This window comes from Tursiops truncatus, unplaced genomic scaffold (genome assembly GCF_011762595.2).
Source record: "Tursiops truncatus isolate mTurTru1 unplaced genomic scaffold, mTurTru1.mat.Y mat_scaffold_69_arrow_ctg1, whole genome shotgun sequence".
Lineage (NCBI taxonomy): Eukaryota > Metazoa > Chordata > Mammalia > Artiodactyla > Delphinidae > Tursiops > Tursiops truncatus.
The window spans coordinates 139,567-211,655 of record NW_022983381.1 but is presented as its reverse complement, the minus strand read 5'-3'; the positions used below and the strand labels follow the sequence as shown (position 1 = coordinate 211,655).

General features: G+C 44.3%; 1 long non-coding RNA gene across 1 annotated transcript; it reads right to left on the bottom strand.

Moving 5' to 3' along the window:
• Positions 1-12,474: 12,474 nt before the first annotated feature.
• LOC141277783 (uncharacterized) lies at positions 12,475-54,201 on the bottom strand. The gene is made up of 3 exons (XR_012329614.1): positions 54,113-54,201; positions 52,533-52,614; positions 12,475-12,559 (listed from the first exon to the last, which is right to left on the bottom strand). It is a non-coding gene; the product is annotated as an uncharacterized lncRNA (long non-coding RNA).
• Positions 54,202-72,089: the final 17,888 nt, after the last annotated feature.

The window sequence follows — 72,089 nt, the reverse complement described above, 5'->3', positions numbered from 1 at the left end:
AACAGGGTCTCAAATTTAGAAAACCAACTTATGCTTTCTTAAGGGTAAAGGTGAGTTGGGGTGCTGCATAAAACCAGAGATTGAAATGAGCACAGATTAAAGTTCCTTAAGCCAAATATGGAATAGACAAGAGCTACTCCTTGCTCAACGAAATGGACTCAACACCGCATATTAAACGCCTAAGAATGTACCTGACTAGTAAGTATCTTAAAACCTATGGATTGCTATGTCTCCGAAAGAGAATCAAGCATGTGTACAGGGGCATAAACCGCAGCAAGTGATAGGATTGGAGAGGTTCGGTGAGCAAATGAAGACCCTTTGAAGTCATATTGCATGGTACCCATTCCACGGGTTTCAACTACCCAGGTTTAAGGTATTCTTCCTTCAGCTAAAACATGCATGTGGAACCCAGAGTATGATCAACCATGTGATCGGGAGACGTGTCAAATATGTCTCAGTTTTCGTACCCTGGTACTCGGGTGCAACATTCCAGACGCTTTACTAACACTCTCCCGACTTGGAGAGTCAGTCCCTTTAACCTCCTGTTTGGCCCCAGTTTGCAATTTCTGCGGAAGATGAACAGGAATAGCGAGAACCAATGAGAGACTAGCTGGAGGTGTCTGGACGGGCAAATTTAACTCTCATTTCCCACCAGGAAGAGGAATTAACCAAAGGCTCAGCGTGCCGTGCCGGAACCAGATTAGGGCCTGAAGCCATCCTGCGGTGTTGCGGCCAGCTCACAAGAAAGCGAGTTGAAGAAAGGAGCTCAGGGGCACTGTAATTCACAAACCTGCAGAGTTATAAATGACAGCTATCGTCCAAAAATAGACTGAAGTAAGGCTGCCAAGAGGACTTGAAAGCGGGGCAGAATTGCAGGAAACCGATTTCAGGAGGTAGACTGGAATTGCATTGAAAGCATAGGAAAAGAGGCAGAACGTCCACAATGATGCACTTGGCCAAAAAGGCGTATGCGTTTTTTCCTGAATATATTCAGGAAAAAACGCATACGCCCTTTTTGGCCAACCAAGCAAGCTTGCAAAGGAAATCTGCACTACAATGAAGTCTCACTTCCCCCGGTCAAAAAGGGCCATCTGAAAAAAGTGTAAAATCCAGAAAGGCAGGACAGGCCATGGAGAAACTGGGAGCCTTGTTATGCTGATGGGGCGGGATGTAAATTGCCAACAGACCACTCGGAGAAGTGTATTGGTGTTTCCTGAAACATCTAAAAAACCAAAGCAACAGAGCCTAGGGCACTTCCACTTATGGTCCTATAGCTTAGGGAATTAAAATCAAAAAGACACAGCCACCCCAAGTTTGGGAACGCTCTGTTTACAAGAACCTCGTTTACAGTACAAGTTCAACATCACAGAAAGTGACAAATTGGATAAAGAAGTTGTAGGTATTTACGTACAATAGCAAGTATCACTCAGCAATGAAATCTATGTCATCAGGCCCTTAGCAGCACAATGAGTGGATTCAGGTATGATGATTCTAACTGAAATAAGTCACACAGAAAAGAAACATATAAGATATCAGTAATACACGGAATGTAAACTTGGCTACACAGGAATGAATTACAGAACAGAACAGGGTCTCAAATTTAGAAAACCAACTTATGCTTGCTTAAGGGTAAAGGTGAGTTGGGGTGCTGCATAAAACCAGAGATTGAAATGAGCACAGATAAAGTTCCTTAAGCCAAATATGGAATAGACAAGAGCTACTCCTTGCTCAACGAAATGGACTCAACACCGCATATTAAACGCCTAAGAATGTACCTGACTAGTAAGTATCTTAAAACCTATGGATTGCTATGTCTCCGAAAGAGAATCAAGCATGTGTACAGGGGCATAAAGCAGCAGTGATAGGATTGGAGAGGTTCGGTGAGCAAATGAAGACCCTTTGAAGTCATATTGCATGGTACCCATTCCACGGGTCTCAACTCTCCAGGTTTAAGGTATTCTTCCTTCAGCTAAAACATGCATGTGGAACCAGAGTATGATCAACCGCTGTGAACGGGAGACGTGTTCAAATATGTCTCAGTTTTCCTCCCCTGGTACTCGGGTGCAACATTCCAGACGCTTTACTAACACTCTCCCCACTTGGAGAGTCAGCGCCTTTAACCTCCTGTTTGGCCCAGTTTGCAATTTCTGCGGAAGATGAACAGGAATAGGGAGAACCAAAGAGAGTAGCTGGAGGTGTCTGGACGGGCAAATTTAACTCTCATTTCCCACCAGGAAGAGGAAATAACCAAAGGCTCAGCATGCCGTGCCGGAACCAGATTAGGGCCTGAAGCCATCCTGCGGTGTTGCGGCCAGCTCACAGGAAAGCGAGTTGAAGAAAGGAGCTCAGGGGCACTGTAATTCACAAACCTGCAGAGTTATAAATGACAGCTATCGTCCAAAAATAGACTGAAGTAAGGCTGCCAAGAGGACTTGAAAGCGGGCAGAATTGCAGGAAACCGATTTCAGGAGGTAGACTGGAATTGCATTGAAAGCATAGGAAAAGAGGCAGAACGTCCACAATGATGCACTTGGCCAAAAAGGGCGTATGCGTTTTTTCCTGAATATATTCAGGAAAAAACGCATACGCCCTTTTTGGCCAACCAAGCAAGCTTGCAAAGGAAATCTGCACTACAATGAAGTCTCACTTCCCCCCGGTCAAAGGGCCATCTGAAAAAAGTGTAAAATCCAGAAAGGCAGGACAGGCCATGGAGAACTGGGAGCCTTGTTATGCTGATGGGCGGGATGTAAATGCCAACAACCACTCGGGAGAAGTGTATGGTGTTTCCTGAAACATCTGAAAAACAAAGCAACAGAGCCTAGGGCACTTCCACTTATGGTCCTATAGCTTAGGGAAATTAAAATCAAAAAGACACAGCCACCCAAAGTTTGGGACGCCTCTGTTTACAAGACCTCGTTTACAGTACAAGTTCAACATCGCAGAAAGTGAAAAATGGATAAAAAAAGTTGTGGTATTTACTTACAAAGCAATATCACTCAGCAATGAAATCTATGTCATCAGGCCCTTAGCAGCACAATGAGTGGATTCAGGTATGATGATTCTAACTGAAATAAGTCACACAGAAAAAGAAACATCATAAGATATCAGTAATACACGGAATGTAAACTTGGCTACACAGGAACTGAATTACAGACAGAACAGGGTCTCAAATTTAGAAAACCAACTTATGCTTGCTTAAGGGTAAAGGTGAGTTGGGGTGCTGCATAAAACCAGAGATTGAAATGAGCACAGATAAAGTTCCTTAAGCCAAATATGGAATAGACAAGAGCTACTCCTTGCTCAACGAAATGGACTCAACACCGCATATTAAACGCCTAAGAATGTACCTGACTAGTAAGTATCTTAAAACCTATAGATTGCTATGTCTCCGAAAGAGAATCAGCATGTGTACAGGGGCATAAACGCAGCAGTGATAGGATTGGAGAGGTTCGGTGAGCAAATGAAGACCCTTTGAAGTCATATTGCATGGTACCCATTCCACGGGTTTCAACTATCCAGGTTTAAGGTATTCTTCCTTCAGCTAAAACATGCATGTGGAACCCAGAGTATGATCAACCATTTGAACGGGAGACGTGTTCAAATATGTCTCAGTTTTCGTACCCTGGTCCTCGGGTGCAACATTCCAGACGCTTTACTAACACTCTCCCGACTTGGAGAGTCAGTCCCTTTAACCTCCTGTTTGGCCCAGTTTGCAATTTCTGCGGAAGATGAACAGGAATAGCGAGAACCAATGAGAGACTAGCTGGAGGTGTCTGGACGGGCAAATTTAACTCTCATTTCCCACCAGGAAGAGCCAATAACCAAAGGCTCAGCGTGCCGTGCCGGAACCAGATTAGGGCCTGAAGCCATCCTGCGGTGTTGCGGCCAGGTCACAAGAAAGCGAGTTGAAGAAAGGAGCTCAGGGGCACTGTAATTCACAAACCTGCAGAGTTATAAATGACAGCTATCGTCCAAAAATAGACTGAAGTAAGGCTGCCAAGAGGACTTGAAAGCGGGGCAGAATTGCAGGAAACCGATTTCAGGAGGTAGACTGGAATTGCATTGAAAGCATAGGAAAAGAGGCAGAACGTCCACAATGATGCACTTGGCCAAAAAGGGCGTATGCGTTTTTTCCTGAATATATTCAGGAAAAAACGCATACGCCCTTTTTGGCCAACCAAGCAAGCTTGCAAAGGAAATCTGCACTACAATGAAGTCTCACTTGCCCCGGTCAAAAGGGCCATCTGAAAAAAGTGTAAAATCCAGAAAGGCAGGACAGGCCATGGAGAACTGGGAGCCTTGTTATGCTGATGGGCGGGATGTAAATTGCCAACAGACCACTCGGGAGAAGTGTATGGTGTTTCCTGAAACATCTAAAAAACAAAGCAACAGAGCCTAGGGCACTTCCACTTATGGTCCTATAGCTTAGGGAAATTAAAATCAAAAAGACACAGCCACCCCAAAGTTTGGAACGGCCTCTGTTTACAAGAACCTCGTTTACAGTACAAGTTCAACATCGCAGAAAGTGAAAAATGGATAAAGAACTTGTGGTACTTACGTACAATGCAGTATCACTCAGCAATGAAATCTATGTCATCAGGCCCGTAGCAGCATAATGAGTGGATTCAGGTACGATGATTCTAACTGAAATAAGTCACACAGAAAAAGAAACATCATAAGATATCACTAATACACGGAATGTAAACTTGGCTACACAGGAACTGAATTACAGAACAGAACAGGGTCTCAAATTTAGAAAACCAACTTATGCTTGCTTAAGGGGAAAGGTGAGTTGGGGTGCTGCATAAAACCAGAGATTGAAATGAGCACAGATAAAGTTCCTTAAGCCAAATATGGAATAGACAAGAGCTACTCCTTGCTCAACGAAATGGACTCAACACCGCATATTAAACGCCTAAGAATGTACCTGACTAGTAAGTATCTTAAAACCTATGGATTGCTATGTCTCCGAAAGAGAATCAAGCATGTGTACAGGGGCATAAACGCAGCAGTGATAGGATTGGAGAGGTTCGGTGAGCAAATGAAGACCCTTTGAAGTCATATTGCATGGTACCCATTCCACGGGTTTCAACTACCCAGGTTTAAGGTATTCTTCCTTCAGCTAAAACATGCATGTGGAACCCAGAGTATGATCAACCATGTGATCGGGAGACGTGTTCAAATATGTCTCAGTTTTCGTACCCTGGTACTCGGGTGCAACATTCCAGACGCTTTACTAACACTCTCCCGACTTGGAGAGTCAGTCCCTTTAACCTCCTGTTTGGCCCAGTTTGCAATTTCTGCGGAAGATGAACAGGAATAGCGAGAACCAATGAGAGACTAGCTGGAGGTGTCTGGACGGGCAAATTTAACTCTCATTTCCCACCAGGAAGAGGAATTAACCAAAGGCTCAGCGTGCCGTGCCGGAACCAGATTAGGGCCTGAAGCCATCCTGCGGTGTTGCGGCCAGCTCACAAGAAAGCGAGTTGAAGAAAGGAGCTCAGGGGCACTGTAATTCACAAACCTGCAGAGTTATAAATGACAGCTATCGTCCAAAAATAGACTGAAGTAAGGCTGCCAAGAGGACTTGAAAGCGGGGCAGAATTGCAGGAAACCGATTTCAGGAGGTAGACTGGAATTGCATTGAAAGCATAGGAAAAGAGGCAGAACGTCCACAATGATGCACTTGGCCAAAAAGGGCGTATGCGTTTTTTCCTGAATATATTCAGGAAAAAACGCATACGCCCTTTTTGGCCAACCAAGCAAGCTTGCAAAGGAAATCTGCACTACAATGAAGTCTCACTTCCCCCCGGTCAAAAGGGCCATCTGAAAAAAGTGTAAAATCCAGAAAGGCAGGACAGGCCATGGAGAACTGGGAGCCTTGTTATGCTGATGGGCGGGATGTAAATTGCCAACAGACACTCGGGAGAAGTGTATGGTGTTTCCTGAAACATCTAAAAAACAAAGCAACAGAGCCTAGGGCACTTCCACTTATGGTCCTATAGCTGAGGGAAATTAAAATCAAAAAGACACAGCCACCCCAAAGTTTGGAACGGCTCTGTTTACAAGAACCTCGTTTACAGTACAAGTTCAACATCGCAGAAAGTGAAAAATGGATAAAGAACTTGTGGTACTTACGTACAAATCAGTATCACTCAGCAATGAAATCTATGTCATCAGGCCCTTAGCAGCATAATGAGTGGATTCAGGTATGATGATTCTAACTGAAATAAGTCACACAGAAAAAGAAACATCATAAGATATCAGTAATACACGGAATGTAAACTTGGCTACACAGGAACTGAATTACAGAACAGAACAGGGTCTCAAATTTAGAAAACCAACTTATGCTTGCTTAAGGGGAAAGGTGAGTTGCGGTGCTGCATAAAACCAGAGATTGAAATGAGCACAGATAAAGTTCCTTAAGCCAAATATGGAATAGACAAGAGCTACTCCTTGCTCAACGAAATGGACTCAACACCGCATATTAAACGCCTAAGAATGTACCTGACTAGTAAGTATCTTAAAACCTATGGATTGCTATGTCTCCGAAAGAGAATCAAGCATGTGTACAGGGGCATAAACGCAGCAGTGATAGGATTGGAGAGGTTCGGTGAGCAAATGAAGACCCTTTGAAGTCATATTGCATGGTACCCATTCCACGGGTTTCAACTACCCAGGTTTAAGGTATTCTTCCTTCAGCTAAAACATGCATGTGGAACCCAGAGTATGATCAACCATGTGATCGGGAGACGTGTTCAAATATGTCTCAGTTTTCGTACCCTGGTACTCGGGTGCAACATTCCAGACGCTTTACTAACACTCTCCCCACTTGGAGAGTCAGTCCCTTTAACCTCCTGTTTGGCCCAGTTTGCAATTTCTGCGGAAGATGAACAGGAATAGCGAGAACCAATGAGAGGCTAGCTGGAGGTGTCTGGACGGGCAAATTTAACTCTCATTTCCCACCAGGAAGAGGAATTAACCAAAGGCTCAGCGTGCCGTGCCGGAACCAGATTAGGGCCTGAAGCCATCCTGCGGTGTTGCGGCCAGCTCAAAAGAAAGCGAGTTGAAGAAAGGAGCTCAGGGGCACTGTAATTCACAAACCTGCAGAGTTATAAATGACAGCTATCGTCCAAAAATAGACTGAAGTAAGGCTGCCAAGAGGACTTGAAAGCGGGGCAGAATTGCAGGAAACCGATTTCAGGAGGTAGACTGGAATTGCATTGAAAGCATAGGAAAAGAGGCAGAACGTCCACAATGATGCACTTGGCCAAAAAGGGCGTATGCGTTTTTTCCTGAATATATTCAGGAAAAAACGCATACGCCCTTTTTGGCCAACCAAGCAAGCTTGCAAAGGAAATCTGCACTACAATGAAGTCTCACTTCCCCCGGTCAAAAGGGCCATCTGAAAAAAGTGTAAAATCCAGAAAGGCAGGACAGGCCATGGAGAACTGGGAGCCTTGTTATGCTGATGGGCGGGATGTAAATTGCCAACAGACCACTCGGGAGAAGTGTATGGTGTTTCCTGAAACATCTAAAAAACAAAGCAACAGAGCCTAGGGCACTTCCACTTATGGTCCTATAGCTTAGGGAAATTAAAATCAAAAAGACACAGCCACCCCAAAGTTTGGAACGGCTCTGTTTACAAGAACCTCGTTTACAGTACAAGTTCAACATCGCAGAAAGTGAAAAATGGATAAAGAAGTTGTGGTATTTACTTACAAAGCAATATCACTCAGCAATGAAATCTATGTCATCAGGCCCTTAGCAGCACAATGAGTGGATTCAGGTATGATGATTCTAACTGAAATAAGTCACACAGAAAAAGAAACATCATAAGATATCAGTAATACACGGAATGTAAACTTGGCTACACAGGAACTGAATTACAGAACAGAACAGGGTCTCAAATTTAGAAAACCAACTTATGCTTGCTTAAGGGGAAAGGTGAGTTGGGGTGCTGCATAAAACCAGAGATTGAAATGAGCACAGATAAAGTTCCTTAAGCCAAATATGGAATAGACAAGAGCTACTCCTTGCTCAACGAAATGGACTCAACACCGCATATTAAACGCCTAAGAATGTACCTGACTAGTAAGTATCTTAAAACCTATGGATTGCTATGTCTCCGAAAGAGAATCAAGCATGTGTACAGGGGCATAAACGCAGCAGTGATAGGATTGGAGAGGTTCGGTGAGCAAATGAAGACCCTTTGAAGTCATATTGCATGGTACCCATTCCACGGGTTTCAACTACTCCAGGTTTAAGGTATTCTTCCTTCAGCTAAAACATGCATGTGGAACCCAGAGTATGATCAACCATGTGATCGGGAGACGTGTTCAAATATGTCTCAGTTTTCCTACCCTGGTACTCGGGTGCAACATTCCAGACGCTTTACTAACACTCTCCCCACTTGGAGAGTCAGTCGCCTTTAACCTCCTGTTTGGCCCAGTTTGCAATTTCTGCGGAAGATGAACAGGAATAGCGAGAACCAATGAGAGGACTAGCTGGAGGTGTCTGGACGGGCAAATTTAACTCTCATTTCCCACCAGGAAGAGGAATTAACCAAAGGCTCAGCGTGCCGTGCCGGAACCAGATTAGGGCCTGAAGCCATCCTGCGGTGTTGCGGCCAGGTCACAAGAAAGCGAGTTGAAGAAAGGAGCTCAGGGGCACTGTAATTCACAAACCTGCAGAGTTATAAATGACAGCTATCGTCCAAAAATAGACTGAAGTAAGGCTGCCAAGAGGACTTGAAAGCGGGGCAGAATTGCAGGAAACCGATTTCAGGAGGTAGACTGGAATTGCATTGAAAGCATAGGAAAAGAGGCAGAACGTCCACAATGATGCACTTGGCCAAAAAGGGCGTATGCGTTTTTTCCTGAATATATTCAGGAAAAAACGCATACGCCCTTTTTGGCCAACCAAGCAAGCTTGCAAAGGAAATCTGCACTACAATGAAGTCTCACTTCCCCCCCGGTCAAAAGGGCCATCTGAAAAAAGTGTAAAATCCAGAAAGGCAGGACAGGCCATGGAGAACTGGGAGCCTTGTTATGCTGATGGGCGGGATGTAAATTGCCAACAGACACTCGGGAGAAGTGTATGGTGTTTCCTGAAACATCTAAAAAACAAAGCAACAGAGCCTAGGGCACTTCCACTTATGGTCCTATAGCTTAGGGAAATTAAAATCAAAAAGACACAGCCACCCCAAAGTTTGGGACGCCTCTGTTTACAAGAACCTCGTTTACAGTACAAGTTCAACATCGCAGAAAGTGAAAAATGGATAAAGAAGTTGTGGTATTTACTTACAAAGCAATATCACTCAGCAATGAAATCTATGTCATCAGGCCCTTAGCAGCACAATGAGTGGATTCAGGTATGATGATTCTAACTGAAATAAGTCACACAGAAAAAGAAACATCATAAGATATCAGTAATACACGGAATGTAAACTTGGCTACACAGGAACTGAATTACAGAACAGAACAGGGTCTCAAATTTAGAAAACCAACTTATGCTTGCTTAAGGGGAAAGGTGAGTTGGGGTGCTGCATAAAACCAGAGATTGAAATGAGCACAGATAAAGTTCCTTAAGCCAAATATGGAATAGACAAGAGCTACTCCTTGCTCAACGAAATGGACTCAACACCGCATATTAAACGCCTAAGAATGTACCTGACTAGTAAGTATCTTAAAACCTATGGATTGCTATGTCTCCGAAAGAGAATCAAGCATGTGTACAGGGGCATAAACGCAGCAGTGATAGGATTGGAGAGGTTCGGTGAGCAAATGAAGACCCTTTGAAGTCATATTGCATGGTACCCATTCCACGGGTTTCAACTACCCAGGTTTAAGGTATTCTTCCTTCAGCTAAAACATGCATGTGGAACCCAGAGTATGATCAACCATGTGATCGGGAGACGTGTTCAAATATGTCTCAGTTTTCCTACCCTGGTACTCGGGTGCAACATTCCAGACGCTTTACTAACACTCTCCCCGACTTGGAGAGTCAGTCCCTTTAACCTCCTGTTTGGCCCAGTTTGCAATTTCTGCGGAAGATGAACAGGAATAGCGAGAACCAATGAGAGGACTAGCTGGAGGTGTCTGGACGGGCAAATTTAACTCTCATTTCCCACCAGGAAGAGGAAATTAACCAAAGGCTCAGCGTGCCGTGCCGGAACCAGATTAGGGCCTGAAGCCATCCTGCGGTGTTGCGGCCAGGCTCACAAGAAAGCGAGTTGAAGAAAGGAGCTCAGGGGCACTGTAATTCACAAACCTGCAGAGTTATAAATGACAGCTATCGTCCAAAAATAGACTGAAGTAAGGCTGCCAAGAGGACTTGAAAGCGGGGCAGAATTGCAGGAAACCGATTTCAGGAGGTAGACTGGAATTGCATTGAAAGCATAGGAAAAGAGGCAGAACGTCCACAATGATGCACTTGGCCAAAAAGGGCGTATGCGTTTTTTCCTGAATATATTCAGGAAAAAACGCATACGCCCTTTTTGGCCAACCAAGCAAGCTTGCAAAGGAAATCTGCACTACAATGAAGTCTCACTTCCCCCCGGTCAAAAGGGCCATCTGAAAAAAGTGTAAAATCCAGAAAGGCAGGACAGGCCATGGAGAACTGGGAGCCTTGTTATGCTGATGGGCGGGATGTAAATTGCCAACAGACCACTCGGGAGAAGTGTATGGTGTTTCCTGAAACATCTAAAAAACAAAGCAACAGAGCCTAGGGCACTTCCACTTATGGTCCTATAGCTTAGGGAAATTAAAATCAAAAAGACACAGCCACCCCAAAGTTTGGGAACGGCTCTGTTTACAAGAACCTCGTTTACAGTACAAGTTCAACATCGCAGAAAGTGAAAAATGGATAAAGAAGTTGTGGTATTTACTTACAAAGCAATATCACTCAGCAATGAAATCTATGTCATCAGGCCCTTAGCAGCACAATGAGTGGATTCAGGTATGATGATTCTAACTGAAATAAGTCACACAGAAAAAGAAACATCATAAGATATCAGTAATACACGGAATGGAAACTTGGCTACACAGGAACTGAATTACAGAACAGAACAGGGTCTCAAATTTAGAAAACCAACTTATGCTTGCTTAAGGGGAAAGGTGAGTTGGGGTGCTGCATAAAACCAGAGATTGAAATGAGCACAGATAAAGTTCCTTAAGCCAAATATGGAATAGACAAGAGCTACTCCTTGCTCAACGAAATGGACTCAACACCGCATATTAAACGCCTAAGAATGTACCTGACTAGTAAGTATCTTAAAACCTATGGATTGCTATGTCTCCGAAAGAGAATCAAGCATGTGTACAGGGGCATAAACGCAGCAGTGATAGGATTGGAGAGGTTCGGTGAGCAAATGAAGACCCTTTGAAGTCATATTGCATGGTACCCATTCCACGGGTTTCAACTACCCAGGTTTAAGGTATTCTTCCTTCAGCTAAAACATGCATGTGGAACCTAGAGTATGATCAACCATGTGATCGGGAGACGTGTTCAAATATGTCTCAGTTTTCCTCCCCTGGTACTCGGGTGCAACATTCCAGACGCTTTACTAACACTCTCCCCACTTGGAGAGTCAGTCGCCTTTAACCTCCTGTTTGGCCCAGTTTGCAATTTCTGCGGAAGATGAACAGGAATAGCGAGAACCAATGAGAGACTAGCTGGAGGTGTCTGGACGGGCAAATTTAACTCTCATTTCCCACCAGGAAGAGGAATTAACCAAAGGCTCAGCGTGCCGTGCCGGAACCAGATTAGGGCCTGAAGCCATCCTGCGGTGTTGCGGCCAGGCTCACAAGAAAGCGAGTTGAAGAAAGGAGCTCAGGGGCACTGTAATTCACAAACCTGCAGAGTTATAAATGACAGCTATCGTCCAAAAATAGACTGAAGTAAGGCTGCCAAGAGGACTTGAAAGCCGGGCAGAATTGCAGGAAACCGATTTCAGGAGGTAGACTGGAATTGCATTGAAAGCATAGGAAAAGAGGCAGAACGTCCACAATGATGCACTTGGCCAAAAAGGGCGTATGCGTTTTTTCCTGAATATATTCAGGAAAAAACGCATACGCCCTTTTTGGCCAACCAAGCAAGCTTGCAAAGGAAATCTGCACTACAATGAAGTCTCACTTCCCCCCGGTCAAAAGGGCCATCTGAAAAAAGTGTAAAATCCAGAAAGGCAGGACAGGCCATGGAGAACTGGGAGCCTTGTTATGCTGATGGGCGGGATGTAAATTGCCAACAGACCACTCTGGAGAAGTGTATGGTGTTTCCTGAAACATCTAAAAAACAAAGCAACAGAGCCTAGGGCACTTCCACTTATGGTCCTATAGCTTAGGGAAATTAAAATCAAAAAGACACAGCCACCCCAAAGTTTGGGAACGGCCTCTGTTTACAAGAACCTCGTTTACAGTACAAGTTCAACATCGCAGAAAGTGAAAAATGGATAAAGAAGTTGTGGTATTTACTTACAAAGCAATATCACTCAGCAATGAAATCTGTGTCATCAGGCCCTTAGCAGCACAATGAGTGGATTCAGGTATGATGATTCTAACTGAAATAAGTCACACAGAAAAAGAAACATCATAAGATATCAGTAATACACGGAATGTAAACTTGGCTACACAGGAACTGAATTACAGAACAGAACAGGGTCTCAAATTTAGAAAACCAACTTATGCTTGCTTAAGGGGAAAGGTGAGTTGGGGTGCTGCATAAAACCAGAGATTGAAATGAGCACAGATAAAGTTCCTTAAGCCAAATATGGAATAGACAAGAGCTACTCCTTGCTCAACGAAATGGACTCAACACCGCATATTAAACGCCTAAGAATGTACCTGACTAGTAAGTATCTTAAAACCTATGGATTGCTATGTCTCCGAAAGAGAATCAAGCATGTGTACAGGGGCATAAACGCAGCAGTGATAGGATTGGAGAGGTTCGGTGAGCAAATGAAGACCCTTTGAAGTCATATTGCATGGTACCCATTCCACGGGTTTCAACTACTCAGGTTTTAGGTATTCTTCCTTCAGCTAAAACATGCATGTGGAACCCAGAGTATGATCAACCATGTGATCGGGAGACGTGTTCAAATATGTCTCAGTTTTCGTACCCTGGTACTCGGGTGCAACATTCCAGACGCTTTACTAACACTCTCCCCACTTGGAGAGTCAGTCCCTTTAACCTCCTGTTTGGCCCAGTTTGCAATTTCTGCGGAAGATGAACAGGAATAGCGAGAACCAATGAGAGACTAGCTGGAGGTGTCTGGACGGGCAAATTTAACTCTCATTTCCCACCAGGAAGAGGAAATAACCAAAGGCTCAGCGTGCCGTGCCGGAACCAGATTAGGGCCTGAAGCCATCCTGCGGTGTTGCGGCCAGCTCACAAGAAAGCGAGTTGAAGAAAGGAGCTCAGGGGCACTGTAATTCACAAACCTGCAGAGTTATAAATGACAGCTATCGTCCAAAAATATACTGAAGTAAGGCTGCCAAGAGGACTTGAAAGCGGGGCAGAATTGCAGGAAACCGATTTCAGGAGGTAGACTGGAATTGCATTGAAAGCATAGGAAAAGAGGCAGAACGTCCACAATGATGCACTTGGCCAAAAAGGGCGTATGCGTTTTTTCCTGAATATATTCAGGAAAAAACGCATACGCCCTTTTTGGCCAACCAAGCAAGCTTGCAAAGGAAATCTGCACTACAATGAAGTCTCACTTCCCCCCGGTCAAAAGGGCCATCTGAAAAAAGTGTAAAATCCAGAAAGGCAGGACAGGCCATGGAGAACTGGGAGCCTTGTTATGCTGATGGGCGGGATGTAAATTGCCAACAGACCACTCGGGAGAAGTGTATGGTGTTTCCTGAAACATCTAAAAAACAAAGCAACAGAGCCTAGGGCACTTCCACTTATGGTCCTATAGCTTAGGGAAATTAAAATCAAAAAGACACAGCCACCCCAAAGTTTGGGAACGGCTCTGTTTACAAGAACCTCGTTTACAGTACAAGTTCAACATCGCAGAAAGTGAAAAATGGATAAAGAAGTTGTGGTATTTACTTACAAAGCAATATCACTCAGCAATGAAATCTATGTCATCAGGCCCTTAGCAGCACAATGAGTGGATTCAGGTATGATGATTCTAACTGAAATAAGTCACACAGAAAAAGAAACATCATAAGATATCAGTAATACACGGAATGTAAACTTGGCTACACAGGAACTGAATTACAGAACAGAACAGGGTCTCAAATTTAGAAAACCAACTTATGCTTGCTTAAGGGGAAAGGTGAGTTGGGGTGCTGCATAAAACCAGAGATTGAAATGAGCACAGATAAAGTTCCTTAAGCCAAATATGGAATAGACAAGAGCTACTCCTTGCTCAACGAAATGGACTCAACACCGCATATTAAACGCCTAAGAATGTACCTGACTAGTAAGTATCTTAAAACCTATAGATTGCTATGTCTCCGAAAGAGAATCAAGCATGTGTACAGGGGCATAAACGCAGCAGTGATAGGATTGGAGAGGTTCGGTGAGCAAATGAAGACCCTTTGAAGTCATATTGCATGGTACCCATTCCACGGGTCTTCAACTACTCCAGGTTTAAGGTATTCTTCCTTCAGCTAAAACATGCATGTGGAACCCAGAGTATGATCAACCATGTAATCGGGAGACGTGTTCAAATATGTCTCAGTTTTCCTCCCCTGGTACTCGGGTGCAACATTCCAGACGCTTTACTAACACTCTCCCGACTTGGAGAGTCAGTCCCTTTAACCTCCTGTTTGGCCCAGTTTGCAATTTCTGCGGAAGATGAACAGGAATAGCGAGAACCAATGAGGCTAGCTGGAGGTGTCTGGACGGGCAAATTTAACTCTCATTTCCCACCAGGAAGAGGAATTAACCAAAGGCTCAGCGTGCCGTGCCGGAACCAGATTAGGGCCTGAAGCCATCCTGCGGTGTTGCGGCCAGGTCACAAGAAAGCGAGTTGAAGAAAGGAGCTCAGGGGCACTGTAATTCACAAACCTGCAGAGTTATAAATGACAGCTATCGTCCAAAAATAGACTGAAGTAAGGCTGCCAAGAGGACTTGAAAGCGGGGCAGAATTGCAGGAAACCGATTTCAGGAGGTAGACTGGAATTGCATTGAAAGCATAGGAAAAGAGGCAGAACGTCCACAATGATGCACTTGGCCAAAAAGGGCGTATGCGTTTTTTCCTGAATATATTCAGGAAAAAACGCATACGCCCTTTTTGGCCAACCAAGCAAGCTTGCAAAGGAAATCTGCACTACAATGAAGTCTCACTTCCCCCCGGTCAAAAGGGCCATCTGAAAAAAGTGTAAAATCCAGAAAGGCAGGACAGGCCATGGAGAACTGGGAGCCTTGTTATGCTGATGGGCGGGATGTAAATTGCCAACAGACACTCGGGAGAAGTGTATGGTGTTTCCTGAAACATCTAAAAAACAAAGCAACAGAGCCTAGGGCACTTCCACTTATGGTCCTATAGCTTAGGGAAATTAAAATCAAAAAGACACAGCCACCCCAAAGTTTGGAACGGCCCTGTTTACAAGAACCTCGTTTACAGTACAAGTTCAACATCGCAGAAAGTGAAAAATGGATAAAGAAGTTGTGGTATTTACTTACAAAGCAATATCACTCAGCAATGAAATCTATGTCATCAGGCCCTTAGCAGCACAATGAGTGGATTCAGGTATGATGATTCTAACTGAAATAAGTCACACAGAAAAAGAAACATCATAAGATATCAGTAATACACGGAATGTAAACTTGGCTACACAGGAACTGAATTATAGAACAGAACAGGGACTCAAATTTAGAAAACCAACTTATGCTTGCTTAAGGGGAAAGGTGAGTTGGGGTGCTGCATAAAACCAGAGATTGAAATGAGCACAGATAAAGTTCCTTAAGCCAAATATGGAATAGACAAGAGCTACTCCTTGCTCAACGAAATGGACTCAACACCGCATATTAAACGCCTAAGAATGTACCTGACTAGTAAGTATCTTAAAACCTATGGATTGCTATGTCTCCGAAAGAGAATCAAGCATGTGTACAGGGGCATAAACGCAGCAGTGATAGGATTGGAGAGGTTCGGTGAGCAAATGAAGACCCTTTGAAGTCATATTGCATGGTACCCATTCCACGGGTCTTCAACTACTCCAGGTTTAAGGTATTCTTCCTTCAGCTAAAACATGCATGTGGAACCCAGAGTATGATCAACCATGTGAATCGGGAGACGTGTTCAAATATGTCTCAGTTTTCCTCCCCTGGTACTCGGGTGCAACATTCCAGACGCTTTACTAACACTCTCCCCACTTGGAGAGTCAGTCGCCTTTAACCTCCTGTTTGGCCCAGTTTGCAATTTCTGCGGAAGATGAACAGGAATAGCGAGAACCAATGAGAGGCTAGCTGGAGGTGTCTGGACGGGCAAATTTAACTCTCATTTCCCACCAGGAAGAGGAATTAACCAAAGGCTCAGCGTGCCGTGCCGGAACCAGATTAGGGCCTGAAGCCATCCTACGGTGTTGCGGCCAGGTCACAAGAAAGCGAGTTGAAGAAAGGAGCTCAGGGGCACTGTAATTCACAAACCTGCAGAGTTATAAATGACAGCTATCGTCCAAAAATAGACTGAAGTAAGGCTGCCAAGAGGACTTGAAAGCGGGGCAGAATTGCAGGAAACCGATTTCAGGAGGTAGACTGGAATTGCATTGAAAGCATAGGAAAAGAGGCAGAACGTCCACAATGATGCACTTGGCCAAAAAGGGCGTATGCGTTTTTTCCTGAATATATTCAGGAAAAAACGCATACGCCCTTTTTGGCCAACCAAGCAAGCTTGCAAAGGAAATCTGCACTACAATGAAGTCTCACTTCCCCCCGGTCAAAAGGGCCATCTGAAAAAAGTGTAAAATCCAGAAAGGCAGGACAGGCCATGGAGAACTGGGAGCCTTGTTATGCTGATGGGCGGGATGTAAATTGCCAACAGACACTAGGGAGAAGTGTATGGTGTTTCCTGAAACATCTAAAAAACAAAGCAACAAAGCCTAGGGCACTTCCACTTATGGTCCTATAGCTTAGGGAAATTAAAATCAAAAAGACACAGCCACCCCAAAATTTGGAACGGCTCTGTTTACAAGAACCTCGTTTACAGTACAAGTTCAACATCGCAGAAAGTGAAAAATGGATAAAGAAGTTGTGGTATTTACTTACAAAGCAATATCACTCAGCAATGAAATCTATGTCATCAGGCCCTTAGCAGCACAATGAGTGGATTCAGGTATGATGATTCTAACTGAAATAAGTCACACAGAAAAAGAAACATCATAAGATATCAGTAATACACGGAATGTAAACTTGGCTACACAGGAACTGAATTACAGAACAGAACAGGGTCTCAAATTTAGAAAACCAACTTATGCTTGCTTAAGGGTAAAGGTGAGTTGGGGTGCTGCATAAAACCAGAGATTGAAATGAGCACAGATAAAGTTCCTTAAGCCAAATATGGAATAGACAAGAGCTACTCCTTGCTCAACGAAATGGACTCAACACCCCATATTAAACGCCTAAGAATGTACCTGACTAGTAAGTATCTTAAAACCTATGGATTGCTATGTCTCCGAAAGAGAATCAAGCATGTGTACAGGGGCATAAACGCAGCAGTGATAGGATTGGAGAGGTTCGGTGAGCAAATGAAGACCCTTTGAAGTCATATTGCATGGTACCCATTCCACGGGTTTCAACTACCCAGGTTTAAGGTATTCTTCCTTCAGCTAAAACATGCATGTGGAACCCAGAGTATGATCAACCATGTGATCGGGAGACGTGTTCAAATATGTCTCAGTTTTCCTCCCCTGGTACTCGGGTGCAACATTCCAGACGCTTTACTAACCCTCTCCCCACTTGGAGAGTCAGCGCCTTTAACCTCCTGTTTGGCCCAGTTTGCAATTTCTGCGGAAGATGAACAGGAATAGCGAGAACCAATGAGAGGACTAGCTGGAGGTGTCTGGACGGGCAAATTTAACTCTCATTTCCCACCAGGAAGAGGAATTAACCAAAGGCTCAGCGTGCCGTGCCGGAACCAGATTAGGGCCTGAAGCCATCCTGCGGTGTTGCGGCCAGCTCACAAGAAAGCGAGTTGAAGAAAGGAGCTCAGGGGCACTGTAATTCACAAACCTGCAGAGTTATAAATGACAGCTATCGTCCAAAAATAGACTGAAGTAAGGCTGCCAAGAGGACTTGAAAGCGGGGCAGAATTGCAGGAAACCGATTTCAGGAGGTAGACTGGAATTGCATTGAAAGCATAGGAAAAGAGGCAGAACGTCCACAATGATGCACTTGGCCAAAAAGGGCGTATGCGTTTTTTCCTGAATATATTCAGGAAAAAACGCATACGCCCTTTTTGGCCAACCAAGCAAGCTTGCAAAGGAAATCTGCACTACAATGAAGTCTCACTTCCCCCCGGTCAAAAGGGCCATCTGAAAAAAGTGTAAAATCCAGAAAGGCAGGACAGGCCATGGAGAACTGGGAGCCTTGTTATGCTGATGGGCGGGATGTAAATTGCCAACAGACACTCGGGAGAAGTGTATGGTGTTTCCTGAAACATCTAAAAAACAAAGCAACAGAGCCTAGGGCACTTCCACTTATGGTCCTATAGCTTAGGGAAATTAAAATCAAAAAGACACAGCCACCCCAAAGTTTGGAACGGCTCTGTTTACAAGAACCTCGTTTACAGTACAAGTTCAACATCGCAGAAAGTGAAAAATGGATAAAGAAGTTGTGGTATTTACTTACAAAGCAATATCACTCAGCAATGAAATCTATGTCATCAGGCCCTTAGCAGCACAATGAGTGGATTCAGGTATGATGATTCTAACTGAAATAAGTCACACAGAAAAAGAAACATCATAAGATATCAGTAATACACGGAATGTAAACTTGGCTACACAGGAACTGAATTACAGAACAGAACAGGGTCTCAAATTTAGAAAACCAACTTATGCTTGCTTAAGGGTAAAGGTGAGTTGGGGTGCTGCATAAAACCAGAGATTGAAATGAGCACAGATAAAGTTCCTTAAGCCAAATATGGAATAGACAAGAGCTACTCCTTGCTCAACGAAATGGACTCAACACCGCATATTAAACGCCTAAGAATGTACCTGACTAGTAAGTATCTTAAAACCTATGGATTGCTATGTCTCCGAAAGAGAATCAAGCATGTGTACAGGGGCATAAACGCAGCAGTGATAGGATTGGAGAGGTTCGGTGAGCAAATGAAGACCCTTTGAAGTCATATTGCATGGTACCCATTCCACGGGTCTCAACTACTCCAGGTTTAAGGTATTCTTCCTTCAGCTAAAACATGCATGTGGAACCCAGAGTATGATCAACCATGTGAATCGGGAGACGTGTTCAAATATGTCTCAGTTTTCCTCCCCTGGTACTCGGGTGCAACATTCCAGACGCTTTACTAACACTCTCCCCACTTGGAGAGTCAGTCGCCTTTAACCTCCTGTTTGGCCCAGTTTGCAATTTCTGCGGAAGATGAACAGGAATAGCGAGAACCAATGAGAGGCTAGCTGGAGGTGTCTGGACGGGCAAATTTAACTCTCATTTCCCACCAGGAAGAGGAAATTAACCAAAGGCTCAGCGTGCCGTGCCGGAACCAGATTAGGGCCTGAAGCCATCCTGCGGTGTTGCGGCCAGGTCACAAGAAAGCGAGTTGAAGAAAGGAGCTCAGGGGCACTGTAATTCACAAACCTGCAGAGTTATAAATGACAGCTATCGTCCAAAAATAGACTGAAGTAAGGCTGCCAAGAGGACTTGAAAGCGGGGCAGAATTGCAGGAAACCGATTTCAGGAGGTAGACTGGAATTGCATTGAAAGCATAGGAAAAGAGGCAGAACGTCCACAATGATGCACTTGGCCAAAAAGGGCGTATGCGTTTTTTCCTGAATATATTCAGGAAAAAACGCATACGCCCTTTTTGGCCAACCAAGCAAGCTTGCAAAGGAAATCTGCACTACAATGAAGTCTCACTTCCCCCCGGTCAAAAGGGCCATCTGAAAAAAGTGTAAAATCCAGAAAGGCAGGACAGGCCATGGAGAACTGGGAGCCTTGTTATGCTGATGGGCGGGATGTAAATTGCCAACAGACCACTCGGGAGAAGTGTATGGTGTTTCCTGAAACATCTAAAAAACAAAGCAACAGAGCCTAGGGCACTTCCACTTATGGTCCTATAGCTTAGGGAAATTAAAATCAAAAAGACACAGCCACCCCAAAGTTTGGAACGGCTCTGTTTACAAGAACCTCGTTTACAGTACAAGTTCAACATCGCAGAAAGTGAAAAATGGATAAAGAAGTTGTGGTATTTACTTACAAAGCAATATCACTCAGCAATGAAATCTATGTCATCAGGCCCTTAGCAGCACAATGAGTGGATTCAGGTATGATGATTCTAACTGAAATAAGTCACACAGAAAAAGAAACATCATAAGATATCAGTAATACACGGAATGTAAACTTGGCTACACAGGAACTGAATTACAGAACAGAACAGGGTCTCAAATTTAGAAAACCAACTTATGCTTGCTTAAGGGTAAAGGTGAGTTGGGGTGCTGCATAAAACCAGAGATTGAAATGAGCACAGATAAAGTTCCTTAAGCCAAATATGGAATAGACAAGAGCTACTCCTTGCTCAACGAAATGGACTCAACACCGCATATTAAACGCCTAAGAATGTACCTGACTAGTAAGTATCTTAAAACCTATGGATTGCTATGTCTCCGAAAGAGAATCAAGCATGTGTACAGGGGCATAAACGCAGCAGTGATAGGATTGGAGAGGTTCGGTGAGCAAATGAAGACCCTTTGAAGTCATATTGCATGGTACCCATTCCACGGGTCTTCAACTACTCCAGGTTTAAGGTATTCTTCCTTCAGCTAAAACATGCATGTGGAACCCAGAGTATGATCAACCATGTGATCGGGAGACGTGTTCAAATATGTCTCAGTTTTCCTCCCCTGGTACTCGGGTGCAACATTCCAGACGCTTTACTAACACTCTCCCCACTTGGAGAGTCAGCGCCTTTAACCTCCTGTTTGGCCCAGTTTGCAATTTCTGCGGAAGATGAACAGGAATAGCGAGAACCAATGAGAGACTAGCTGGAGGTGTCTGGACGGGCAAATTTAACTCTCATTTCCCACCAGGAAGAGGAATTAACCAAAGGCTCAGCGTGCCGTGCCGGAACCAGATTAGGGCCTGAAGCCATCCTGCGGTGTTGCGGCCAGGCTCACAAGAAAGCGAGTTGAAGAAAGGAGCTCAGGGGCACTGTAATTCACAAACCTGCAGAGTTATAAATGACAGCTATCGTCCAAAAATAGACTGAAGTAAGGCTGCCAAGAGGACTTGAAAGCGGGGCAGAATTGCAGGAAACCGATTTCAGGAGGTAGACTGGAATTGCATTGAAAGCATAGGAAAAGAGGCAGAACGTCCACAATGATGCACTTGGCCAAAAAGGGCGTATGCGTTTTTTCCTGAATATATTCAGGAAAAAACGCATACGCCCTTTTTGGCCAACCAAGCAAGCTTGCAAAGGAAATCTGCACTACAATGAAGTCTCACTTCCCCCCGGTCAAAAGGGCCATCTGAAAAAAGTGTAAAATCCAGAAAGGCAGGACAGGCCATGGAGAACTGGGAGCCTTGTTATGCTGATGGGCGGGATGTAAATTGCCAACAGACACTCGGGAGAAGTGTATGGTGTTTCCTGAAACATCTAAAAAACAAAGCAACAGAGCCTAGGGCACTTCCACTTATGGTCCTATAGCTTAGGGAAATTAAAATCAAAAAGACACAGCCACCCTAAAGTTTGGGACGCCTCTGTTTACAAGAACCTCGTTTACAGTACAAGTTCAACATCGCAGAAAGTGAAAAATGGATAAAGAAGTTGTGGTATTTACTTACAAAGCAATATCACTCAGCAATGAAATCTATGTCATCAGGCCCTTAGCAGCACAATGAGTGGATTCAGGTATGATGATTCTAACTGAAATAAGTCACACAGAAAAAGAAACATCATAAGATATCAGTAATACACGGAATGTAAACTTGGCTACACAGGAACTGAATTACAGAACAGAACAGGGTCTCAAATTTAGAAAACCAACTTATGCTTGCTTAAGGGGAAAGGTGAGTTGGGGTGCTGCATAAAACCAGAGATTGAAATGAGCACAGATAAAGTTCCTTAAGCCAAATATGGAATAGACAAGAGCTACTCCTTGCTCAACGAAATGGACTCAACACCGCATATTAAACGCCTAAGAATGTACCTGACTAGTAAGTATCTTAAAACCTATGGATTGCTATGTCTCCGAAAGAGAATCAAGCATGTGTACAGGGGCATAAACGCAGCAGTGATAGGATTGGAGAGGTTCGGTGAGCAAATGAAGACCCTTTGAAGTCATATTGCATGGTACCCATTCCACGGGTTTCAACTACTCCAGGTTTAAGGTATTCTTCCTTCAGCTAAAACATGCATGTGGAACCCAGAGTATGATCAACCATGTGATCGGGAGACGTGTTCAAATATGTCTCAGTTTTCCTCCCCTGGTACTCGGGTGCAACATTCCAGACGCTTTACTAACACTCTCCCCACTTGGAGAGTCAGTCGCCTTTAACCTCCTGTTTGGCCCAGTTTGCAATTTCTGCGGAAGATGAACAGGAATAGCGAGAACCAATGAGAGGCTAGCTGGAGGTGTCTGGACGGGCAAATTTAACTCTCATTTCCCACCAGGAAGAGGAATTAACCAAAGGCTCAGCGTGCCGTGCCGGAACCAGATTAGGGCCTGAAGCCATCCTGCGGTGTTGCGGCCAGCTCACAAGAAAGCGAGTTGAAGAAAGGAGCTCAGGGGCACTGTAATTCACAAACCTGCAGAGTTATAAATGACAGCTATTGTCCAAAAATAGACTGAAGTAAGGCTGCCAAGAGGACTTGAAAGCGGGGCAGAATTGCAGGAAACCGATTTCAGGAGGTAGACTGGAATTGCATTGAAAGCATAGGAAAAGAGGCAGAACGTCCACAATGATGCACTTGGCCAAAAAGGGCGTATGCGTTTTTTCCTGAATATATTCAGGAAAAAACGCATACGCCCTTTTTGGCCAACCAAGCAAGCTTGCAAAGGAAATCTGCACTACAATGAAGTCTCACTTCCCCCCGGTCAAAAGGGCCATCTGAAAAAAGTGTAAAATCCAGAAAGGCAGGACAGGCCATGGAGAACTGGGAGCCTTGTTATGCTGATGGGCGGGATGTAAATTGCCAACAGACACTTGTGAGAAGTGTATGGTGTTTCCTGAAACATCTAAAAAACAAAGCAACAGAGCCTAGGGCACTTCCACTTATGGTCCTATAGCTTAGGGAAATTAAAATCAAAAAGACACAGCCACCCCAAAGTTTGGGACGCCTCTGTTTACAAGAACCTCGTTTACAGTACAAGTTCAACATCGCAGAAAGTGAAAAATGGATAAAGAAGTTGTGGTATTTACTTACAAAGCAATATCACTCAGCAATGAAATCTATGTCATCAGGCCCTTAGCAGCACAATGAGTGGATTCAGGTATGATGATTCTAACTGAAATAAGTCACACAGAAAAAGAAACATCATAAGATATCAGTAATACACGGAATGTAAACTTGGCTACACAGGAACTGAATTACAGAACAGAACAGGGTCTCAAATTTAGAAAACCAACTTATGCTTGCTTAAGGGGAAAGGTGAGTTGGGGTGCTGCATAAAACCAGAGATTGAAATGAGCACAGATAAAGTTCCTTAAGCCAAATATGGAATAGACAAGAGCTACTCCTTGCTCAACGAAATGGACTCAACACCCCATATTAAACGCCTAAGAATGTACCTGACTAGTAAGTATCTTAAAACCTATGGATTGCTATGTCTCCGAAAGAGAATCAAGCATGTGTACAGGGGCATAAACGCAGCAGTGATAGGATTGGAGAGGTTCGGTGAGCAAATGAAGACCCTTTGAAGTCATATTGCATGGTACCCATTCCACGGGTCTCAACTCTCCAGGTTTAAGGTATTCTTCCTTCAGCTAAAACATGCATGTGGAACCCAGAGTATGATCAACCGTGTGAATGGGAGACGTGTTCAAATATGTCTCAGTTTTCCTCCCCTGGTACTCGGGTGCAACATTCCAGACGCTTTACTAACACTCTCCCGACTTGGAGAGTCAGCGCCTTTAACCTCCTGTTTGGCCCAGTTTGCAATTTCTGCGGAAGATGAACAGGAATAGCGAGAACCAATGAGAGACTAGCTGGAGGTGTCTGGACGGGCAAATTTAACTCTCATTTCCCACCAGGAAGAGGAAATAACCAAAGGCTCAGCGTGCCGTGCCGGAACCAGATTAGGGCCTGAAGCCATCCTGCGGTGTTGCGGCCAGCTCACAAGAAAGCGAGTTGAAGAAAGGAGCTCAGGGGCATCTGTAATTCACAAACCTGCAGAGTTATAAATGACAGCTATCGTCCAAAAATAGACTGAAGTAAGGCTGCCAAGAGGACTTGAAAGCGGGGCAGAATTGCAGGATACCGATTTCAGGAGGTAGACTGGAATTGCATTGAAAGCATAGGAAAAGAGGCAGAACGTCCACAATGATGCACTTGGCCAAAAGGGCGTATGCGTTTTTTCCTGAATATATTCAGGAAAAAACGCATACGCCCTTTTTGGCCAACCAAGCAAGCTTGCAAAGGAAATCTGCACTACAATGAAGTCTCACTTCCCCCCGGTCAAAAGGGCCATCTGAATAAAGTGTAAAATCCAGAAAGGCAGGACAGGCCATGGAGAACTGGGAGCCTTGTTATGCTGATGGGCGGGATGTAAATTGCCAACAGACACTCGGGAGAAGTGTATGGTGTTTCCTGAAACATCTAAAAAACAAAGCAACAGAGCCTAGGGCACTTCCACTTATGGTCCTATAGCTTAGGGAAATTAATATCAAAAAGACACAGCAACCCCAAAATTTGGGACGGCTCTTTTTACAGGAATCTCTTCTACGGCACAAGTTAAATATCCCAGAGAGCAAATAATGGATAAAGAAGTTGCGGTACTTATGTACAACAGAATACCACTCAGCAATGAAATCTATGTCACCAGGCCCGTACCAGCATAATGAGTGGATTGAGGCACGATGATTCTAAGTGAAATAAGTCACACAGAAAAAGAAACATCATAAGGTATCACTAATACACGGAATGTGAACTTGGCTACACATGAACTGAATTACAAAACAGAACAGGGTCTCAAGTTTAGAAAACCAACTTATGCCTGCTTAAGGGGGAAGGTGAGTTGGGGTGCTGCATAAAAGCAGAGTTTGAAATTAGCACAGATACCGTTCCATAAGCCAAATATGTAATAGACAAGAGCTACCCCTTGCTCAACGAAATGGATTCAACAATGAGGTATCACCTCACACCTGGTAGAATAGGCATCATTGAAAATCTACAAACAAAAAATGCTGGAAAGGGTGTGGAGAAAAGGAACCCTCTTCCACTATTGTTGGGAATATAAATTGATACAGTCATTATGGAGAACAATATGGAATTTCTTAAGAAACTAACAATAGAATTACCATATGATACAGCAATCCCAGTACTGGACATATACCCAGACAAAACCATAAATCAAAAAGAGTCATTCACCGCAATGTTCATTGCATCACTATTTACAATATCGAGGTAATGGAAGCAACCTAAATGCCCACAGACAGACGAATGCATAAAGCTGTGGTACATATATAAAATGGAATATTACTAAGCCATGAAAAGGAATGAAATTGGGTCATTTGTAGAGACGTCGATGGATCTAGAGACTGTCATACAGAGTGAAGTAAGTCAGAAAGAGAAAAACAAATCTTGTATATTCATGCATATATGTGGAACCTAGAAAAACTGTACAGATTAACCATTTTGCAAGGCATAAATAGAGCAACAGATGTAGACAACAAACGTATGGACAACAAGGGGGGAAAGCTGTTGGGGGGGTGGTGGTGGGAGGAGTTGAGAGACTGGGATTGGCATGTATACATTTATATGTATAAAATAGATAACCAATAAGAACCTGCTGTATAAAAATATAAAATAAAATTCAAAATTAAAAAGAAATAAAATTTAAAAAATAAAACAGAAAAAACAATTATTCCCTGCACATACATGTATTTATATGAATAAATTATTTCCATGCTTATATCTGTAAATACAAAAAAGAGGAATAAAATCTACCTTGAACCAAAAACGAAAAAGAGAAAAAAAACACAGAACCCACCAGTTACACAGAGGAAAACCGTATCAGGGCACTTGCTCCAGTTGTAAACAATTCTGAAGTTGGTCAGTGGTGGGGAATCGTCTCCCATTCAGCCAGCAGCCCCCACGCAACAAGCGTCCTCATTGCAAAGCTGGGGCACCGTGCCGAGGCATCTGTGAGTAAACGTGAGCTGAGCCCCAGGCCAGTTGCTGCTGAACTATTCCCACCCGTCCCAGGTAAAACACCTGAATATATACAAGGACTTGAAAGCCTAGAGGAAGGGCCATAGAGCCACACGAGTGACAGCATGCCGGCCGACTTGGTGCCTGCAGGCCAGCCAGGATGGTCCTGGCCCTGGGTGCTCTTCTGGAAGATTTCCATTTCCCTGCCTGAGATACCCGTCCTGTCCCTGCCCCCACTGCTTTTTTCCTTCCTCACCTCTGCCCAGGGAGAAATTCCAGCAGCAGGTATGGGTGACACATCCTCTTCTTTAGCAGGTGGCAGCCTGGCAACTGCTGCAGAAAGTCCAGCAGAGCCCCACTCACACTGGGCCACCCACAAAGCCGTGGCCTCTCACTCCCTCCCACCAGCCCAGCCCCGAGACTGCTGACAGGGCAGAGAAAATGGCGTCAGGCACGGCTGCAGGGGCTCTTGCTGCCTGGAGTGGTATTTATATTGATCTCAACCCAGGCACACCTGGGGAGGGCTGGCCGGCACGGTAAGGCTGCCCAGGTCAGCCAATCATCACCCCTCAGGGGCTCACAGTTGCAGAAAATGGAACTTGCTGAACCGGCCAGGTCCAAGGAACAGGTGTGGGCTCCTGAGAGTCAGGATAGACAAGGGGCTGCAGCTTTGGCTTGTTTTCTAATCATTTTATCTGGCCCATGAGTGGGAGACAACTTCAAGAAAACCCTCTCCTAATGAGAGGAACCCAGGAGTCAGGGAGAGGAGGGGTGGGTGGTGGTTGGAGACAGAGGCCTGGTGCCCCGGGTGCAGTGGAAGTCTCTGGAAGACCAGGTGGAGGGAGGCCTCACGGAGTGATGCCCAGGGTCACAGACCTGTCGCAGCTGCTGTTTGTTAGTTCAAGTCCTGCTCTGAGGTGCTCTGTGTCAGCTCTGAGCGACAGGTGAGCTGGGGGTGCTCTGCAATGAGGGCTATGTGCACGGTTCCTGTGTGCCCAGCCCTGCCACGGTACCTGCAAGGGTAGCTCTGTATCCTGGGAGGGGCCTGACCACGAGAGCCCCGTGGGCTGGGGTGGGGGTGGGGTACCTGCCCAGGTGAGCTCCATATTCTGGGATTGGTCTGACCACGAGAGCCCCATGGGCTGCTGGGGACCTGGTAAAGGATGTCAGGACAGTCAGTGAAGCCACCGAGGATATACCTCCAGTTGCTCCTAATTCCTACACCCTGCTGGTCATTCTACCAACCACCAGGACATGGTATTCTGTATTAGTCTTCAATGATGCCTTCTTTTGTATTCCATTAGTCCCAGAGTCACAAGAAATTTTGGCTTGTGAGTGGCAGGACTCAACATACAACTAAAACAATACTTCCGGGCCGTCTGGCCCCAAGGGTGCAAAAATTCCCACACCATCTTTGGGGAAAGCTTAGCTAAAGACCTAAAAGTTCTACCTCTGGAAAAGGAAACCCTCCTTCAATATGCAGACGACATTCTGATCACCAGCCCTACTAAGGAGGCCTCTGAACTACCAAGCCAATAAAGGATAGAAGTTGTCCAAGAAAAAGCTCAAATATCACAGACTGCGGTGACCTGCCTGGGCTTCATTCTCACAGAAGGTCAGAGAAGCCCATCCCAGGAAAGGGAAGAAACCATTTTCAGCCTTACCCCTTTCTAAAACTAGAAGACAGCTTAGGGGTTCCTGGGGAGGCCAGGGTTTGCTGCTTCTGGATCCCTAACTACAGTCTACTAGCTGGGCCTCTATATGAAACACTGAAAGGAAAAGATGATGATCCTTTTGAATAGAATCCAGAAGTGGCCTTTCAAGAATGGAAAGAGCAGTCAATTCAGACCCTTGCCCTGGAACTCCCTAATTTAGCTAAACCCTTTGACCTTTACATTCCCGGTGAAAGGTGAATCGCCATTGGAGAATTAGTGCAAAAACTGGGACCACTTGAAATGGAACAATGCAAGAATGCCATCCAGGTAGGATAAACTACGGTCACTAAGGGGCTTGGCCCACTGCCACATCTGGCCAAGATACTGGCGGTATCTAAAAACCTGGAAATCAGCAGCCCAAAAGGCCACCTCCCTCCTAAGGGAAAAGGACCCCACGTGGTGATCCTAACCACCAACCATGCCCTGAAGTTGCAGGGTTCGCTCCGTGGGCACACCGACCTCGAGTGAGGAGGCCCTCCAACTCCAACATCCAGAGAGATAACCGGGGGCAACAGGGCACCATGACGACTCGTGTGAACATCACTTGACCTGGAGTTTCTCTCATAAAACAACAAGAGTGTGTCCCAAAAGAGTAGACTACTGCTTGCAGGACTTACTGCACCCAGAGGGGAGCTAATAATCTTGGCGGGGGAACAGTATACCACACTGTCACCATAGAAAAGCCTACAGACACCGTGATGATGGTGGCCAATAAGACCGGCTGGACTCCTGTTTACTTCAAAAGGCTGTTGACTCAGTAGCCATCATGGTCCTTGATCACCACTGACCCTGGACTGTCTGGGATTTGAGCGGGCAGGGCTCTGACACCTGGTGCTGTTTGTACGTTAATTCAGGGGCCTAACTTGAAGAAAGCGCAGACTACTGGTCAGAGCATCTAGGCTGGCAGAGACGGTCAGCCTAAGGTGGCCGAACAAATGTGGGGCGGGGTGAAACCGGCCCCCACAGCGTCTCTGCACATCTCTTTCCTGGACCCTTAAAGGTCATTAGAATCTATAACACTTCCAATGCTGGTGCTCAGGTGGACGAGCAGGGAGGCAGGGGTCCTGGGGACAATCAACGTCACCGGGAGGCTGCTGGGGAGAAGCTCTGACCCTCGCCCCAGGGTATGAGGGCTCCCAACTCAGCACTCAGCAGTTACAGAAGAAGGGTCTGCACCCTCAGCACTCCAAGAATGAGGAACGGGACAAAAGGCAGAGGAGGGGTTTGTCCCCAGCAAAGCCCATTAAAAATCCCTGGGAGATAAAAATAGAATCTGGGCAATAAAGTCAAGTCTAACCTTTTTTATCCTTTGTGCTTTGTCTAATTTCACGTGCTCCTAGGGTCCCGCATGCAGAGGTTCCACACCCGGCACTTCAGACCAGATTTCCTAGTGCAGAATGGCTGGGTCGACACCTCAGCTCCTGGGGCCCAGTGCAGACTCCACGATATAGAGCCTGAGCTACAGCCAACCCGGCCCTCGAGAGCTCCGCCGCCTCCCTCCCTCCCACTGACTCTGACAGGATCTCTACACAGCAGCCCAGCCCACAGCCCACGGGGTAGTGCATGCTCTCACCTCTCCATTCTCTGATCAAAATATAAAGTTTCCTTTGCTTGTGAACCAAACTCAGTCTCGATCTGTTGGCCCCAATGACACTGGGCAGGGGGACACTTGTTGGGGTCCACTCTGGAGGATCAGTAACAGAAATTGAGACTATTGTAACCTCAATGAACAGATGTGTGAGCCAAACTGTAGTTAACATAGAACAGTGTATAAGGCTCGGGTAAAATAAGATGTTTTTAACACTTCCATTTGATATTTCCATCACTTTTTATAAGCAAGTTCAGTGAAAAGGTTTGTCTTATTTGTCAGGTCAATATTAGAGAAACGAAGTGATTTCTTTCCAAGGATGTACAGCTAATAATCTTGGTTAAACCTTCAATCTTGTTTTAAATGCTTTTCCATTGAAAATGATACCTCTCTTTCAGCTCCCCCATTTCTGAGAAGTATAAAATCTTATAATTTATTATTACCAAAGGGGAAAGGTGGGAGGAGGGATAAATTAACAGTTTGGAATGAACACATACACACTGCTATGTATAAAATAGATCATCAACAAGGAACTACTGTATAGCACAGGGAACTACACTCAACATTTTGCAATAACCTATAAGGGGAAATAATCTGAAAAAGAATAGATATTTTTATTGACATCATCTATCAATGACAGTTAAAGTGTAGCCTAAGGGAAGCTGGTGGTGAGTGCTTCTGACCCTGAAGACTTCAATCATCTAAAGTTTGGACTCTGCCTACTTCCCAAGGCCCTTAATGAACATATGTGTAGCCGTAGCTTAAAAACTTCCCCAGTTTGGGTTTCGGGGAGACACTGATTTTGAAAAAGACCTGGTGTTCTCCTTACATGAATGGGACTCTTCCTACTGCTAAAACATGTCTGTCACACCCAGAGGATGGTATACCGTCTGATCGGGAAGAGTTTGGAAAAGGCATATCATCTCCTCATCTCCTGGTGCTCGGGTTCACCCCTCCAGCGTCTTTACTAACAGTCTCCCCACTTGGAGATGTCAGCACTGTCAACATCCTGTTGCGTACAGTTTGGAATTTGTCCAGAGGATGAAGCGGAAGGATGAGGAACAATGAGAGACAAGTCCTAGGTGTTCAGACAAGGCACATGTCACTCTAATTTCCAATCAGGAAGACGAATTGACCAAAGGCTAGGGTTGCCATGGAAACAGTATAGGGCTTGAGGAAATCCCGCTGCTTTGTGGCCTGTTCCCATAAACACGAGTTGAACAAATGGAACTCAGGGGCAGTAAAATTCACAAAACTGCAGAGTTGAAAATATCCATCACTGAAAAATGTCTTGAGGAAAGTCAGAGAAAAGGACTTGTAAGCAAGGGAGAATGGCAGGAAAGGGATTTGAGGAGGTAGAAAGGACTCGCCATTAAGCACAAGAAAAGGAGCTGAACATTGCCAACATTGCAGTTGGCCAAAAAGGGTGTATGCGTTCTTTTCTGTATATATTCAAGAAAAGGGCATACACTTTTTTAGCCAACCAAACAGGTGGGCACTGGAAGTCAATACTACAAAAAGATATCACTTCGCATCAGTCAGAAGAGCCATCCTCATAAAGCGTAAACAACAGAAATGCAGGACAGGGCAACGAGAAGAGGGAGCCCTGTGAGACTTATAGTGGAAATGTATATTGCCAACGGCCATTCTGGAGAAGTGTATTGTGTTTACTAAAGCATCTAAAAAATGAGCTACAGAGCATAGGGCACTTGCACTCATGGGCGTATATCTTGGGAAAAACAAAAATCGAGAGGACACAGGCACCCCAATGTTTACCCCCTCTCTGTTTAAAAGATCCTCGACTAGGATATAACTTAAATGTCTCTGGAGGGAAAAAATGGATAGAGATGTGGTACTTAGGTAGAGTGGAATATTATTCAGCCTGGAAATCAATGAAATATGGCCAGTTTGTAACAACTCCGGAGGAGTTACGTATGATCATTCTAAGTGACAGAATTCAAAAAGAAAAAGACACATATCATAAGATATCACTTAAAGGTGGAATCCAAAATGGCTACACATGAAATAAATTACAAAACAAAACATAGTCAAAATATGTAGAAAACACGCATAAGGCTGCTAAACGGGAAAAGGTGGGGAGGGGTGAGGCATCATCCAGGAGGGTTGAAATTAGCAAAGATACCATTCCAAATACCAAACTGATAATCAACAAGGCCTACACGGTAGCTAAAAGAACTGCACTCAGCACACTCAAGTCACCGGAAAAGAATATATACGACTGGTAAGAATCTGAAAAAGAATTTATTGATGTCTCTCTGTACGTGAATCAAGTGGATGTACAGCAGCAAGAAACAGAGCTTTGAAAATCAGCTGTAACCAATATAGTAATAAATTGAAAAAAATAAACGACAGAGAGACAGAGAAAACCTCTTACAACTTTTCCTCAGGGACGGTGATGCAACATGGATTGAACACATCTAGACCCACAGCAGGATGAGACATAAGGCTGGAAACTGTTTGCGCTAAGAGAAATGTGAGGTTGGGTGAGGAAATGCACACCCTTAAAGTAATACTACCTGGTACCCATTCAATGGGTCCCAAATCTGCAGGTTCAAGGGATCTTCCTACAGCTAAAACATGCATGGAAAACCCAGAGGACTGTACACCATGTGATCGGGAGATGTGTCTAAAATGCACCTCATTTATCCTCTCCTGGTGCTCCTGTTCACCATTCCAGCCACGCTACTTAGAATCTCCCCACTTGGAGAATCAGCACATTTAAACTTCTGTTTCACACATTTTGCAAAATTGTGAGGAGGATGAACGGGAAGAGGGGGAACCAATGAGAGAAGAGTTGTAGGGGTTTGGACGGGCACATATCACTCTAATTTCCCATTAAGAATAAGAATTAAAGAAAGGCTCAGCCTGCCTCGCCGGAGCCAAAATAGGGCCTGAAGCAATCCTGCGGGTTTGAGGCCAGCTCACAAAAGAGCAACTTAAAAAATGGAGCTCAGGGTCACTGCAATTCACAAACCTGCAGAGTTATAAATGAAAACTAACGTCCAAAATATGTTGAGGTAAGGCAAAGAAGAGGATCTGAATGCAAGACAGAATTGCAAGAAACAGATTTCAAGAGATAGATTGGACTCGTCTTTAACGCACATGAAAAGCGGCAGAATTTCGACAATGATGCAGTTGGCCCAAAAGGGCGTATGCGTTTTTTTCCTGATTATATCCAGGAAAAAAACGCATACGCACTTTATGGGCAACGAAGCAAGCAAGCAATGCAAATGTGCACAACAAGAAGTCTCACTTCCCACCGGTCAAAAGGGCCATCCTAAAAAAATTTGTAAAAACCAGAAATGCAGGACAGGCCATGGAGAACAGGGAGCCTTTATACGCTGATGGGCAGTGTGTGAACTGCCGAGAGCCACTCTGGAGAAGTGTATGGTGGTTCCTAAATCAATCTAAAAAACAGAGCTACAGAGCATAGGACACTTCCAATCATGGGAGTATATCTAGGGAAGTCTAAAAATCAACAAGACACAAGCACACCACAGTTTAGGGCTACTCTGTTTACAAGAACCTCAACTTCAGTACACCTTAAATATCCCAGGAAAGAGAACAATGGATAAAGAAGATGTGGTACTTATGTACAATGGAATATCTCTTCACCATGAAATCAATGTAATAAGGCTAGTAGAAGGATAAAGAGTGGATTTAGGTCCGATAATACTACTTGAAATAAGTCAAACAGAAAAAGAAACATATCATAAGATATCACTTATAGAGGGAGGGTAAATATGGCTGCACAAGAAATGAATTACAGAACAGAACAGTGTCTCACATTTAGAAAACACACTTATGTCAGCTTAAGGGGAAAGGAGAGGTGGGGTGATGCATAAAACCAGAGTTTGAAATTAGCACAGATACCGTTCAATAAACCAAATAGGTATTAGACAAGATCTACACCTTGCTCAATGAACAGGCCCTCAACACACCCTATACACCGCAGAGAAATATATCTGAGGAATAAGAATCTTAAAACCCATGTATTGATATATCTCCATAAGGGAATCAAGTGTGTGCAGAGCGGCACAAACACAGCAGTGAAAAGGAGCTAAACCCCATTATAGAAATAAATTTTAAAAACAAAACGCTGAAACAATGAAAGAGAGAAAAATTCTTACAAAATTCGCTCAGGGGCTGTGATGCAACCTGGATTGACCACATATAAACCCACAGCTGGATAAGACATAAGGCTGGACACTTGGGGCTGACAGGATTGGTGAGCTTTGGTGAGCAACTGCCGAAAGTTTAATGCAATACTTCATGCTACTCATTCCAAGGGTCCCAACACTCCAGGTTGAAGGGAATCTTCCTACAGCTAAACCATGCTTGGGAAACCCAGCGACTGGTATACCATATGATCGGGAAAGGTTTCTAAAACGCACCTCATTTTTCCTCTCCTGGGGCTCCGGATCGACATTCCAGCCGCTTTACTAACAACATCCCCACATGGAGTCAATGCCTTTAAGTTCTGGTATCGCACAGTCTGCAGTTAGTGCAGAGGATGAATGGGAATAGGGGGAACCAGTGAGAAACTAGCTGTAGCGGTTTCAATGGGCACATGTCACTCTAATATCACATCAGTAAGAAGAATTAACCAAAGGCACAGCAAGGTGCCCCAGAAGAAAAATAGTGGCTTCAAGGAATCCTGTGGTTATGGGGCAAGACCACAAAAATAAGAGCTAAAAAATGGAGCTAAGGCCACTGCAATTCAAAAACCTGCAGAGTTATAAAGGCCAACTATTTTTTAAAAATATATTGAGGTAAGGCTATGAAGAGGCATTGAAGCAAGGCAGAATTGCAGGAAACCGATTTCAGGAGGTAGACTGGAATTGCATTGAAAGCATATGAAGAGAGTCAGAAACTCGACAATGATGCACTTGGCCAAAAAGGGCGTATGCGTTTTTTCCTGAATATATTCAGGAAAAAACGCATACGCACTTTTTGGCCAACCAAGCAAGCTTGCAAAGGAAATCTGCACTACAATGAAGTCTCACTTCCACCTGGTCAAAAGGGCCATCTGAAAAAAGTGTAAAATCCATAAAGGCACGACAGGCCATGGAGAACTGGGAGCCTTCTTATGCTGATGGGCGGGATGTAAATTGCCAACAGCCACTCTGGAGAAGTGTATGGTGTTTCCTGAAACATCTAAAAAACAAAGCAACAGAGCCTAGGGCACTTCCACTTATGGTCCTATAGCTTAGGGAAATTAAAATCAAAAAGACACAGCCACCCCAAAGTTTGGGACGGCTCTGTTTACAAGAACCTCGTTTACAGTACAAGTTCAATATCGCAGAAAGTGAAAAATGGATAAAGAACTTGTGGTACTTACGTACAATGCAATATCACTCAGCAATGAAATCTATGTCATCAGGCCCGTAGCAGCATAATGAGTGGATTCAGGTATGATGATTCGAACTGAAATAAGTCACACAGAAAAGAAACATCATAAGGTATCACTAATACACAGAATGTGAACTTGGCTACACATGAACTGAATTACAAAACAGAACAGTGTCTCAAGTTTAGAAAACCAACTTATGCTTGCTTAAGGGGAAGGTGAGTTGGGGTGCTGCATAAAACCAGAGATTGAAATGAGCACAGATAAAGTTCCTTAAGCCAAATATGGAATAGACAAGAGCTACTCCTTGCTCAACGAAATGGACTCAACACCCCATATTAAACGCCTAAGAATGTACCTGACTAGTAAGTATCTTAAAACCTATGGATTGCTATGTCTCCGAAAGAGAATCAAGAGTGTGTACAGGGGCATAAACGCAGCAGTGATAGGATTGGAGAGGTTCGGTGAGCAAATGAAGACCCTTTGAAGTCATATTGCATGGTACCCATTACACGGGTCTCAACTCTCCAGGTTTAAGGTATTCTTCCTTCAGCTAAAACATGCATGTGGAACCCAGAGTATGATCAACCATGTGAACGGGAGACGTGTTCAAATATGTCTCAGTTTTCCTCCCCTGGTACTCGGGTGCAACATTCCAGACGCTTTACTAACACTCTCCCCACTTGGAGAGTCAGTCCATTTAACCTCCTGTTTGGCCCAGTTTGCAATTTCTGCGGAAGATGAACAGGAATAGCGAGAACCAATGAGAGACTAGCTGGAGGTGTCTGGACGGGCAAATTTAACTCTCATTTCCCACCAGGAAGAGGAAATAACCAAAGGCTCAGCGTGCCGTGCCGGAACCAGATTAGGGCCTGAAGCCATCCTGCGGTGTTGCGGCCAGCTCACAAGAAAGCGAGTTGAAGAAAGGAGCTCAGGGGCACTGTAATTCACAAACCTGCAGAGTTATAAATGACAGCTATCGTCCAAAAATAGACTGAAGTAAGGCTGCCAAGAGGACTTGAAAGCGGGGCAGAATTGCAGGAAACCGATTTCAGGAGGTAGACTGGAATTGCATTGAAAGCATAGGAAAAGAGGCAGAACGTCCACAATGATGCACTTGGCCAAAAAGGGCGTATGCGTTTTTTCCTGAATATATTCAGGAAAAAACGCATACGCCCTTTTTGGCCAACCAAGCAAGCTTGCAAAGGAAATCTGCACTACAATGAAGTCTCACTTCCCCCCGGTCAAAAGGGCCATCTGAAAAAAGTGTAAAATCCAGAAAGGCAGGACAGGCCATGGAGAACTGGGAGCCTTGTTATGCTGATGGGCGGGATGTAAATTGCCAACAGACACTCGGGAGAAGTGTATGGTGTTTCCTGAAACATCTAAAAAACAAAGCAACAGAGCCTAGGGCACTTCCACTTATGGTCCTATAGCTTAGGGAAATTAAAATCAAAAAGACACAGCCACCCCAAAGTTTGGGACGGCCTCTGTTTACAAGAACCTCGTTTACAGTACAAGTTCAACATCGCAGAAAGTGAAAAATGGATAAAGAAGTTGTGGTATTTACTTACAAAGCAATATCACTCAGCAATGAAATCTATGTCATCAGGCCCTTAGCAGCACAATGAGTGGATTCAGGTATGATGATTCTAACTGAAATAAGTCACACAGAAAAAGAAACATCATAAGATATCAGTAATACACGGAATGTAAACTTGGCTACACAGGAACTGAATTACAGAACAGAACAGGGTCTCAAATTTAGAAAACCAACTTATGCTTGCTTAAGGGGAAAGGTGAGTTGGGGTGCTGCATAAAACCAGAGATTGAAATGAGCACAGATAAAGTTCCTTAAGCCAAATATGGAATAGACAAGAGCTACTCCTTGCTCAACGAAATGGACTCAACACCGCATATTAAACGCCTAAGAATGTACCTGACTAGTAAGTATCTTAAAACCTATGGATTGCTATGTCTCCGAAAGAGAATCAAGCATGTGTACAGGGGCATAAACGCAGCAGTGATAGGATTGGAGAGGTTCGGTGAGCAAATGAAGACCCTTTGAAGTCATATTGCATGGTACCCATTCCACGGGTTTCAACTACCCAGGTTTAAGGTATTCTTCCTTCAGCTAAAACATGCATGTGGAACCCAGAGTATGATCAACCATGTGATCGGGAGACGTGTTCAAATATGTCTCAGTTTTCCTCCCCTGGTACTCGGGTGCAACATTCCAGACGCTTTACTAACACTCTCCCCACTTGGAGAGTCAGTCCCTTTAACCTCCTGTTTGGCCCAGTTTGCAATTTCTGCGGAAGATGAACAGGAATAGCGAGAACCAATGAGAGACTAGCTGGAGGTGTCTGGACGGGCAAATTTAACTCTCATTTCCCACCAGGAAGAGGAAATTAACCAAAGGCTCAGCGTGCCGTGCCGGAACCAGATTAGGGCCTGAAGCCATCCTGCGGTGTTGCGGCCAGCTCACAAGAAAGCGAGTTGAAGAAAGGAGCTCAGGGGCACTGTAATTCACAAACCTGCAGAGTTATAAATGACAGCTATCGTCCAAAAATAGACTGAAGTAAGGCTGCCAAGAGGACTTGAAAGCGGGGCAGAATTGCAGGAAACCGATTTCAGGAGGTAGACTGGAATTGCATTGAAAGCATAGGAAAAGAGGCAGAACGTCCACAATGATGCACTTGGCCAAAAAGGGCGTATGCGTTTTTTCCTGAATATATTCAGGAAAAAACGCATACGCCCTTTTTGGCCAACCAAGCAAGCTTGCAAAGGAAATCTGCACTACAATGAAGTCTCACTTCCCCCCGGTCAAAAGGGCCATCTGAAAAAAGTGTAAAATCCAGAAAGGCAGGACAGGCCATGGAGAACTGGGAGCCTTGTTATGCTGATGGGCGGGATGTAAATTGCCAACAGACACTCGGGAGAAGTGTATGGTGTTTCCTGAAACATCTAAAAAACAAAGCAACAGAGCCTAGGGCACTGCCACTTATGGTCCTATAGCTTAGGGAAATTAAAATCAAAAAGACACAGCCACCCCAAAGTTTGGGACGCCTCTGTTTACAAGAACCTCGTTTACAGTACAAGTTCAACATCGCAGAAAGTGAAAAATGGATAAAGAAGTTGTGGTATTTACTTACAAAGCAATATCACTCAGCAATGAAATCTATGTCATCAGGCCCTTAGCAGCACAATGAGTGGATTCAGGTATGATGATTCTAACTGAAATAAGTCACACAGAAAAAGAAACATCATAAGATATCAGTAATACACGGAATGTAAACTTGGCTACACAGGAACTGAATTACAGAACAGAACAGGGTCTCAAATTTAGAAAACCAACTTATGCTTGCTTAAGGGTAAAGGTGAGTTGGGGTGCTGCATAAAACCAGAGATTGAAATGAGCACAGATAAAGTTCCTTAAGCCAAATATGGAATAGACAAGAGCTACTCCTTGCTCAACGAAATGGACTCAACACCGCATATTAAACGCCTAAGAATGTACCTGACTAGTAAGTATCTTAAAACCTATGGATTGCTATGTCTCCGAAAGAGAATCAAGCATGTGTACAGGGGCATAAACGCAGCAGTGATAGGATTGGAGAGGTTCGGTGAGCAAATGAAGACCCTTTGAAGTCATATTGCATGGTACCCATTCCACGGGTTTCAACTACCCAGGTTTAAGGTATTCTTCCTTCAGCTAAAACATGCATGTGGAACCTAGAGTATGATCAACCATGTGATCGGGAGACGTGTTCAAATATGTCTCAGTTTTCGTACCCTGGTACTCGGGTGCAACATTCCAGACGCTTTACTAACACTCTCCCCACTTGGAGAGTCAGCGCCTTTAACCTCCTGTTTGGCCCAGTTTGCAATTTCTGCGGAAGATGAACAGGAATAGCGAGAACCAATGAGAGACTAGCTGGAGGTGTCTGGACGGGCAAATTTAACTCTCATTTCCCACCAGGAAGAGGAAATTAACCAAAGGCTCAGCGTGCCGTGCCGGAACCAGATTAGGGCCTGAAGCCATCCTGCGGTGTTGCGGCCAGCTCACAAGAAAGCGAGTTGAAGAAAGGAGCTCAGGGGCACTGTAATTCACAAACCTGCAGAGTTATAAATGACAGCTATCGTCCAAAAATAGACTGAAGTAAGGCTGCCAAGAGGACTTGAAAGCGGGGCAGAATTGCAGGAAACCGATTTCAGGAGGTAGACTGGAATTGCATTGAAAGCATAGGAAAAGAGGCAGAACGTCCACAATGATGCACTTGGCCAAAAAGGGCGTATGCGTTTTTTCCTGAATATATTCAGGAAAAAACGCATACGCCCTTTTTGGCCAACCAAGCAAGCTTGCAAAGGAAATCTGCACTACAATGAAGTCTCACTTCCCCCCGGTCAAAAGGGCCATCTGAAAAAAGTGTAAAATCCAGAAAGGCAGGACAGGCCATGGAGAACTGGGAGCCTTGTTATGCTGATGGGCGGGATGTAAATTGCCAACAGACACTCGGGAGAAGTGTATGGTGTTTCCTGAAACATCTAAAAAACAAAGCAACAGAGCCTAGGGCACTTCCACTTATGGTCCTATAGCTTAGGGAAATTAAAATCAAAAAGACACAGCCACCCCAAAGTTTGGGACGGCTCTGTTTACAAGAACCTCGTTTACAGTACAAGTTCAACATCGCAGAAAGTGAAAAATGGATAAAGAAGTTGTGGTATTTACTTACAAAGCAATATCACTCAGCAATGAAATCTATGTCATCAGGCCCTTAGCAGCACAATGAGTGGATTCAGGTATGATGATTCTAACTGAAATAAGTCACACAGAAAAAGAAACATCATAAGATATCAGTAATACACGGAATGTAAACTTGGCTACACAGGAACTGAATTACAGAACAGAACAGGGTCTCAAATTTAGAAAACCAACTTATGCTTGCTTAAGGGGAAAGGTGAGTTGGGGTGCTGCATAAAACCAGAGATTGAAATGAGCACAGATAAAGTTCCTTAAGCCAAATATGGAATAGACAAGAGCTACTCCTTGCTCAACGAAATGGACTCAACACCGCATATTAAACGCCTAAGAATGTACCTGACTAGTAAGTATCTTAAAACCTATGGATTGCTATGTCTCTGAAAGAGAATCAAGCATGTGTACAGGGGCATAAACGCAGCAGTGATAGGATTGGAGAGGTTCGGTGAGCAAATGAAGACCCTTTGAAGTCATATTGCATGGTACCCATTCCACGGGTTTCAACTCCAGGTTTAAGGTATTCTTCCTTCAGCTAAAACATGCATGTGGAACCCAGAGTATGATCAACCATGTGATCGGGAGACGTGTTCAAATATGTCTCAGTTTTCCTCCCCTGGTACTCGGGTGCAACATTCCAGACGCTTTACTAACACTCTCCCCACTTGGAGAGTCAGCCCTTTAACCTCCTGTTTGGCCCAGTTTGCAATTTCTGCGGAAGATGAACAGGAATAGCGAGAACCAATGAGAGACTAGCTGGAGGTGTCTGGACGGGCAAATTTAACTCTCATTTCCCACCAGGAAGAGGAAATAACCAAAGGCTCAGCGTGCCGTGCCGGAACCAGATTAGGGCCTGAAGCCATCCTGCGGTGTTGCGGCCAGCTCAAAAGAAAGCGAGTTGAAGAAAGGAGCTCAGGGGCACTGTAATTCACAAACCTGCAGAGTTATAAATGACAGCTATCGTCCAAAAATAGACTGAAGTAAGGCTGCCAAGAGGACTTGAAAGCGGGGCAGAATTGCAGGAAACCGATTTCAGGAGGTAGACTGGAATTGCATTGAAAGCATAGGAAAAGAGGCAGAACGTCCACAATGATGCACTTGGCCAAAAAGGGCGTATGCGTTTTTTCCTGAATATATTCAGGAAAAAACGCATACGCCCTTTTTGGCCAACCAAGCAAGCTTGCAAAGGAAATCTGCACTACAATGAAGTCTCACTTCCCCCCGGTCAAAAGGGCCATCTGAAAAAAGTGTAAAATCCAGAAAGGCAGGACAGGCCATGGAGAACTGGGAGCCTTGTTATGCTGATGGGCGGGATGTAAATTGCCAACAGACACTCGGGAGAAGTGTATGGTGTTTCCTGAAACATCTAAAAAACAAAGCAACAGAGCCTAGGGCACTTCCACTTATGGTCCTATAGCTTAGGGAAATTAAAATCAAAAAGACACAGCCACCCCAAAGTTTGGGACGCCTCTGTTTACAAGAACCTCGTTTACAGTACAAGTTCAACATCGCAGAAAGTGAAAAATGGATAAAGAAGTTGTGGTATTTACTTACAAAGCAATATCACTCAGCAATGAAATCTATGTCATCAGGCCCTTAGCAGCACAATGAGTGGATTCAGGTATGATGATTCTAACTGAAATAAGTCACACAGAAAAAGAAACATCATAAGATATCAGTAATACACGGAATGTAAACTTGGCTACACAGGAACTGAATTACAGAACAGAACAGGGTCTCAAATTTAGAAAACCAACTTATGCTTGCTTAAGGGGAAAGGTGAGTTGGGGTGCTGCATAAAACCAGAGATTGAAATGAGCACAGATAAAGTTCCTTAAGCCAAATATGGAATAGACAAGAGCTACTCCTTGCTCAACGAAATGGACTCAACACCGCATATTAAACGCCTAAGAATGTACCTGACTAGTAAGTATCTTAAAACCTATGGATTGCTATGTCTCCGAAAGAGAATCAAGCATGTGTACAGGGGCATAAACGCAGCAGTGATAGGATTGGAGAGGTTCGGTGAGCAAATGAAGACCCTTTGAAGTCATATTGCATGGTACCCATTCCACGGGTTTCAACTCCCAGGTTTAAGGTATTCTTCCTTCAGCTAAAACATGCATGTGGAACCCAGAGTATGATCAACCATGTGATCGGGAGACGTGTTCAAATATGTCTCAGTTTTCCTCCCCTGGTACTCGGGTGCAACATTCCAGACGCTTTACTAACACTCTCCCCACTTGGAGAGTCAGCCTTTAACCTCCTGTTTGGCCCAGTTTGCAATTTCTGCGGAAGATGAACAGGAATAGCGAGAACCAATGAGAGACTAGCTGGAGGTGTCTGGACGGGCAAATTTAACTCTCATTTCCCACCAGGAAGAGGAATTAACCAAAGGCTCAGCGTGCCGTGCCGGAACCAGATTAGGGCCTGAAGCCATCCTGCGGTGTTGCGGCCAGCTCAAAAGAAAGCGAGTTGAAGAAAGGAGCTCAGGGGCACTGTAATTCACAAACCTGCAGAGTTATAAATGACAGCTATCGTCCAAAAATAGACTGAAGTAAGGCTGCCAAGAGGACTTGAAAGCGGGGCAGAATTGCAGGAAACCGATTTCAGGAGGTAGACTGGAATTGCATTGAAAGCATAGGAAAAGAGGCAGAACGTCCACAATGATGCACTTGGCCAAAAAGGGCGTATGCGTTTTTTCCTGAATATATTCAGGAAAAAACGCATACGCCCTTTTTGGCCAACCAAGCAAGCTTGCAAAGGAAATCTGCACTACAATGAAGTCTCACTTCCCCCGGTCAAAAGGGCCATCTGAAAAAAGTGTAAAATCCAGAAAGGCAGGACAGGCCATGGAGAACTGGGAGCCTTGTTATGCTGATGGGCGGGATGTAAATTGCCAACAGACACTCGGGAGAAGTGTATGGTGTTTCCTGAAACATCTAAAAAACAAAGCAACAGAGCCTAGGGCACTTCCACTTATGGTCCTATAGCTTAGGGAAATTAAAATCAAAAAGACACAGCCACCCCAAAGTTTGGGACGCCTCTGTTTACAAGAACCTCGTTTACCGTATAAGTTCAACATCGCAGAAAGTGAAAAATGGATAAAGAAGTTGTGGTATTTACTTACAAAGCAATATCACTCAGCAATGAAATCTATGTCATCAGGCCCTTAGCAGCACAATGAGTGGATTCAGGTATGATGATTCTAACTGAAATAAGTCACACAGAAAAAGAAACATCATAAGATATCAGTAATACACGGAATGTAAACTTGGCTACACAGGAACTGAATTACAGAACAGAACAGGGTCTCAAATTTAGAAAACCAACTTATGCTTGCTTAAGGGGAAAGGTGAGTTGGGGTGCTGCATAAAACCAGAGATTGAAATGAGCACAGATAAAGTTCCTTAAGCCAAATATGGAATAGACAAGAGCTACTCCTTGCTCAACGAAATGGACTCAACACCGCATATTAAACGCCTAAGAATGTACCTGACTAGTAAGTATCTTAAAACCTATGGATTGCTATGTCTCCGAAAGAGAATCAAGCATGTGTACAGGGGCATAAACGCAGCAGTGATAGGATTGGAGAGGTTCGGTGAGCAAATGAAGACCCTTTGAAGTCATATTGCATGGTACCCATTCCACGGGTTTCAACTCCCAGGTTTAAGGTATTCTTCCTTCAGCTAAAACATGCATGTGGAACCCAGAGTATGATCAACCATGTGAACGGGAGACGTGTTCAAATATGTCTCAGTTTTCCTCCCCTGGTACTCGGGTGCAACATTCCAGACGCTTTACTAACACTCTCCCCACTTGGAGAGTCAGCGCCTTTAACCTCCTGTTTGGCCCAGTTTGCAATTTCTGCGGAAGATGAACAGGAATAGCGAGAACCAATGAGAGACTAGCTGGAGGTGTCTGGACGGGCAAATTTAACTCTCATTTCCCACCAGGAAGAGGAATAACCAAAGGCTCAGCGTGCCGTGCCGGAACCAGATTAGGGCCTGAAGCCATCCTGCGGTGTTGCGGCCAGGTCACAAGAAAGCGAGTTGAAGAAAGGAGCTCAGGGGCACTGTAATTCACAAACCTGCAGAGTTATAAATGACAGCTATCGTCCAAAAATAGACTGAAGTAAGGCTGCCAAGAGGACTTGAAAGCGGGGCAGAATTGCAGGAAACCGATTTCAGGAGGTAGACTGGAATTGCATTGAAAGCATAGGAAAAGAGGCAGAACGTCCACAATGATGCACTTGGCCAAAAAGGGCGTATGCGTTTTTTCCTGAATATATTCAGGAAAAAACGCATACGCCCTTTTTGGCCAACCAAGCAAGCTTGCAAAGGAAATCTGCACTACAATGAAGTCTCACTTCCCCCCGGTCAAAAGGGCCATCTGAAAAAAGTGTAAAATCCAGAAAGGCAGGACAGGCCATGGAGAACTGGGAGCCTTGTTATGCTGATGGGCGGGATGTAAATTGCCAACAGACACTCGGGAGAAGTGTATGGTGTTTCCTGAAACATCTAAAAAACAAAGCAACAGAGCCTAGGGCACTTCCACTTATGGTCCTATAGCTTAGGGAAATTAAAATCAAAAAGACACAGCCACCCCAAAGTTTGGGACGCCTCTGTTTACAAGAACCTCGTTTACAGTACAAGTTCAACATCGCAGAAAGTGAAAAATGGATAAAGAAGTTGTGGTATTTACTTACAAAGCAATATCACTCAGCAATGAAATCTATGTCATCAGGCCCTTAGCAGCACAATGAGTGGATTCAGGTATGATGATTCTAACTGAAATAAGTCACACAGAAAAAGAAACATCATAAGATATCAGTAATACACGGAATGTAAACTTGGCTACACAGGAACTGAATTACAGAACAGAACAGGGTCTCAAATTTAGAAAACCAACTTATGCTTGCTTAAGGGGAAAGGTGAGTTGGGGTGCTGCATAAAACCAGAGATTGAAATGAGCACAGATAAAGTTCCTTAAGCCAAATATGGAATAGACAAGAGCTACTCCTTGCTCAACGAAATGGACTCAACACCCCATATTAAACGCCTAAGAATGTACCTGACTAGTAAGTATCTTAAAACCTATGGATTGCTATGTCTCCGAAAGAGAATCAAGCATGTGTACAGGGGCATAAACGCAGCAGTGATAGGATTGGAGAGGTTCGGTGAGCAAATGAAGACCCTTTGAAGTCATATTGCATGGTACCCATTCCACGGGTTTCAACTACCCAGGTTTAAGGTATTCTTCCTTCAGCTAAAACATGCATGTGGAACCCAGAGTATGATCAACCATGTGATCGGGAGACGTGTTCAAATATGTCTCAGTTTTCCTCCCCTGGTACTCGGGTGCAACATTCCAGACGCTTTACTAACACTCTCCCCACTTGGAGAGTCAGCCCTTTAACCTCCTGTTTGGCCCAGTTTGCAATTTCTGCGGAAGATGAACAGGAATAGCGAGAACCAATGAGAGACTAGCTGGAGGTGTCTGGACGGGCAAATTTAACTCTCATTTCCCACCAGGAAGAGGAAATAACCAAAGGCTCAGCGTGCCGTGCCGGAACCAGATTAGGGCCTGAAGCCATCCTGCGGTGTTGCGGCCAGCTCACAAGAAAGCGAGTTGAAGAAAGGAGCTCAGGGGCACTGTAATTCACAAACCTGCAGAGTTATAAATGACAGCTATCGTCCAAAAATAGACTGAAGTAAGGCTGCCAAGAGGACTTGAAAGCGGGGCAGAATTGCAGGAAACCGATTTCAGGAGGTAGACTGGAATTGCATTGAAAGCATAGGAAAAGAGGCAGAACGTCCACAATGATGCACTTGGCCAAAAAGGGCGTATGCGTTTTTTCCTGAATATATTCAGGAAAAAACGCATACGCCCTTTTTGGCCAACCAAGCAAGCTTGCAAAGGAAATCTGCACTACAATGAAGTCTCACTTCCCACGGTCAAAAGGGCCATCTGAAAAAAGTGTAAAATCCAGAAAGGCAGGACAGGCCATGGAGAACTGGGAGCCTTGTTATGCTGATGGGCGGGATGTAAATTGCCAACAGACACTCGGGAGAAGTGTATGGTGTTTCCTGAAACATCTAAAAAACAAAGCAACAGAGCCTAGGGCACTTCCACTTATGGTCCTATAGCTTAGGGAAATTAAAATCAAAAAGACACAGCCACCCCAAAGTTTGGGACGCTCTGTTTACAAGAACCTCGTTTACAGTACAAGTTCAACATCGCAGAAAGTGAAAAATGGATAAAGAAGTTGTGGTATTTACTTACAAAGCAATATCACTCAGCAATGAAATCTATGTCATCAGGCCCTTAGCAGCACAATGAGTGGATTCAGGTATGATGATTCTAACTGAAATAAGTCACACAGAAAAAGAAACATCATAAGATATCAGTAATACACGGAATGTAAACTTGGCTACACAGGAACTGAATTACAGAACAGAACAGGGTCTCAAATTTAGAAAACCAACTTATGCTTGCTTAAGGGGAAAGGTGAGTTGGGGTGCTGCATAAAACCAGAGATTGAAATGAGCACAGATAAAGTTCCTTAAGCCAAATATGGAATAGACAAGAGCTACTCCTTGCTCAACGAAATGGACTCAACACCGCATATTAAACGCCTAAGAATGTACCTGACTAGTAAGTATCTTAAAACCTATGGATTGCTATGTCTCCGAAAGAGAATCAAGCATGTGTACAGGGGCATAAACGCAGCAGTGATAGGATTGGAGAGGTTCGGTGAGCAAATGAAGACCCTTTGAAGTCATATTGCATGGTACCCATTCCACGGGTTTCAACTCCCAGGTTTAAGGTATTCTTCCTTCAGCTAAAACATGCATGTGGAACCCAGAGTATGATCAACCATGTGATCGGGAGACGTGTTCAAATATGTCTCAGTTTTCCTCCCCTGGTACTCGGGTGCAACATTCCAGACGCTTTACTAACACTCTCCCCACTTGGAGAGTCAGCCCTTTAACCTCCTGTTTGGCCCAGTTTGCAATTTCTGCGGAAGATGAACAGGAATAGCGAGAACCAATGAGAGACTAGCTGGAGGTGTCTGGACGGGCAAATTTAACTCTCATTTCCCACCAGGAAGAGGAATTAACCAAAGGCTCAGCGTGCCGTGCCGGAACCAGATTAGGGCCTGAAGCCATCCTGCGGTGTTGCGGCCAGCTCACAAGAAAGCGAGTTGAAGAAAGGAGCTCAGGGGCACTGTAATTCACAAACCTGCAGAGTTATAAATGACAGCTATCGTCCAAAAATATACTGAAGTAAGGCTGCCAAGAGGACTTGAAAGCGGGGCAGAATTGCAGGAAACCGATTTCAGGAGGTAGACTGGAATTGCATTGAAAGCATAGGAAAAGAGGCAGAACGTCCACAATGATGCACTTGGCCAAAAAGGGCGTATGCGTTTTTTCCTGAATATATTCAGGAAAAAACGCATACGCCCTTTTTGGCCAACCAAGCAAGCTTGCAAAGGAAATCTGCACTACAATGAAGTCTCACTTCCCCCCGGTCAAAAGGGCCATCTGAAAAAAGTGTAAAATCCAGAAAGGCAGGACAGGCCATGTAGAACTGGGAGCCTTGTTATGCTGATGGGCGGGATGTAAATTGCCAACAGACACTCGGGAGAAGTGTATGGTGTTTCCTGAAACATCTAAAAAACAAAGCAACAGAGCCTAGGGCACTTCCACTTATGGTCCTATAGCTTAGGGAAATTAAAATCAAAAAGACACAGCCACCCCAAAGTTTGGGACGCCTCTGTTTACAAGAACCTCGTTTACAGTACAAGTTCAACATCGCAGAAAGTGAAAAATGGATAAAGAAGTTGTGGTATTTACTTACAAAGCAATATCACTCAGCAATGAAATCTATGTCATCAGGCCCTTAGCAGCACAATGAGTGGATTCAGGTATGATGATTCTAACTGAAATAAGTCACACAGAAAAAGAAACATCATAAGATATCAGTAATACACGGAATGTAAACTTGGCTACACAGGAACTGAATTACAGAACAGAACAGGGTCTCAAATTTAGAAAACCAACTTATGCTTGCTTAAGGGGAAAGGTGAGTTGGGGTGCTGCATAAAACCAGAGATTGAAATGAGCACAGATAAAGTTCCTTAAGCCAAATATGGAATAGACAAGAGCTACTCCTTGCTCAACGAAATGGACTCAACACCGCATATTAAACGCCTAAGAATGTACCTGACTAGTAAGTATCTTAAAACCTATGGATTGCTATGTCTCCGAAAGAGAATCAAGCATGTGTACAGGGGCATAAACGCAGCAGTGATAGGATTGGAGAGGTTCGGTGAGCAAATGAAGACCCTTTGAAGTCATATTGCATGGTACCCATTCCACGGGTTTCAACTACCCAGGTTTAAGGTATTCTTCCTTCAGCTAAAACATGCATGTGGAACCCAGAGTATGATCAACCATGTGATCGGGAGACGTGTTCAAATATGTCTCAGTTTTCCTCCCCTGGTACTCGGGTGCAACATTCCAGACGCTTTACTAACACTCTCCCCACTTGGAGAGTCAGCCCTTTAACCTCCTGTTTGGCCCAGTTTGCAATTTCTGCGGAAGATGAACAGGAATAGCGAGAACCAATGAGAGACTAGCTGGAGGTGTCTGGACGGGCAAATTTAACTCTCATTTCCCACCAGGAAGAGGAATTAACCAAAGGCTCAGCGTGCCGTGCCGGAACCAGATTAGGGCCTGAAGCCATCCTGCGGTGTTGCGGCCAGCTCACAAGAAAGCGAGTTGAAGAAAGGAGCTCAGGGGCACTGTAATTCACAAACCTGCAGAGTTATAAATGACAGCTATCGTCCAAAAATAGACTGAAGTAAGGCTGCCAAGAGGACTTGAAAGCGGGGCAGAATTGCAGGAAACCGATTTCAGGAGGTAGACTGGAATTGCATTGAAAGCATAGGAAAAGAGGCAGAACGTCCACAATGATGCACTTGGCCAAAAAGGGCGTATGCGTTTTTTCCTGAATATATTCAGGAAAAAACGCATACGCCCTTTTTGGCCAACCAAGCAAGCTTGCAAAGGAAATCTGCACTACAATGAAGTCTCACTTCCCCCCGGTCAAAAGGGCCATCTGAAAAAAGTGTAAAATCCAGAAAGGCAGGACAGGCCATGGAGAACTGGGAGCCTTGTTATGCTGATGGGCGGGATGTAAATTGCCAACAGACACTCGGGAGAAGTGTATGGTGTTTCCTGAAACATCTAAAAAACAAAGCAACAGAGCCTAGGGCACTTCCACTTATGGTCCTATAGCTTAGGGAAATTAAAATCAAAAAGACACAGCCACCCCAAAGTTTGGGACGCTCTGTTTACAAGAACCTCGTTTACAGTACAAGTTCAACATCGCAGAAAGTGAAAAATGGATAAAGAAGTTGTGGTATTTACTTACAAAGCAATATCACTCAGCAATGAAATCTATGTCATCAGGCCCTTAGCAGCACAATGAGTGGATTCAGGTATGATGATTCTAACTGAAATAAGTCACACAGAAAAAGAAACATCATAAGATATCAGTAATACACGGAATGTAAACTTGGCTACACAGGAACTGAATTACAGAACAGAACAGGGTCTCAAATTTAGAAAACCAACTTATGCTTGCTTAAGGGGAAAGGTGAGTTGGGGTGCTGCATAAAACCAGAGATTGAAATGAGCACAGATAAAGTTCCTTAAGCCAAATATGGAATAGACAAGAGCTACTCCTTGCTCAACGAAATGGACTCAACACCGCATATTAAACGCCTAAGAATGTACCTGACTAGTAAGTATCTTAAAACCTATGGATTGCTATGTCTCCGAAAGAGAATCAAGCATGTGTACAGGGGCATAAACGCAGCAGTGATAGGATTGGAGAGGTTCGGTGAGCAAATGAAGACCCTTTGAAGTCATATTGCATGGTACCCATTCCACGGGTTTCAACTCCCAGGTTTAAGGTATTCTTCCTTCAGCTAAAACATGCATGTGGAACCCAGAGTATGATCAACCATGTGATCGGGAGACGTGTTCAAATATGTCTCAGTTTTCCTCCCCTGGTACTCGGGTGCAACATTCCAGACGCTTTACTAACACTCTCCCCACTTGGAGAGTCAGCGCCTTTAACCTCCTGTTTGGCCCAGTTTGCAATTTCTGCGGAAGATGAACAGGAATAGCGAGAACCAATGAGAGACTAGCTGGAGGTGTCTGGACGGGCAAATTTAACTCTCATTTCCCACCAGGAAGAGGAAATAACCAAAGGCTCAGCGTGCCGTGCCGGAACCAGATTAGGGCCTGAAGCCATCCTGCGGTGTTGCGGCCAGCTCACAAGAAAGCGAGTTGAAGAAAGGAGCTCAGGGGCACTGTAATTCACAAACCTGCAGAGTTATAAATGACAGCTATCGTCCAAAAATAGACTGAAGTAAGGCTGCCAAGAGGACTTGAAAGCGGGGCAGAATTGCAGGAAACCGATTTCAGGAGGTAGACTGGAATTGCATTGAAAGCATAGGAAAAGAGGCAGAACGTCCACAATGATGCACTTGGCCAAAAAGGGCGTATGCGTTTTTTCCTGAATATATTCAGGAAAAAACGCATACGCCCTTTTTGGCCAACCAAGCAAGCTTGCAAAGGAAATCTGCACTACAATGAAGTCTCACGTCCCCCCGGTCAAAAGGGCCATCTGAAAAAAGTGTAAAATCCAGAAAGGCAGGACAGGCCATGGAGAACTGGGAGCCTTGTTATGCTGATGGGCGGGATGTAAATTGCCAACAGACACTCGGGAGAAGTGTATGGTGTTTCCTGAAACATCTAAAAAACAAAGCAACAGAGCCTAGGGCACTTCCACTTATGGTCCTATAGCTTAGGGAAATTAAAATCAAAAAGACACAGCCACCCCAAAGTTTGGGACGCTCTGTTTACAAGAACCTCGTTTACAGTACAAGTTCAACATCGCAGAAAGTGAAAAATGGATAAAGAAGTTGTGGTATTTACTTACAAAGCAATATCACTCAGCAATGAAATCTATGTCATCAGGCCCTTAGCAGCACAATGAGTGGATTCAGGTATGATGATTCTAACTGAAATAAGTCACACAGAAAAAGAAACATCATAAGATATCAGTAATACACGGAATGTAAACTTGGCTACACAGGAACTGAATTACAGAACAGAACAGGGTCTCAAATTTAGAAAACCAACTTATGCTTGCTTAAGGGGAAAGGTGAGTTGGGGTGCTGCATAAAACCAGAGATTGAAATGAGCACAGATAAAGTTCCTTAAGCCAAATATGGAATAGACAAGAGCTACTCCTTGCTCAACGAAATGGACTCAACACCGCATATTAAACGCCTAAGAATGTACCTGACTAGTAAGTATCTTAAAACCTATGGATTGCTATGTCTCCGAAAGAGAATCAAGCATGTGTACAGGGGCATAAACGCAGCAGTGATAGGATTGGAGAGGTTCGGTGAGCAAATGAAGACCCTTTGAAGTCATATTGCATGGTACCCATTCCACGGGTTTCAACTACCCAGGTTTAAGGTATTCTTCCTTCAGCTAAAACATGCATGTGGAACCCAGAGTATGATCAACCATGTGATCGGGAGACGTGTTCAAATATGTCTCAGTTTTCCTCCCCTGGTACTCGGGTGCAACATTCCAGACGCTTTACTAACACTCTCCCCACTTGGAGAGTCAGTCCCTTTAACCTCCTGTTTGGCCCAGTTTGCAATTTCTGCGGAAGATGAACAGGAATAGCGAGAACCAATGAGAGACTAGCTGGAGGTGTCTGGACGGGCAAATTTAACTCTCATTTCCCACCAGGAAGAGGAAATAACCAAAGGCTCAGCGTGCCGTGCCGGAACCAGATTAGGGCCTGAAGCCATCCTGCGGTGTTGCGGCCAGCTCACAAGAAAGCAAGTTGAAGAAAGGAGCTCAGGGGCACTGTAATTCACAAACCTGCAGAGTTATAAATGACAGCTATCGTCCAAAAATAGACTGAAGTAAGGCTGCCAAGAGGACTTGAAAGCGGGGCAGAATTGCAGGAAACCGATTTCAGGAGGTAGACTGGAATTGCATTGAAAGCATAGGAAAAGAGGCAGAACGTCCACAATGATGCACTTGGCCAAAAAGGGCGTATGCGTTTTTTCCTGAATATATTCAGGAAAAAACGCATACGCCCTTTTTGGCCAACCAAGCAAGCTTGCAAAGGAAATCTGCACTACAATGAAGTCTCACTTCCCCCCGGTCAAAAGGGCCATCTGAAAAAAGTGTAAAATCCAGAAAGGCAGGACAGGCCATGGAGAACTGGGAGCCTTGTTATGCTGATGGGCGGGATGTAAATTGCCAACAGACACTCGGGAGAAGTGTATGGTGTTTCCTGAAACATCTAAAAAACAAAGCAACAGAGCCTAGGGCACTTCCACTTATGGTCCTATAGCTTAGGGAAATTAAAATCAAAAAGACACAGCCACCCCAAAGTTTGGAACGGCTCTGTTTACAAGAACCTCGTTTACAGTACAAGTTCAACATCGCAGAAAGTGAAAAATGGATAAAGAAGTTGTGGTATTTACTTACAAAGCAATATCACTCAGCAATGAAATCTGTGTCATCAGGCCCTTAGCAGCACAATGAGTGGATTCAGGTATGATGATTCTAACTGAAATAAGTCACACAGAAAAAGAAACATCATAAGATATCAGTAATACACGGAATGTAAACTTGGCTACACAGGAACTGAATTACAGAACAGAACAGGGTCTCAAATTTAGAAAACCAACTTATGCTTGCTTAAGGGGAAAGGTGAGTTGGGGTGCTGCATAAAACCAGAGATTGAAATGAGCACAGATAAAGTTCCTTAAGCCAAATATGGAATAGACAAGAGCTACTCCTTGCTCAACGAAATGGACTCAACACCGCATATTAAACGCCTAAGAATGTACCTGACTAGTAAGTATCTTAAAACCTATGGATTGCTATGTCTCCGAAAGAGAATCAAGCATGTGTACAGGGGCATAAACGCAGCAGTGATAGGATTGGAGAGGTTCGGTGAGCAAATGAAGACCCTTTGAAGTCATATTGCATGGTACCCATTCCACGGGTTTCAACTACCCAGGTTTAAGGTATTCTTCCTTCAGCTAAAACATGCATGTGGAACCCAGAGTATGATCAACCATGTGATCGGGAGACGTGTTCAAATATGTCTCAGTTTTCCTCCCCTGGTACTCGGGTGCAACATTCCAGACGCTTTACTAACACTCTCCCCACTTGGAGAGTCAGTCCCTTTAACCTCCTGTTTGGCCCAGTTTGCAATTTCTGCGGAAGATGAACAGGAATAGCGAGAACCAATGAGAGACTAGCTGGAGGTGTCTGGACGGGCAAATTTAACTCTCATTTCCCACCAGGAAGAGGAAATAACCAAAGGCTCAGCGTGCCGTGCCGGAACCAGATTAGGGCCTGAAGCCATCCTGCGGTGTTGCGGCCAGCTCACAAGAAAGCGAGTTGAAGAAAGGAGCTCAGGGGCACTGTAATTCACAAACCTGCAGAGTTATAAATGACAGCTATCGTCCAAAAATAGACTGAAGTAAGGCTGCCAAGAGGACTTGAAAGCGGGGCAGAATTGCAGGAAACCGATTTCAGGAGGTAGACTGGAATTGCATTGAAAGCATAGGAAAAGAGGCAGAACGTCCACAATGATGCACTTGGCCAAAAAGGGCGTATGCGTTTTTTCCTGAATATATTCAGGAAAAAACGCATACGCCCTTTTTGGCCAACCAAGCAAGCTTGCAAAGGAAATCTGCACTACAATGAAGTCTCACTTCCCCCCGGTCAAAAGGGCCATCTGAAAAAAGTGTAAAATCCAGAAAGGCAGGACAGGCCATGGAGAACTGGGAGCCTTGTTATGCTGATGGGCGGGATGTAAATTGCCAACAGACACTCGGGAGAAGTGTATGGTGTTTCCTGAAACATCTAAAAAACAAAGCAACAGAGCCTAGGGCACTTCCACTTATGGTCCTATAGCTTAGGGAAATTAAAATCAAAAAGACACAGCCACCCCAAAGTTTGGAACGGCTCTGTTTACAAGAACCTCGTTTACAGTACAAGTTCAACATCGCAGAAAGTGAAAAATGGATAAAGAAGTTGTGGTATTTACTTACAAAGCAATATCACTCAGCAATGAAATCTGTGTCATCAGGCCCTTAGCAGCACAATGAGTGGATTCAGGTATGATGATTCTAACTGAAATAAGTCACACAGAAAAAGAAACATCATAAGATATCAGTAATACACGGAATGTAAACTTGGCTACACAGGAACTGAATTACAGAACAGAACAGGGTCTCAAATTTAGAAAACCAACTTATGCTTGCTTAAGGGTAAAGGTGAGTTGGGGTGCTGCATAAAACCAGAGATTGAAATGAGCACAGATAAAGTTCCTTAAGCCAAATATGGAATAGACAAGAGCTACTCCTTGCTCAACGAAATGGACTCAACACCGCATATTAAACGCCTAAGAATGTACCTGACTAGTAAGTATCTTAAAACCTATGGATTGCTATGTCTCCGAAAGAGAATCAAGCATGTGTACAGGGGCATAAACGCAGCAGTGATAGGATTGGAGAGGTTCGGTGAGCAAATGAAGACCCTTTGAAGTCATATTGCATGGTACCCATTCCACGGGTTTCAACTCCCAGGTTTAAGGTATTCTTCCTTCAGCTAAAACATGCATGTGGAACCCAGAGTATGATCAACCATGTGATCGGGAGACGTGTTCAAATATGTCTCAGTTTTCCTCCCCTGGTACTCGGGTGCAACATTCCAGACGCTTTACTAACACTCTCCCCACTTGGAGAGTCAGCCCTTTAACCTCCTGTTTGGCCCAGTTTGCAATTTCTGCGGAAGATGAACAGGAATAGCGAGAACCAATGAGAGACTAGCTGGAGGTGTCTGGACGGGCAAATTTAACTCTCATTTCCCACCAGGAAGAGGAATTAACCAAAGGCTCAGCGTGCCGTGCCGGAACCAGATTAGGGCCTGAAGCCATCCTGCGGTGTTGCGGCCAGCTCACAAGAAAGCGAGTTGAAGAAAGGAGCTCAGGGGCACTGTAATTCACAAACCTGCAGAGTTATAAATGACAGCTATCGTCCAAAAATAGACTGAAGTAAGGCTGCCAAGAGGACTTGAAAGCGGGGCAGAATTGCAGGAAACCGATTTCAGGAGGTAGACTGGAATTGCATTGAAAGCATAGGAAAAGAGGCAGAACGTCCACAATGATGCACTTGGCCAAAAAGGGCGTATGCGTTTTTTCCTGAATATATTCAGGAAAAAACGCATACGCCCTTTTTGGCCAACCAAGCAAACTTGCAAAGGAAATCTGCACTACAATGAAGTCTCACTTCCCCCCGGTCAAAAGGGCCATCTGAAAAAAGTGTAAAATCCAGAAAGGCAGGACAGGCCATGGAGAACTGGGAGCCTTGTTATGCTGATGGGCGGGATGTAAATTGCCAACAGACACTCCGGAGAAGTGTATGGTGTTTCCTGAAACATCTAAAAAACAAAGCAACAGAGCCTAGGGCACTTCCACTTATGGTCCTATAGCTTAGGGAAATTAAAATCAAAAAGACACAGCCACCCCAAAGTTTGGGACGCCTCTGTTTACAAGAACCTCGTTTACAGTACAAGTTCAACATCGCAGAAAGTGAAAAATGGATAAAGAAGTTGTGGTATTTACTTACAAAGCAATATCACTCAGCAATGAAATCTATGTCATCAGGCCCTTAGCAGCACAATGAGTGGATTCAGGTATGATGATTCTAACTGAAATAAGTCACACAGAAAAAGAAACATCATAAGATATCAGTAATACACGGAATGTAAACTTGGCTACACAGGAACTGAATTACAGAACAGAACAGGGTCTCAAATTTAGAAAACCAACTTATGCTTGCTTAAGGGGAAAGGTGAGTTGGGGTGCTGCATAAAACCAGAGATTGAAATGAGCACAGATAAAGTTCCTTAAGCCAAATATGGAATAGACAAGAGCTACTCCTTGCTCAACGAAATGGACTCAACACCGCATATTAAACGCCTAAGAATGTACCTGACTAGTAAGTATCTTAAAACCTATGGATTGCTATGTCTCCGAAAGAGAATCAAGCATGTGTACAGGGGCATAAACGCAGCAGTGATAGGATTGGAGAGGTTCGGTGAGCAAATGAAGACCCTTTGAAGTCATATTGCATGGTACCCATTCCACGGGTTTCAACTACCAGGTTTAAGGTATTCTTCCTTCAGCTAAAACATGCATGTGGAACCCAGAGTATGATCAACCATGTGATCGGGAGACGTGTTCAAATATGTCTCAGTTTTCCTCCCCTGGTACTCGGGTGCAACATTCCAGACGCTTTACTAACACTCTCCCCACTTGGAGAGTCAGCCCTTTAACCTCCTGTTTGGCCCAGTTTGCAATTTCTGCGGAAGATGAACAGGAATAGCGAGAACCAATGAGAGACTAGCTGGAGGTGTCTGGACGGGCAAATTTAACTCTCATTTCCCACCAGGAAGAGGAAATAACCAAAGGCTCAGCGTGCCGTGCCGGAACCAGATTAGGGCCTGAAGCCATCCTGCGGTGTTGCGGCCAGCTCACAAGAAAGCGAGTTGAAGAAAGGAGCTCAGGGGCACTGTAATTCACAAACCTGCAGAGTTATAAATGACAGCTATCGTCCAAAAATAGACTGAAGTAAGGCTGCCAAGAGGACTTGAAAGCGGGGCAGAATTGCAGGAAACCGATTTCAGGAGGTAGACTGGAATTGCATTGAAAGCATAGGAAAAGAGGCAGAACGTCCACAATGATGCACTTGGCCAAAAAGGGCGTATGCGTTTTTTCCTGAATATATTCAGGAAAAAACGCATACGCCCTTTTTGGCCAACCAAGCAAGCTTGCAAAGGAAATCTGCACTACAATGAAGTCTCACTTCCCCCCGGTCAAAAGGGCCATCTGAAAAAAGTGTAAAATCCAGAAAGGCAGGACAGGCCATGGAGAACTGGGAGCCTTGTTATGCTGATGGGCGGGATGTAAATTGCCAACAGACACTCGGGAGAAGTGTATGGTGTTTCCTGAAACATCTAAAAAACAAAGCAACAGAGCCTAGGGCACTTCCACTTATGGTCCTATAGCTTAGGGAAATTAAAATCAAAAAGACACAGCCACCCCAAAGTTTGGGACGCCTCTGTTTACAAGAACCTCGTTTACAGTACAAGTTCAACATCGCAGAAAGTGAAAAATGGATAAAGAAGTTGTGGTATTTACTTACAAAGCAATATCACTCAGCAATGAAATCTATGTCATCAGGCCCTTAGCAGCACAATGAGTGGATTCAGGTATGATGATTCTAACTGAAATAAGTCACACAGAAAAAGAAACATCATAAGATATCAGTAATACACGGAATGTAAACTTGGCTACACAGGAACTGAATTACAGAACAGAACAGGGTCTCAAATTTAGAAAACCAACTTATGCTTGCTTAAGGGGAAAGGTGAGTTGGGGTGCTGCATAAAACCAGAGATTGAAATGAGCACAGATAAAGTTCCTTAAGCCAAATATGGAATAGACAAGAGCTACTCCTTGCTCAACGAAATGGACTCAACACCGCATATTAAACGCCTAAGAATGTACCTGACTAGTAAGTATCTTAAAACCTATGGATTGCTATGTCTCCGAAAGAGAATCAAGCATGTGTACAGGGGCATAAACGCAGCAGTGATAGGATTGGAGAGGTTCGGTGAGCAAATGAAGACCCTTTGAAGTCATATTGCATGGTACCCATTCCACGAGTTTCAACTCCCAGGTTTAAGGTATTCTTCCTTCAGCTAAAACATGCATGTGGAACCCAGAGTATGATCAACCATGTGATCGGGAGACGTGTTCAAATATGTCTCAGTTTTCCTCCCCTGGTACTCGGGTGCAACATTCCAGACGCTTTACTAACACTCTCCCCACTTGGAGAGTCAGCCCTTTAACCTCCTGTTTGGCCCAGTTTGCAATTTCTGCGGAAGATGAACAGGAATAGCGAGAACCAATGAGAGACTAGCTGGAGGTGTCTGGACGGGCAAATTTAACTCTCATTTCCCACCAGGAAGAGGAATTAACCAAAGGCTCAGCGTGCCGTGCCGGAACCAGATTAGGGCCTGAAGCCATCCTGCGGTGTTGCGGCCAGCTCACAAGAAAGCGAGTTGAAGAAAGGAGCTCAGGGGCACTGTAATTCACAAACCTGCAGAGTTATAAATGACAGCTATCGTCCAAAAATAGACTGAAGTAAGGCTGCCAAGAGGACTTGAAAGCGGGGCAGAATTGCAGGAAACCGATTTCAGGAGGTAGACTGGAATTGCATTGAAAGCATAGGAAAAGAGGCAGAACGTCCACAATGATGCACTTGGCCAAAAAGGGCGTATGCGTTTTTTCCTGAATATATTCAGGAAAAAACGCATACGCACTTTTTGGCCAACCAAGCAAGCTTGCAAAGGAAATCTGCACTACAATGAAGTCTCACTTCCCCCGGTCAAAAGGGCCATCTGAAAAAAGTGTAAAATCCAGAAAGGCAGGACAGGCCATGGAGAACTGGGAGCCTTGTTATGCTGATGGGCGGGATGTAAATTGCCAACAGACACTCGGGAGAAGTGTATGGTGTTTCCTGAAACATCTAAAAAACAAAGCAACAGAGCCTAGGGCACTTCCACTTATGGTCCTATAGCTTAGGGAAATTAAAATCAAAAAGACACAGCCACCCCAAAGTTTGGGACGGCTCTGTTTACAAGAACCTCGTTTACAGTACAAGTTCAACATCGCAGAAAGTGAAAAATGGATAAAGAAGTTGTGGTATTTACTTACAAAGCAATATCACTCAGCAATGAAATCTATGTCATCAGGCCCTTAGCAGCACAATGAGTGGATTCAGGTATGATGATTCTAACTGAAATAAGTCACACAGAAAAAGAAACATCATAAGATATCAGTAATACACGGAATGTAAACTTGGCTACACAGGAACTGAATTACAGAACAGAACAGGGTCTCAAATTTAGAAAACCAACTTATGCTTGCTTAAGGGGAAAGGTGAGTTGGGGTGCTGCATAAAACCAGAGATTGAAATGAGCACAGATAAAGTTCCTTAAGCCAAATATGGACTAGACAAGAGCTACTCCTTGCTCAACGAAATGGACTCAACACCGCATATTAAACGCCTAAGAATGTACCTGACTAGTAAGTATCTTAAAACCTATGGATTGCTATGTCTCCGAAAGAGAATCAAGCATGTGTACAGGGGCATAAACGCAGCAGTGATAGGATTGGAGAGGTTCGGTGAGCAAATGAAGACCCTTTGAAGTCATATTGCATGGTACCCATTCCACGGGTTTCAACTCCCAGGTTTAAGGTATTCTTCCTTCAGCTAAAACATGCATGTGGAACCCAGAGTATGATCAACCATGTGATCGGGAGACGTGTTCAAATATGTCTCAGTTTTCCTCCCCTGGTACTCGGGTGCAACATTCCAGACGCTTTACTAACACTCTCCCCACTTGGAGAGTCAGTCCCTTTAACCTCCTGTTTGGCCCAGTTTGCAATTTCTGCGGAAGATGAACAGGAATAGCGAGAACCAATGAGAGACTAGCTGGAGGTGTCTGGACGGGCAAATTTAACTCTCATTTCCCACCAGGAAGAGGAATTAACCAAAGGCTCAGCGTGCCGTGCCGGAACCAGATTAGGGCCTGAAGCCATCCTGCGGTGTTGCGGCCAGCTCACAAGAAAGCGAGTTGAAGAAAGGAGTTCAGGGGCACTGTAATTCACAAACCTGCAGAGTTATAAATGACAGCTATCGTCCAAAAATAGACTGAAGTAAGGCTGCCAAGAGGACTTGAAAGCGGGGCAGAATTGCAGGAAACCGATTTCAGGAGGTAGACTGGAATTGCATTGAAAGCATAGGAAAAGAGGCAGAACGTCCACAATGATGCACTTGGCCAAAAAGGGCGTATGCGTTTTTTCCTGAATATATTCAGGAAAAAACGCATACGCCCTTTTTGGCCAACCAAGCAAGCTTGCAAAGGAAATCTGCACTACAATGAAGTCTCACTTCCCCCCGGTCAAAAGGGCCATCTGAAAAAAGTGTAAAATCCAGAAAGGCAGGACAGGCCATGGAGAACTGGGAGCCTTGTTATGCTGATGGGCGGGATGTAAATTGCCAACAGACACTCGGGAGAAGTGTATGGTGTTTCCTGAAACATCTAAAAAACAAAGCAACAGAGCCTAGGGCACTTCCACTTATGGTCCTATAGCTTAGGGAAATTAAAATCAAAAAGACACAGCCACCCCAAAGTTTGGACGGCTCTGTTTACAAGAACCTCGTTTACAGTACAAGTTCAACATCGCAGAAAGTGAAAAATGGATAAAGAAGTTGTGGTATTTACTTACAAAGCAATATCACTCAGCAATGAAATCTATGTCATCAGGCCCTTAGCAGCACAATGAGTGGATTCAGGTATGATGATTCTAACTGAAATAAGTCACACAGAAAAAGAAACATCATAAGATATCAGTAATACACGGAATGTAAACTTGGCTACACAGGAACTGAATTACAGAACAGAACAGGGTCTCAAATTTAGAAAACCAACTTATGCTTGCTTAAGGGTAAAGGTGAGTTGGGGTGCTGCATAAAACCAGAGATTGAAATGAGCACAGATAAAGTTCCTTAAGCCAAATATGGAATAGACAAGAGCTACTCCTTGCTCAACGAAATGGACTCAACACCCCATATTAAACGCCTAAGAATGTACCTGACTAGTAAGTATCTTAAAACCTATGGATTGCTATGTCTCCGAAAGAGAATCAAGCATGTGTACAGGGGCATAAACGCAGCAGTGATAGGATTGGAGAGGTTCGGTGAGCAAATGAAGACCCTTTGAAGTCATATTGCATGGTACCCATTCCACGGGTTTCAACTACCCAGGTTTAAGGTATTCTTCCTTCAGCTAAAACATGCATGTGGAACCCAGAGTATGATCAACCATGTGATCGGGAGACGTGTTCAAATATGTCTCAGTTTTCCTCCCCTGGTACTCGGGTGCAACATTCCAGACGCTTTACTAACACTCTCCCCACTTGGAGAGTCAGCCCTTTAACCTCCTGTTTGGCCCAGTTTGCAATTTCTGCGGAAGATGAACAGGAATAGCGAGAACCAATGAGAGACTAGCTGGAGGTGTCTGGACGGGCAAATTTAACTCTCATTTCCCACCAGGAAGAGGAAATAACCAAAGGCTCAGCGTGCCGTGCCGGAACCAGATTAGGGCCTGAAGCCATCCTGCGGTGTTGCGGCCAGCTCACAAGAAAGCGAGTTGAAGAAAGGAGCTCAGGGGCACTGTAATTCACAAACCTGCAGAGTTATAAATGACAGCTATCGTCCAAAAATAGACTGAAGTAAGGCTGCCAAGAGGACTTGAAAGCGGGGCAGAATTGCAGGAAACCGATTTCAGGAGGTAGACTGGAATTGCATTGAAAGCATAGGAAAAGAGGCAGAACGTCCACAATGATGCACTTGGCCAAAAAGGGCGTATGCGTTTTTTCCTGAATATATTCAGGAAAAAACGCATACGCCCTTTTTGGCCAACCAAGCAAGCTTGCAAAGGAAATCTGCACTACAATGAAGTCTCACTTCCCCCCGGTCAAAAGGGCCATCTGAAAAAAGTGTAAAATCCAGAAAGGCAGGACAGGCCATGGAGAACTGGGAGCCTTGTTATGCTGATGGGCGGGATGTAAATTGCCAACAGACACTCGGGAGAAGTGTATGGTGTTTCCTGAAACATCTAAAAAACAAAGCAACAGAGCCTAGGGCACTTCCACTTATGGTCCTATAGCTTAGGGAAATTAAAATCAAAAAGACACAGCCACCCCAAAGTTTGGGACGGCTCTGTTTACAAGAACCTCGTTTACAGTACAAGTTCAACATCGCAGAAAGTGAAAAATGGATAAAGAAGTTGTGGTATTTACTTACAAAGCAATATCACTCAGCAATGAAATCTATGTCATCAGGCCCTTAGCAGCACAATGAGTGGATTCAGGTATGATGATTCTAACTGAAATAAGTCACACAGAAAAAGAAACATCATAAGATATCAGTAATACACGGAATGTAAACTTGGCTACACAGGAACTGAATTACAGAACAGAACAGGGTCTCAAATTTAGAAAACCAACTTATGCTTGCTTAAGGGGAAAGGTGAGTTGGGGTGCTGCATAAAACCAGAGATTGAAATGAGCACAGATAAAGTTCCTTAAGCCAAATATGGAATAGACAAGAGCTACTCCTTGCTCAACGAAATGGACTCAACACCGCATATTAAACGCCTAAGAATGTACCTGACTAGTAAGTATCTTAAAACCTATGGATTGCTATGTCTCCGAAAGAGAATCAAGCATGTGTACAGGGGCATAAACGCAGCAGTGATAGGATTGGAGAGGTTCGGTGAGCAAATGAAGACCCTTTGAAGTCATATTGCATGGTACCCATTCCACGGGTTTCAACTACCCAGGTTTAAGGTATTCTTCCTTCAGCTAAAACATGCATGTGGAACCCAGAGTATGATCAACCATGTGATCGGGAGACGTGTTCAAATATGTCTCAGTTTTCCTCCCCTGGTACTCGGGTGCAACATTCCAGACGCTTTACTAACACTCTCCCCACTTGGAGAGTCAGCCCTTTAACCTCCTGTTTGGCCCAGTTTGCAATTTCTGCGGAAGATGAACAGGAATAGCGAGAACCAATGAGAGACTAGCTGGAGGTGTCTGGACGGGCAAATTTAACTCTCATTTCCCACCAGGAAGAGGAAATAACCAAAGGCTCAGCGTGCCGTGCCGGAACCAGATTAGGGCCTGAAGCCATCCTGCGGTGTTGCGGCCAGCTCAAAAGAAAGCGAGTTGAAGAAAGGAGCTCAGGGGCACTGTAATTCACAAACCTGCAGAGTTATAAATGACAGCTATCGTCCAAAAATAGACTGAAGTAAGGCTGCCAAGAGGACTTGAAAGCGGGGCAGAATTGCAGGAAACCGATTTCAGGAGGTAGACTGGAATTGCATTGAAAGCATAGGAAAAGAGGCAGAACGTCCACAATGATGCACTTGGCCAAAAAGGGCGTATGCGTTTTTTCCTGAATATATTCAGGAAAAAACGCATACGCCCTTTTTGGCCAACCAAGCAAGCTTGCAAAGGAAATCTGCACTACAATGAAGTCTCACTTCCCCCCGGTCAAAAGGGCCATCTGAAAAAAGTGTAAAATCCAGAAAGGCAGGACAGGCCATGGAGAACTGGGAGCCTTGTTATGCTGATGGGCGGGATGTAAATTGCCAACAGACACTTGGGAGAAGTGTATGGTGTTTCCTGAAACATCTAAAAAACAAAGCAACAGAGCCTAGGGCACTTCCACTTATGGTCCTATAGCTTAGGGAAATTAAAATCAAAAAGACACAGCCACCCCAAAGTTTGGGACGGCTCTGTTTACAAGAACCTCGTTTACAGTACAAGTTCAACATCGCAGAAAGTGAAAAATGGATAAAGAAGTTGTGGTATTTACTTACAAAGCAATATCACTCAGCAATGAAATCTATGTCATCAGGCCCTTAGCAGCACAATGAGTGGATTCAGGTATGATGATTCTAACTGAAATAAGTCACACAGAAAAAGAAACATCATAAGATATCAGTAATACACGGAATGTAAACTTGGCTACACAGGAACTGAATTACAGAACAGAACAGGGTCTCAAATTTAGAAAACCAACTTATGCTTGCTTAAGGGTAAAGGTGAGTTGGGGTGCTGCATAAAACCAGAGATTGAAATGAGCACAGATAAAGTTCCTTAAGCCAAATATGGAATAGACAAGAGCTACTCCTTGCTCAACGAAATGGACTCAACACCGCATATTAAACGCCTAAGAATGTACCTGACTAGTAAGTATCTTAAAACCTATGGATTGCTATGTCTCCGAAAGAGAATCAAGCATGTGTACAGGGGCATAAACGCAGCAGTGATAGGATTGGAGAGGTTCGGTGAGCAAATGAAGACCCTTTGAAGTCATATTGCATGGTACCCATTCCACGGGTTTCAACTCCCAGGTTTAAGGTATTCTTCCTTCAGCTAAAACATGCATGTGGAACCCAGAGTATGATCAACCATGTGATCGGGAGACGTGTTCAAATATGTCTCAGTTTTCCTCCCCTGGTACTCGGGTGCAACATTCCAGACGCTTTACTAACACTCTCCCCACTTGGAGAGTCAGCGCCTTTAACCTCCTGTTTGGCCCAGTTTGCAATTTCTGCGGAAGATGAACAGGAATAGCGAGAACCAATGAGAGACTAGCTGGAGGTGTCTGGACGGGCAAATTTAACTCTCATTTCCCACCAGGAAGAGGAATAACCAAAGGCTCAGCGTGCCGTGCCGGAACCAGATTAGGGCCTGAAGCCATCCTGCGGTGTTGCGGCCAGCTCACAAGAAAGCGAGTTGAAGAAAGGAGCTCAGGGGCACTGTAATTCACAAACCTGCAGAGTTATAAATGACAGCTATCGTCCAAAAATAGACTGAAGTAAGGCTGCCAAGAGGACTTGAAAGCGGGGCAGAATTGCAGGAAACCGATTTCAGGAGGTAGACTGGAATTGCATTGAAAGCATAGGAAAAGAGGCAGAACGTCCACAATGATGCACTTGGCCAAAAAGGGTGTATGCGTTTTTTCCTGAATATATTCAGGAAAAAACGCATACGCCCTTTTTGGCCAACCAAGCAAGCTTGCAAAGGAAATCTGCACTACAATGAAGTCTCACTTCCCCCCGGTCAAAAGGGCCATCTGAAAAAAGTGTAAAATCCAGAAAGGCAGGACAGGCCATGGAGAACTGGGAGCCTTGTTATGCTGATGGGCGGGATGTAAATTGCCAACAGACACTCGGGAGAAGTGTATGGTGTTTCCTGAAACATCTAAAAAACAAAGCAACAGAGCCTAGGGCACTTCCACTTATGGTCCTATAGCTTAGGGAAATTAAAATCAAAAAGACACAGCCACCCCAAAGTTTGGGACGGCTCTGTTTACAAGAACCTCGTTTACAGTACAAGTTCAACATCGCAGAAAGTGAAAAATGGATAAAGAAGTTGTGGTATTTACTTACAAAGCAATATCACTCAGCAATGAAATCTATGTCATCAGGCCCTTAGCAGCACAATGAGTGGATTCAGGTATGATGATTCTAACTGAAATAAGTCACACAGAAAAAGAAACATCATAAGATATCAGTAATACACGGAATGGAAACTTGGCTACACAGGAACTGAATTACAGAACAGAACAGGGTCTCAAATTTAGAAAACCAACTTATGCTTGCTTAAGGGGAAAGGTGAGTTGGGGTGCTGCATAAAACCAGAGATTGAAATGAGCACAGATAAAGTTCCTTAAGCCAAATATGGAATAGACAAGAGCTACTCCTTGCTCAACGAAATGGACTCAACACCGCATATTAAACGCCTAAGAATGTACCTGACTAGTAAGTATCTTAAAACCTATGGATTGCTATGTCTCCGAAAGAGAATCAAGCATGTGTACAGGGGCATAAACGCAGCAGTGATAGGATTGGAGAGGTTCGGTGAGCAAATGAAGACCCTTTGAAGTCATATTGCATGGTACCCATTCCACGGGTTTCAACTACCCAGGTTTAAGGTATTCTTCCTTCAGCTAAAACATGCATGTGGAACCCAGAGTATGATCAACCATGTGATCGGGAGACGTGTTCAAATATGTCTCAGTTTTCCTCCCCTGGTACTCGGGTGCAACATTCCAGACGCTTTACTAACACTCTCCCCACTTGGAGAGTCAGCCCTTTAACCTCCTGTTTGGCCCAGTTTGCAATTTCTGCGGAAGATGAACAGGAATAGCGAGAACCAATGAGAGACTAGCTGGAGGTGTCTGGACGGGCAAATTTAACTCTCATTTCCCACCAGGAAGAGGAAATAACCAAAGGCTCAGCGTGCCGTGCCGGAACCAGATTAGGGCCTGAAGCCATCCTGCGGTGTTGCGGCCAGCTCACAAGAAAGCGAGTTGAAGAAAGGAGCTCAGGGGCACTGTAATTCACAAACCTGCAGAGTTATAAATGACAGCTATCGTCCAAAAATAGACTGAAGTAAGGCTGCCAAGAGGACTTGAAAGCGGGGCAGAATTGCAGGAAACCGATTTCAGGAGGTAGACTGGAATTGCATTGAAAGCATAGGAAAAGAGGCAGAACGTCCACAATGATGCACTTGGCCAAAAAGGGCGTATGCGTTTTTTCCTGAATATATTCAGGAAAAAACGCATACGCCCTTTTTGGCCAACCAAGCAAGCTTGCAAAGGAAATCTGCACTACAATGAAGTCTCACTTCCCCCCGGTCAAAAGGGCCATCTGAAAAAAGTGTAAAATCCAGAAAGGCAGGACAGGCCATGGAGAACTGGGAGCCTTGTTATGCTGATGGGCGGGATGTAAATTGCCAACAGACACTCGGGAGAAGTGTATGGTGTTTCCTGAAACATCTAAAAAACAAAGCAACAGAGCCTAGGGCACTTCCACTTATGGTCCTATAGCTTAGGGAAATTAAAATCAAAAAGACACAGCCACCCCAAAGTTTGGAACGGCTCTGTTTACAAGAACCTCGTTTACAGTACAAGTTCAACATCGCAGAAAGTGAAAAATGGATAAAGAAGTTGTGGTATTTACTTACAAAGCAATATCACTCAGCAATGAAATCTATGTCATCAGGCCCTTAGCAGCACAATGAGTGGATTCAGGTATGATGATTCTAACTGAAATAAGTCACACAGAAAAAGAAACATCATAAGATATCAGTAATACACGGAATGTAAACTTGGCTACACAGGAACTGAATTACAGAACAGAACAGGGTCTCAAATTTAGAAAACCAACTTATGCTTGCTTAAGGGGAAAGGTGAGTTGGGGTGCTGCATAAAACCAGAGATTGAAATGAGCACAGATAAAGTTCCTTAAGCCAAATATGGAATAGACAAGAGCTACTCCTTGCTCAACGAAATGGACTCAACACCGCATATTAAACGCCTAAGAATGTACCTGACTAGTAAGTATCTTAAAACCTATGGATTGCTATGTCTCCGAAAGAGAATCAAGCATGTGTACAGGGGCATAAACGCAGCAGTGATAGGATTGGAGAGGTTCGGTGAGCAAATGAAGACCCTTTGAAGTCATATTGCATGGTACCCATTCCACGGGTTTCAACTCTCCAGGTTTAAGGTATTCTTCCTTCAGCTAAAACATGCATGTGGAACCCAGAGTATGATCAACCATGTGATCGGGAGACGTGTTCAAATATGTCTCAGTTTTCCTCCCCTGGTACTCGGGTGCAACATTCCAGACGCTTTACTAACACTCTCCCCACTTGGAGAGTCAGCCCTTTAACCTCCTGTTTGGCCCAGTTTGCAATTTCTGCGGAAGATGAACAGGAATAGCGAGAACCAATGAGAGACTAGCTGGAGGTGTCTGGACGGGCAAATTTAACTCTCATTTCCCACCAGGAAGAGGAAATAACCAAAGGCTCAGCGTGCCGTGCCGGAACCAGATTAGGGCCTGAAGCCATCCTGCGGTGTTGCGGCCAGCTCAAAAGAAAGCGAGTTGAAGAAAGGAGCTCAGGGGCACTGTAATTCACAAACCTGCAGAGTTATAAATGACAGCTATCGTCCAAAAATAGACTGAAGTAAGGCTGCCAAGAGGACTTGAAAGCGGGGCAGAATTGCAGGAAACCGATTTCAGGAGGTAGACTGGAATTGCATTGAAAGCATAGGAAAAGAGGCAGAACGTCCACAATGATGCACTTGGCCAAAAAGGGCGTATGCGTTTTTTCCTGAATATATTCAGGAAAAAACGCATACGCCCTTTTTGGCCAACCAAGCAAGCTTGCAAAGGAAATCTGCACTACAATGAAGTCTCACTTCCCCCCGGTCAAAAGGGCCATCTGAAAAAAGTGTAAAATCCAGAAAGGCAGGACAGGCCATGGAGAACTGGGAGCCTTGTTATGCTGATGGGCGGGATGTAAATTGCCAACAGACACTCGGGAGAAGTGTATGGTGTTTCCTGAAACATCTAAAAAACAAAGCAACAGAGCCTAGGGCACTTCCACTTATGGTCCTATAGCTTAGGGAAATTAAAATCAAAAAGACACAGCCACCCCAAAGTTTGGAACGGCTCTGTTTACAAGAACCTCGTTTACAGTACAAGTTCAACATCGCAGAAAGTGAAAAATGGATAAAGAAGTTGTGGTATTTACTTACAAAGCAATATCACTCAGCAATGAAATCTATGTCATCAGGCCCTTAGCAGCACAATGAGTGGATTCAGGTATGATGATTCTAACTGAAATAAGTCACACAGAAAAAGAAACATCATAAGATATCAGTAATACACGGAATGTAAACTTGGCTACACAGGAACTGAATTACAGAACAGAACAGGGTCTCAAATTTAGAAAACCAACTTATGCTTGCTTAAGGGGAAAGGTGAGTTGGGGTGCTGCATAAAACCAGAGATTGAAATGAGCACAGATAAAGTTCCTTAAGCCAAATATGGAATAGACAAGAGCTACTCATTGCTCAACGAAATGGACTCAACACCGCATATTAAACGCCTAAGAATGTACCTGACTAGTAAGTATCTTAAAACCTATGGATTGCTATGTCTCCGAAAGAGAATCAAGCATGTGTACAGGGGCATAAACGCAGCAGTGATAGGATTGGAGAGGTTCGGTGAGCAAATGAAGACCCTTTGAAGTCATATTGCATGGTACCCATTCCACGGGTTTCAACTACCCAGGTTTAAGGTATTCTTCCTTCAGCTAAAACATGCATGTGGAACCCAGAGTATGATCAACCATGTGATCGGGAGACGTGTTCAAATATGTCTCAGTTTTCCTCCCCTGGTACTCGGGTGCAACATTCCAGACGCTTTACTAACACTCTCCCCACTTGGAGAGTCAGCCCTTTAACCTCCTGTTTGGCCCAGTTTGCAATTTCTGCGGAAGATGAACAGGAATAGCGAGAACCAATGAGAGACTAGCTGGAGGTGTCTGGACGGGCAAATTTAACTCTCATTTCCCACCAGGAAGAGGAATTAACCAAAGGCTCAGCGTGCCGTGCCGGAACCAGATTAGGGCCTGAAGCCATCCTGCGGTGTTGCGGCCAGCTCACAAGAAAGCGAGTTGAAGAAAGGAGCTCAGGGGCACTGTAATTCACAAACCTGCAGAGTTATAAATGACAGCTATCGTCCAAAAATAGACTGAAGTAAGGCTGCCAAGAGGACTTGAAAGCGGGGCAGAATTGCAGGAAACCGATTTCAGGAGGTAGACTGGAATTGCATTGAAAGCATAGGAAAAGAGGCAGAACGTCCACAATGATGCACTTGGCCAAAAAGGGCGTATGCGTTTTTTCCTGAATATATTCAGGAAAAAACGCATACGCCCTTTTTGGCCAACCAAGCAAGCTTGCAAAGGAAATCTGCACTACAATGAAGTCTCACTTCCCCCCGGTCAAAAGGGCCATCTGAAAAAAGTGTAAAATCCAGAAAGGCAGGACAGGCCATGGAGAACTGGGAGCCTTGTTATGCTGATGGGCGGGATGTAAATTGCCAACAGACACTCGGGAGAAGTGTATGGTGTTTCCTGAAACATCTAAAAAACAAAGCAACAGAGCCTAGGGCACTTCCACTTATGGTCCTATAGCTTAGGGAAATTAAAATCAAAAAGACACAGCCACCCCAAAGTTTGGAACGGCTCTGTTTACAAGAACCTCGTTTACAGTACAAGTTCAACATCGCAGAAAGTGAAAAATGGATAAAGAAGTTGTGGTATTCACTTACAAAGCAATATCACTCAGCAATGAAATCTATGTCATCAGGCCCTTAGCAGCACAATGAGTGGATTCAGGTATGATGATTCTAACTGAAATAAGTCACACAGAAAAAGAAACATCATAAGATATCAGTAATACACGGAATGTAAACTTGGCTACACAGGAACTGAATTACAGAACAGAACAGGGTCTCAAATTTAGAAAACCAACTTATGCTTGCTTAAGGGGAAAGGTGAGTTGGGGTGCTGCATAAAACCAGAGATTGAAATGAGCACAGATAAAGTTCCTTAAGCCAAATATGGAATAGACAAGAGCTACTCCTTGCTCAACGAAATGGACTCAACACCGCATATTAAACGCCTAAGAATGTACCTGACTAGTAAGTATCTTAAAACCTATGGATTGCTATGTCTCCGAAAGAGAATCAAGCATGTGTACAGGGGCATAAACGCAGCAGTGATAGGATTGGAGAGGTTCGGTGAGCAAATGAAGACCCTTTGAAGTCATATTGCATGGTACCCATTCCACGGGTTTCAACTCCCAGGTTTAAGGTATTCTTCCTTCAGCTAAAACATGCATGTGGAACCCAGAGTATGATCAACCATGTGATCGGGAGACGTGTTCAAATATGTCTCAGTTTTCCTCCCCTGGTACTCGGGTGCAACATTCCAGACGCTTTACTAACACTCTCCCCACTTGGAGAGTCAGCGCCTTTAACCTCCTGTTTGGCCCAGTTTGCAATTTCTGCGGAAGATGAACAGGAATAGCGAGAACCAATGAGAGACTAGCTGGAGGTGTCTGGACGGGCAAATTTAACTCTCATTTCCCACCAGGAAGAGGAAATAACCAAAGGCTCAGCGTGCCGTACCGGAACCAGATTAGGGCCTGAAGCCATCCTGCGGTGTTGCGGCCAGGTCACAAGAAAGCGAGTTGAAGAAAGGAGCTCAGGGGCACTGTAATTCACAAACCTGCAGAGTTATAAATGACAGCTATCGTCCAAAAATAGACTGAAGTAAGGCTGCCAAGAGGACTTGAAAGCGGGGCAGAATTGCAGGAAACCGATTTCAGGAGGTAGACTGGAATTGCATTGAAAGCATAGGAAAAGAGGCAGAACGTCCACAATGATGCACTTGGCCAAAAAGGGCGTATGCGTTTTTTCCTGAATATATTCAGGAAAAAACGCATACGCCCTTTTTGGCCAACCAAGCAAGCTTGCAAAGGAAATCTGCACTACAATGAAGTCTCACTTCCCCCGGTCAAAAGGGCCATCTGAAAAAAGTGTAAAATCCAGAAAGGCAGGACAGGCCATGGAGAACTGGGAGCCTTGTTATGCTGATGGGCGGGATGTAAATTGCCAACAGACACTCGGGAGAAGTGTATGGTGTTTCCTGAAACATCTAAAAAACAAAGCAACAGAGCCTAGGGCACTTCCACTTATGGTCCTATAGCTTAGGGAAATTAAAATCAAAAAGACACAGCCACCCCAAAGTTTGGAATGGCTCTGTTTACAAGAACCTCGTTTACAGTACAAGTTCAACATCGCAGAAAGTGAAAAATGGATAAAGAAGTTGTGGTATTTACTTACAAAGCAATATCACTCAGCAATGAAATCTATGTCATCAGGCCCTTAGCAGCACAATGAGTGGATTCAGGTATGATGATTCTAACTGAAATAAGTCACACAGAAAAAGAAACATCATAAGATATCAGTAATACACGGAATGTAAACTTGGCTACACAGGAACTGAATTACAGAACAGAACAGGGTCTCAAATTTAGAAAACCAACTTATGCTTGCTTAAGGGAAAGGTGAGTTGGGGTGCTGCATAAAACCAGAGATTGAAATGAGCACAGATAAAGTTCCTTAAGCCAAATATGGAATAGACAAGAGCTACTCCTTGCTCAACGAAATGGACTCAACACCGCATATTAAACGCCTAAGAATGTACCTGACTAGTAAGTATCTTAAAACCTATGGATTGCTATGTCTCCGAAAGAGAATCAAGCATGTGTACAGGGGCATAAACGCAGCAGTGATAGGATTGGAGAGGTTCGGTGAGCAAATGAAGACCCTTTGAAGTCATATTGCATGGTACCCATTCCACGGGTTTCAACTCCAGGTTTAAGGTATTCTTCCTTCAGCTAAAACATGCATGTGGAACCTAGAGTATGATCAACCATGTGATCGGGAGACGTGTTC